General features: G+C 38.0%; 2 protein-coding genes across 2 annotated transcripts; both read right to left on the reverse strand.

Moving 5' to 3' along the window:
* Positions 1-2633: 2633 nt before the first annotated feature.
* Positions 2634-18466, reverse strand: LOC137049104 (uncharacterized). The gene is made up of 12 exons (XM_067427489.1): positions 18369-18466; positions 18085-18177; positions 10876-11103; positions 10568-10779; positions 10276-10403; positions 10048-10181; positions 9176-9260; positions 6566-6636; positions 6243-6470; positions 4927-5141; positions 4626-4753; positions 2634-4514 (listed from the first exon to the last, which is right to left on the reverse strand). The coding sequence occupies exons 2-12, from the start codon at positions 18140-18142 to the stop codon at positions 4373-4375; spliced, it is 1629 nt and encodes a 542-aa protein (XP_067283590.1). The 5' UTR covers positions 18143-18177; positions 18369-18466; the 3' UTR covers positions 2634-4372.
* A 4829-nt stretch (positions 18467-23295) lies between these two features.
* Positions 23296-36080, reverse strand: LOC137049105 (sialic acid-binding Ig-like lectin 13). The gene is made up of 7 exons (XM_067427490.1): positions 36020-36080; positions 31963-32322; positions 31534-31827; positions 31157-31444; positions 29035-29122; positions 24700-24766; positions 23296-24531 (listed from the first exon to the last, which is right to left on the reverse strand). The coding sequence occupies exons 1-7, from the start codon at positions 36078-36080 to the stop codon at positions 24166-24168; spliced, it is 1524 nt and encodes a 507-aa protein (XP_067283591.1). The 3' UTR covers positions 23296-24165.
* Positions 36081-58096: the final 22016 nt, after the last annotated feature.

Below are 58096 nucleotides of genomic sequence, written 5' to 3' on the forward strand. Positions count from 1 at the left end.
TCATGTTCATTTGTTCCAGTTTTCCCACCTCAGTTCAGTCCCCTCGTGTGTTAAGTATTGTCAGCTTTGTCTTGTCATCTGTGTCACCTGTTCCCCCTCGTTAATCTGTGATCAGTGTGTGTATTTAGTTCCCTCGTGTTTAGTCCTTCCTTGTCCAGTCTTAATTTTATCTATGTAATGTTAACTCGATGGTCACTACCGGTGTTAGCGATGTGTTAGATGTTCCTGAGAAATACAGTTTATTGTAAATAAAGGATCTTTTGTGTTTTGGAAGTCTTGAACTCTCCTCGTCTTCGTTAGCATCTACACACCCGTAACAGAAGACCGGAACAAACTGACAAGACTTCCCATACCAAGATGGGCATCTTCGTCCCCTTCTCGCCCAAGTCACCAGAAGCTTCCTCTTCAGCGGTGGATTGTTTGTGGGGCCTCCGACAGAACGGACAACCGCTGGAGAGGTACGTGGAGGAATTTACCGAGCTGGCTTATCTGTTTGAGCTGTTTTATTCCGCAGAAGCGATTTACTCTTAGCAGTGTGCAACAACAGGGCATTCTCACAAAAATGCGTATAAATAGTACGAGTGTGCAATGTCGTGGAATGTATACGCCAAAACTCATTTTGGCGTGTCTATGGCACGCTGTTTTTCGCGTGCATATTGAAGGGGGGAGTGGGCCGACACCCTTGCCTCTTCATCATATGCATCTTCATCATATGCATCTTATCCTTTTGAATGATTTTTAATAACCTCATGAATTTAATAATCAGTTATTATCCTTTCAAAATAATGAATTATTGACTATCAATTTTATTTGATCATTAATACATTATTTAATTATTATTTAATATGATTTTGACTCTACTGATGAAACTGCAAACTATTCTTCAGTAAAATTCTCTCCGATGATTGAACATCCTGACTCCTGGTCTTCATTTCGCATATCTGGTCTATGGGTCAAAACTGTAACCCCTAACAATATGATACGCATTTTATGGCGTATTATACATACGAACCCCCCACCCCACCACCCTAAACCTACCCAAGCGCGTGTCATACATACGGCCCACTAACCTAAACCTACCCAAGCGCGTGCCATATATACGCCCCACCACCCTAAACCTACCCAAGCGCGTGTCATATATACGCCCCACTAACCTAAACCTACCCAAGCGCGTGCCATATATACGCCCCACCACCCTAAACCTACCCAAGCGCGTGTCATATATACGCCCCACTAACCTAAACCTACCCAAGCGCATGTCATATATACGCCATAAAGTGCGTCTCATATGCACGCGAAAAACAGCGTATCATATGCACGCCAAAATGAGTTTTGGCGTACACATTCCACGACATTGCACACTCGTACTATTTATACGCATTTATGTGTGATCGGGTTGGGATGACATATTAGCTGAATCCGATCCAATGTTTGTTCTATGTATAACGTTACACTAGTCTGACGTGAAAAACCGTTTTGCTTGCTACTGCTAAGGTTTAGTCGCATACAATAGTCCATAAACCAAATCATGTCCTCATAAACTGCGAGTAAAGACAAACAAATGTTGACAGGTCACTAAATACAGTACATACCACAGAGACGGACATCCTACTGTTGCTGTTTCTCCTGTTCAATTTATTTCAGCCTGATTCTGGATCACGTATTAGCTGAATCCGATCGATAGCCATGGGTTTCTCCACGCTTGAGGACGTCAATGCTTTGGGTGTGCTCGTCATTTTTTAGCTCCGCCCACACGATACGTCTCCAGGGGCTCGGTTTTTTCCGGAAAGACTCGGTACAGCCTATATTTCTTTTATAAATATAATAAAACTAAAGACTTTTTGGAGATATGAAGGATGCAATACTACTCTATAGGTACTCAAGATTGACTGAAACTGAGTGTTTCACCCCCCCCCCCCCCCTTTAATGTTTTATTATCAAGGTAAACACATGAAATTCATCAGTATCTGTAAAATTCACCTATATAAACACGTAATAAACGGGGCGTTAATATAAGCCTACTTGCATTTTATGGTTGTCAGCTTTGTTGCATTACATTTACTTCACCAGGAGATGGTGCTGCAATTTCTATCTGAATGAAGCTTCGAGTAATGAACCATTTTCGACACAATTGTATCAGAAAGCAATAATGCTTCGAAACGCTTCATTTGGCCACCACTAGTGGTGTGTGAAAATCCCAGTAACTGAGCACATTGTGTAATACTTAGACCGGCCCCAACAACCATGCCACACTCAAAATTGCTGAAATCACCTTTCTTTCCCATTCTGACTTTCAGTTTGGAGTTCAGGAGATTGTCTTGACCAGGACCACACCCCTAAATGCATTAGGGGAGCAACTGCCATGTGATTGGTTGATTAGATAATTGCATTAATGAGAAATTGAACAGGTGTTCCTAATAATCCTTTAGGTGAGTAGGTGTGCATGTGTGTATATATATATATATATTTAATAGAGAGAGAGAGAGAGAGAGAGAGAGAGAGAGAGAGAGAGAAAGAGAGAGAAAGAGATCCAATTAATCCCTAAGATGTTGTATATTTTGTGACACCACAAGGCTGCGCTGTTCTCCTTTTTATATGTGATGCAAAAAAATGTTTAATTTAGTTTTCTTTATTGCATAGCAAGAACGAGAACAACAAAAACACACACACACACACACAGAGCATCACAGTGTATTACTATCTATTACACTATCTATACATTTGTATTGCTTATTTTAAGTTACATTTTAAATAATATGATGCCAATCAGTGATGTAAAGTAAAAAGGCAGATCCATAGGTTCCTGATGTCATCATACAATGATGTCACTATGCATTTCTTTTATGCTTTTTTATTTCTTAGTGTCATGTTATATGAAGGGAACAATCTGTGTAAATGTATATTGAAACGATCGAATAAAGAGTACATATGCTGATTACGGCCTTTCATTCACTCAAGTTAATGGTGTTTGTGTTCACAGTTAATTAATTTAACGGGGGAACAGTGGGGGAAAACACCTCCCTTAAGGACTGTGTCATTTTTATTTATTTTTTAACAAAAGTTAAATGTGTCTAGAATAGTTATCCTAGTTTTCAGTGGTAATAACATAAAGTATAAACCAGGTATGAAAAGTATGAGTTTTCCCTACATCTTAAAAGCCATAGCCCCGCTTTAATGTTTATTTAAACATTTCTTTTTAATTATTATTCTTTAATAATTATTATTTATTATTTACAGTTTAGGACCATTACTATGTTATGATTTTGTATTGGTATTATAACTTAGTTTATCAATATGTTAGGAATGTTACTGCATAGCAATCAATTACATATTTTAAATAAATGTTGTTTGTGTGTACTTATAGTATGACAATGAATTCATAGTTTATTTTTAAACAATTGCTTGTCCAGAACCATGTATAACAGCTACTGATCACGATAACAGCTTTTGATCATGGCTTTTGAACAGCTACTGTGTTGGGTCCTACGTGGACATTATTTCACAGGAGGACAGGATTTCTCTTGACACCGCTTCTAAAGAACATCACTACTGTTTAATTCAGTCAAACGGTGTCACAAGAATTGCAATTGTGATTTGGTTGCTGTCTGTTCTCTAATAATCTGAGAATGATTGATTGATTGATTAATTGATACAATTCCATCATTTACATGTGACTTGTGTAATATTTGTATGTGTGTAACCCCTACTGTTCAAACTGCCCCCTCCAATCGTACTCAAACCTGGGTCCACAGCCATGAGTCTGACGCTCTAACAAGGAGGCTAAAGGCTGCAACCTCTAGCGTCAGTCACTAGAGTGTCTCTTGAGGTCAGAGGAGCGAGGTTTACTCACACAGCAACTACAAGCTGACCTCGGTTACACTCACCCCCCTAAACCTCACTCCCACCCGGGTCACGGCACCAATGGAACCCCAACCTGATTGAACTGCCTGCTCCAAGCAGGACTCGAACCCGGGCCAAACTGACCAAGCTGTGATTAACGCATGGCTGTGATGTCTCCCATCCATGATGTCTTTGACCAAAGTAAACACGATGCAGCATCTTCGGACTTGTCCCATCCTAAGACATTCACTTGATTTCATTTGCGTCACAGAATCTCTGATTTGGTAATAATATAGCACAACAACGTTTATAAACAATTTAAAAGGCTGGTCATTTTTGACAAAGCAAATTAGGTAAAAGATTTAACACAACACAGTTTTTTTTTTAAATATACAGAAGTAAATAATGTAGCAGTTTGACACTTCAAAAGTCATGCAATCTTTAAATGTTATTGGTTTAACAGTAAAGAAATTAAACAGAAAGAAAAAATAGTTTATGTTTATAATGATAGCTGAGCTCCTCTATTGGACATTTAAATGCATCTCCTGATGGATCCATCACTACAGATGACATACAGCCTCCCCAGATCAGAGGTCACATGCTTGTGGCCATTGGGACAGATATTAATATTTGCCCAGCCTGTTCCATAGGGATTGGATGTCAAGACACCAACTCTAAAATATACAAGAACAATGTTTCCTGTCAATGAAAATAATGTATTTTTGTCCTATATTGTCAATTTCTTCAAACTACAGCTTTCAATGCAAGTAGTTTTTGCAGCTCACCTTTGCACTAAATTCCCCTGAGGGTCAACTCCATAGACGCTGCCATCAGTTGCTACTTCGACCATGGACAGAGTTCCAGTAATGGCCTCAAAAGCCCCCGACCCGCCACAGGAAGCACCACTTACAAACTGTGCAAGACAACAAGACACAGACAACTTACCAATTAGCTTGGTCATATCTGTTTACAATTCCTTTTCTGTAACGAGTAATGATTTGAAACGGCCTAGAACCAGAAGTGGCCTATTTCAGTGATTCAGGATTTAGAACTAACAAGATCCTGAATCCTTAGTAGTACTCTTACCCTTCTGATGACAATATTCCCTGCAGGATTCACTCCCCAACAGCTGTAAGGACCGCAGCTGTAGTACTTCAGCTTTCCTGCAAGCTGAAGCCAAGGAGCATCACCTAGTGGCCCGGCATTGTTAGCATCTTTATTTAAGCAGAAGACGTCGTCTACTGGAGAAACACCTACAATAATCTGGTCACCTCCGGCATCCACTTGTTTGAATTGAATCTCTGACAGTAAAATGACATTGAATTAACAAAAAAATCAGCATATAGACAGGCTGATCATCATATACGAAATGACAGAATACATAATGTGTTCTAAAATCGGTTCAGAATATGTTTGATACCCTGGATAAAACTAAAGTCTGAAGCTTCAAGAGTGTCATACACTATGTGATTTGCTGTCAACTCCAAACGCCTACAATCTGAAAACGATGGTTGTGTTCACACTTGTAGTTTGGTTTGTTTGGTCCAGACCAAAAAAACTAAAGCCAACCACTTAGTCCTGTAGTGTACTAGGTTGTTGTCCTGCATCATCAATTAACAAGCAATAGTTGGTTCAGAATACAGCTGCGGGAGTTATACAATGCTATCTCATGACCAATTCACTCAAATGAATTTGTACGATTTGCTTATACTGCAGTGACGGGTATATTTAGGGGGTGGGGTTTGTGATTAGGTCTTTCGTACGAAATCATACGAATTGACCAACTCGTCGAATATACTGTAAGCCTATATACTGAAGGCCACACCCCTTGTGGCGTGATTGGTTACAAGTTTGTGATGTAAGAAACACTGGGGATTTCAAATCATGTTTCTTTTTTTCACTTCCATTTTTCAGGAGAAAATACTTTGCCTTAAAGCTTAAAAACCACAGGGGGTTCATTTTCACCACAGGGGGTCTTTAAGAACTTCTTTTTGTTTTTGAATTATTCGGATCCTTCTTCCTCATTGGATCAGATAGTGGCAATCATATTACACTTAGTAGCCTAATCTCTGACATTATTTTGTTGCCAGAATCTTTGACATTATTTTGTTGCCAGAATTGGATTAATGGTTTCTCATATCACACCTGCTTCATTGCTGAGGTTTATTTATTTATTTATTTTTTATCAGAGATGCGTGTTAAACTTGTTCCTGCAGCCTTACTGGTAGAGAAGACTGATACAGTGCCAAGGTCATGGGTTTGATTTCCCAGGAAACACAAAAAAAACTGACTAAATCTGTACCTTGAATGCTCTGCAAGAACAAACACATCAGCCAAATGCATACATGTAAAGTAATGTACTTTGCACTCATGGCATGGAATCATACCACAACACTTTTTACCTGGAATCAGCTTGAAGCTTCCATCCTCAAACTTGAAGATATTGTTTGTTGAATTTGCCCCTAGTTCTCCAGCAGGTCCAACAGTAAAGTGCTTCATGGATAAACCTATCCTTTCAAAACTTGTCCCCAGGAACAAGACGACTTCATTGTTATTGTTCACCCCACCCACTACCCCTACCCCAGCATCAATCTGCTTCAAGGTACCAGGAATCACTTCACAATTCAAAGCTATGGGGAAAATAGAATAGAATAATCAGTAATGTGATTATTCTGTGAATGTTATTATCTTAATATGATCAATAGTCCCCCCAAACACAGTTTACCTAGAGTAGAACAGAAGAAGTGACTAAAGAGGAGAAGTATGCACTGACAAACTTTCATTGTGGTCCAGTTCCTAAATAGAAAATAAAAGGGTAACACTTTATTTAGATAGCACACTTTAGACATTCTACTAACTATAAGTAATGTTGCAATTACATGTCAACTACTAATTATAAGAATATTAGTAGACTGTCTACTTAATATCTGCTAAACTTTATTTTGATGGTCCTCCAACAGACATTCAACACTGTAAAAAATATTACACATTATCTACTTAAAAAATGATGGTAACAAAATGACACATACTATTTTAAAATGTCTATATATATATATATATATATATGTGTGTGTGTGTGTGTGTGTGTGTGTGTGTGTGTGTGTGTGTGTGTGTGTGTGTGTGTGTGTGTGTGTGTGTGTGTGTGTGTGTGTGTGTGTGTGTTTGCTGCTAGCTCAAGTAGAACCAAACTTGTTTCTGCACTAGCATTAGCAAAATGATTGCTCATTGAACACAGCAATATACTGTATTTTCAATATTAACTCTCCATTTCCCGCAATATGCAAAGTATGCTGGGAAATAACAATGGTGTCTAAATAAAACTGCATAATTGAGCTAAATCTCTTAAAATACATTTATTTTATGTATTTAAAATAAATTCTAAGCCTCAATTAGGGTTCTTCAATTAAGGGTTCTTCAATTCAAGCCTCAAAATTGCTTACATTCCCTTAAAAAATATTAGGAAAATGTATCTTTTGTTTTTATTAGTGAAATGTTTCTCAATATTTTCTATACTAATCTAATATTTCTATATCTTTTTTTTTTTGTGAAAATTACAAGACTGATTAATTTTTTACAGTGTATCTCCGAACCCTAAACAGTCTACCAGGCTACTAATGCTCTGATGAGAGTTAGCTGACATGTAATTGCAAATTAATTAGAGCAAGTGGACATGTAGTTTAAAAGTTACTTAGTAGAAGTATAAAGAGGTTCACTGAAATAAATATAACCAATAAACTCTATGAACTCCAGAGAAGACCAGCATCTGAACTTGAACTAAATTACATCTTTTTATAGACAAAACATGTTAAACTAAAACCTTAGTTCATCTGTCTTCTTAAGTTCCCTACAACATGAATAAACATGAAATTGTTTCGATTTTACACACAGAAGCTAAAATATGTAAACGCTAACACCAAAATTAAATGTATGTATTATTAAATTAAGCCAACCTTCTCTTGTGTCAGTGGATTCAAAGGGTAATGTGATTCTCCTGCTCTCACACTAAGTGCGGCCACAATGTTTTGAGATTGTGTTGCGTGACAGTTAACTTATATACTGGTAGCTAGACATTTTTCCATCTACCATTTACAGGAAGTATGCAGTGGTTTGAGGGGAATTTGTCTTTGATATTTTGATATCTTGGACTATCAGTTGTGCAAGAACCTGTTTAGCTCACATTCTTTGAATTCGTCTTTTCTTTGTCAACAGGACTGTTTTTTTCCACATAAGTGACAGAAATCTGCTTATAGCCGAAACTGATTTAAAGGGATAGTTTATCTAAAAACAGCATTATTTTAATATAACTTTGATTGCATTCATATGAAAGAAGAATGTCATTGACTTGTACACTGTAAAAAAATTTTTTTTAACAAGTAGTCTGGTTGCCTTAAAATTTTAAGTTGATTGAAATTAAAAAATGAGAGTTGATAAAATGAAGGAAATTGGTTTAATAAATAAAAAACTCAAAATATTATATCTGAACCACATAAAAAAAAATTGATAAATCATGAAAATAGCACAATTTGGCATGTTTCACTGCGTCACACAAATAAAACACACAATTACCCAATATGCTTACAATTTTTTTTTAATAATATTTGAAGAAAGGTTGAAGAAAGGTTAACATTCTCAAAAATGTTAATTGTATTAACTCATATTTTTCATTTCTGTGAACTCAAAATTAAGGCAATCAGGTAAATTATTTTTTTACAGTTTGAGTAAATCATAGGATAATTTTTGGGTTAATTTGCCCTTTAATAGTACATTTTATTTGTTTTAATGTTTTATTTGATCATTTCAGAATATACCTCATGTGTGGAACTGATAATCACTGTGTTAAATGTGTTAAACACAACCCACCTAACATCACACATATAAATAAAGAAAAAAAAAATCAGTACATAGAAAAATATGTAAATATACATTATGACAAAAAAACTAAAATAGTGTGTACAAAACAAAAAAATATAATATACAAGCAAAAGGTATTTCATTTGCATGTATTGTACCGTATAGGGCAACAATCCGACTCCATATAAATCATGGAAACTATTATATGCACAGTATATAGAAACCAGTTTTATTGCAAAATATGCATTAATATGCAAATACTTGAGTATTTTGAGAGCGTAGAGGGACTCTGATGGCCCTTTTTTCTTTGCAGTGTAAATTGTATCGCTAACCTTGGAGTTTCTTGTAAAAGGATCTCTGAATCAACTGGAATGCACTGCCTTTATGTTACAAGGGTTATTTTGACAAACGTCAGCACAACATCAGAGCCAGTCGAACCACATTCGGACACATTTCTAATCTGCATGCATCTTGTGGGGATTACCAGTGATCGATTCTGTGCAGATTCTTTTTTTTTATCTCCAACAAGCCTTCAAGTTCCTTGATGTGACCCTTGCAGATGCCATTCCCTAAAGGCCTTATGAAAGAGCACTTGAAGGCACAATATGTCAGATTTTTGTATTCAAATATCCAAAAACCAGTAGAAAAATGTTTAAATCGATCTTAACTAGGACACAGAACCTCAATGTAATTTTGAAACCATAAAAAAACACAAAACACTTTATATTATGTGTTTTATTAGACAGGTGAGCAACTAATAGGATACATTCATCAACATAAAACTCTTATAGCTCAAAACAGTAGTCTTATTGTTTTAATCTTGTTTTTATGATTCACTGTGAGTGTTTTACCATGCCTAACATTGAGTTTACTGCAGTGTGCAACAAGTGTCTCTAGCCACCGAGCAAGCGCATAGAGTAGCATTATAACATAACTTTCAACACACTCAAATGTATAAAACATGATAAAATTGGCGAGTAGCCCTCTAGGCCCACTCGATGGACTCTCCATGGTTTTTGACGCAGGAAAGTTAACCAATAGTCTTCCACATTTAAAAAAATGACTTGTATTACTGTAAATGGTTTATCATTCTTTCTGAAAAAAAAAAATGAAGAGGAAGTCTAATCCATTTTCCCCATGATACATGTAAATTCAATCATAAAAATATTATGTGAATCAATTCCAGTAATTCATTATTGATTGAAGTCGATTATGTAACAATTCTTTATTGACACTTTAAAAAATATAATGCATAAATCCAAAAACATTATTTGATTGACAACAAATGAATGTAACAAAGGAAAGAATTTTCTCTTTATAATGACAGCTGAGCTCCTCTATTGGATATTTAAATGCATCTCCTGATGGATCCATCACTACAGATGACATACAGCCTCCCCAGGTCAGAGGTCACATGCTTGTGGCCATTGGGACACACAAGAAAACCTAACCAACCTGTGCCAAGGGGATTTGATGAAGAGACACCAGTTCTAAAATAAACAAAAATAATGTTGTCTGCCGATGAAAATCATTCTCATATTTTACTTTTATTCAAATTTGACAGATAGAATTATTTTTCCTCACCTCTGCAATAAATTCCCATCTGTGTCAACAGCGAAGACACTGCCATCAGTTGCTACCTCAACCATGGACATACTTCCGGAAATGACATCGAAAACACCCGACCCTCCACATGAAGCACCACTTACAGCCTGTACAAAACAAGAAGACTCACAGATTTCATGTCACACCTGTTTTCAATTCCTCTACTGTGACAAGTAATGTTTTAAAGCGGCCTAGAACTACTAGAAGATAATTCTGTGCTGTACTGAACCTCTTTCTTCAGATCTCACTAAGCCCTTAGTAGTACCCTTACCCTTCTGATGACGATATTCCCTGCAGAATTCACTCCCCAACAGCTGTAAGGACCACAGCTGTAGTACTTCAGCTTTCCTGCAAGCTGAAGCCAAGGAAAATTGCTGGATGGCCCGACATTGTTAGCATCTTTATTCAAGCAGAAGACATCCTCAAGCGGAGTAACTCCAACGATAATCTGGTCACCTCCAGCATCCACCTGTTTAAAAGTGACTGACAGTAAAATATAGAGAATTAATGGATTTTTTATTTATTTTTATCTTTAAGAATAGTTTATGTATTTTATGTTTTATTATTCTTATAATTTACCTGGAATCGAGCTAAATTGGCCACTCTGAAACTTAAAGACGCTGTTTGATAAATTCACTGCTAGTTCTCCAGCAGGCCCAACCGTAAAGTGCTTCATGGTTGCATTTATCCTCCTAAAACCATTCCCCAGCAACAGGAAGACTTCATTGTCATTGTTCACCCCACCCACTACCCCTACCCCAGCATCAATCTGCTTCAGGTTGCCAGGAATCACGTCACACTCCAAAGCTATGGGGAAATCATAATCAGTTACAATTACAATTATTCTGCATGTTATGTGACCCTGGTGCACAAACCAAGTCATAAGTCACACGGGTATATTTGTGTCAATAGTCAACAATACATTGTATGGGTCAAAATTATACATTTTTCTTTGTGATGTATATTGTTACGAACCCCACTGAGAAGAATGCTCGTGAAAGGGGGTAAGCAACACAAAAGGACACGCGAAACAGAAAGTGCCATTGAAAATCATTTATTAATGACCATACGGCGCTCACGTGTCGAGTACTGAATGGTTTAGAAACAATATCCACTCAAACATAAACAAACAGACAAAACACTAACAAATATAATTAAAGGAAAACAAGACAAACGTCACAGCTGGTCAGCTACCACGATGTCAGAGTCTACACAAAGCCCATGGGAACACAGGCTGTCCCCAACGATGTTTCATCGGGTGACGGGGTTCGGTCAGGCAGCCAGAATCACACAACAGCACGCACTCAGGTCTTCTCCCATCTCCTCTTTTTCTCCCCTCATATATCCGACTCCAAACCTCGTTAACAAACGAGCGACAGGTGTACAGGGGCGGAGTTCACCCTCAGAAGAAAATCAAACCACAATCAATAAACATACTGATAATAATATATAAAATATATTATCTAATGATTATTCATAATATTACTAATAAAGAATAAATGATAATAGTAAATAATGATAAATAATGAAGAAGAATAAATGGGACCATAACACTTCCCCACCTAAAAACAGAACCAGGTCTCAATAAACTGGTTCTGACCAAAAGTTTAACCCCGTGACAAAGCATCGGCCACAATATTCTCAGATCCCTTCTTATGACGAATCTCTAGATTATACGGTTGTACCATTAACGCCCATCTCATCAAGCGTTGGTTGTGATTGTACATCTTACTCAAGAAAACCAACGGATTATGGTCCGTATAAACCATAACAGGAAATCTGCTGGCCCCCACGTAAACATCAAAATGTTGTAATGCCAGTAAAAGTGCTAAAGTTTCCTTCTCTATAGTTGAGTAATTTAGCTGATGACGATTGAATTTAACAGAAAAGTAGGATACTGGGTGAGCTATTCCATCAGCACCCTCTTGTAAGAGAACAGCTCCCGCTCCGACGGCGCTGGCGTCCACCTCCAGCTGGAACGTACCGGACACATCTGGAGCCGAAAGAACAGGGGCACTGCAAAGCAAAGACTTAGCAGACAAAAATGCCTGGTGACACTCATCAGTCCAGCTAAAAGCAACTTTAGGACTACACAATCTAGTCAATGGAGCCACAACACTCGAGAAATTTCTGCAAAAACACCGGTAGTATCCTACCATTCCAAGGAATCTGCGCAGCTCTCGCCTCGTAGTCGGAACCGGATACTCAAGAACCGCGACCACCTTACCATCCAGGGGTCGTACCTGCCCATTTCCGACCTGCTTCCCCAAATAGGTAACAGAAGCCTTAGCAAATTCACATTTTTTCAGGTTTAACGTGAGAGATGCAGCAGAAAGACGGCGAAACACATCATACAAACTCGATAGATGGTCAGCCCAGGTGGACGAATAGACGACTACGTCATCTAAATAGACATTACAATTAGGAACTTCGCCCAAAACCATGGACATCAAACGCTGAAACGTTGCAGGTGCGTTTCGCAGGCCAAAGGCCATACGCGTATATTGAAGAAAAGAATCAGGGGTGGCAAACGCAGAGATCTCGGAAGCACGCTTAGTTAAAGGCACCTGCCAATAGCCTTTGAGAAGGTCTAACTTTGTAATATATCTCGCCGTCCCAATGTTATCGATGCAATCATCGATACGCGGCAACGGAAAGGCATCAGGCATCGTGACCGCATTTACCTTCCTGAAATCAGTGCAGAAACGGAACGACCCGTCAGATTTTGGCACCAACACACAGGGTGAGCTCCAAGGGCTACTACTCGGTACCGCAAAACCATTCTGTAACAGATAAGTCACTTCACATTTCATTTCTTCTCTTTTACTTACTGGGCAACGATATGCATGTTGCTTAATGGGTAATGCGTTACCAACAATAATATCATGCGCAATAACAGAAGTACCCGGGGGGACATCATTGAACAACTCTACAAAACTATCCAACAATTCCGTTATGTCCTTCTGCTGTTCAACAGACAAGTACGATAATTGAGAAGGAAGGGTGGATAAAACTTCAGAGTTCTTCAAACAACCACCTCCTAAGACCTCCATGGATACCTCCAATCCATCATCCCCGTCATCCGTAGGCAAAGTACCAGTAAGCAACGACACGCTCTCCTTTGACTCGGTCGATAACTCCCCGGAGGAAACAATTCCCTCAGAAACATCACTGATTTCTTCCTGAACCTCAGCACGGGACAAATACGGCTTTAACATATTTACATGACATAGACGAGTTTTCCGCCTCCGTTCAGGAGTATGAATTACATAATTCGTCTCATTCACTTTGCTTTTAATCACGTAGGGACCTGAAACTCGCGCAGTGAACGTAGACCCCGGAATAGGAATTAATATCAAAACCTTCTCCCCGGGTAGAAACTCTCTCACCACTGCCTTCCGATCAAAACAGCGCTTCATTTTCGTCTGTGCATGAGCAAGAGCTCTTTTCGCCGCGGTACAAGCATTTCGTAAACGTTCCCGAGTACGAGAAACAAGATCAATCACACTCACCTTCTCAGAAGGACTCATGCAGAGAAGTTCCTCCTTCAACATTTTTAAAGGCCCACGAACTTCGTGTCCAAACACTAATTCTGAAGGGCTAAATCCCAACGAATCCTGTCGTGCCTCACGCACCGCAAATAAAACGAAAGGAACTCCCTCCTCCCACTCGCTCCCAGTCTCGATGCAGTATTTACGCAGACTCACTTTCAGCGTCTGATGCCAGCGTTCCAAAGCCCCTTGAGACTCAGGATGGTAGGCACTTGACACTACGTGAGACACTCCTAAAGCTTTTAACACATTACGAAAAATGCGAGATAAAAAATTTGACCCCTGGTCCGTTTGCACGACTCTTGGTAACCCAAAAGTCGTGAAAAACTTCGTAAGCACTTTTGTCACTGACTTAGCAGTGATACTCCTTAAAGGAATCGCTTCTGGAAATCGAGTAGCCACGCACATAATCGTCAATAAATATCTACAACCAGACTTAGCGCGGGGAAGAGGACCCACACAATCTACCAACACACGTTCAAACGGCTCTCCCACAGCGGGTATAGGGCAGAGAGGAGCAGGGGGCACCACCTGATTAGGCTTCCCCCCCACCTGACAAATATGGCACGTTTTACAATGTTTAGAGACATCACTCTTTAACCCCGGCCAAAAAAAATGACGAAGCACTCTGATATAGGTCTTGTTAATTCCAAGGTGTCCTGACCAAGGATGGTCGTGAGCTAAACTTAACACCGACTGTCGGAATTTCATGGGAACTACAACTTGATGCACCACACTCCAATTATCCCCGTGCTCATCACTCGGCACATTACGCCATTCCCGCATTAACACGGAGTCGTTCCAATAGAAATGTGAATTACGCAGCGGCAAGAACCCCTCCGCAGCACTAGCACGGCATTTCTGTAAGGTCGGATCCTTTCCCTGCTCCTCAATCAAGGCTTCGCGTGTAATAGCAGCATCAGCAACCACCTCCAAACCAACGGGTGAACTCGTCGCTTTAACCCCATCAAAAGACTCTGGAAACACATTGTTCCCAAAAATGTCTGAAAAAACAGAATCACTGAGGTTAGTATTCTCCAAAACGTCACGTTTAACTTGTGCTCGGGTCATAACCGCACTAACTGAAAATACATCTGGGAAAGTCTCAGCAAGTACATCAGACTGCATATCTCGACATGGAACCTCAGTTACTTTAGCGAACGGCATGACCTTACCACCGGCAATATCATTTCCCATTATAAAATCAATACCCTTCACAGGTAACGAGGGCCGAACTGCAACTTCAAAACATCCAGACGCTAATTCAGAAGTAACCCATATTCGATGAAGAGGAACGGTTACAAACCCCATTTCAATGCCCTGCACAATCGTGCCTGTTTCACATTTAGAAAACGCAGAAAAATCCAAAGTGTTTGATAGAATAAAGGACTGAGACCCCCCAGTGTCACGCAAAATTCGTACTGGTCTTCGGCTTTCGACCCCATCACTCAAAGACACACATCCCTCAAACACGAAAGGCTGAAAACAAGGATCAAGAATAGAATTAAGGGACGATACGGTTTTCACCAAAACAGAACCTCGAGGTTGAACTGGCAAAACATCTCGCCTCTCATCTCGTCTCTCTTGTTTCCGCTTTAAACTATGACAGTCAGCCATCACATGTCCCATTTTTCGACAATATCTGCACTCTATCCCAGACTTCGGACTAGTAGGAACCCATTTACTTCTCGCCTCAACAACAGTCTCGTTTAGGACTGCACCTACAGCGTCATTTGAACGTTTACAAAACAAAGGTTTATGCATCAAGGCATATTCATCTGCTAACACAGCAGCTTGCTGCACCGTACTAACTTTCTGTTCATTTAAATACAGAGCAGTGCGCTCTGGAATGCAGTTCTTGAATTCCTCAATCAACATAAGCTCCCGCAAAGAATTATAATCCGCCACCTTACATGCCTTAACCCAACGATCAAACAAAATTCCTTTTTCACGAGCAAACTCGACATAAGTTTGGGACACTAATTTCTTCGTAGTACGAAAACGCTGTCGATAATGCTCGGGAACCAGCTCATACGCCCTCAAAATCGCCGCTTTCACCGCCTCATACCGGACACCTTCCTCTAATGAAAGAGAAGCGCACACTTCTTGTGCCTTACCCATTAATTTACACTGTAACATTAAGGCCCAAACTTCAGTTGGCCACCTTAAAGCACTCGCAATTCGTTCAAATGCTTGAAAATAAGCTTCAACTTCTTTCTCACGGAAAGGTGGGACCAGGGCAATATGTTTAGCCACGTCAAAATGTACGGCCGGCAGTACTACAGACTCGGTTGCATTTCCTGCTGAAACAGGGCCACCAGAAACAGTACTCGAATCTGATGGACCTGCCCCAACTTCAGAGCTATCACCCAAATTTACAGGTGTTTTAGAAATCGTTGGATTAGGTAGTTCTTGAGCAGCCTGCAATTCTACCTGCCGCAGACGCACTCTTGTATCAGCATCAATTCGGTACATTTCAAGCTGACGTTTTAAATCATCCTGTCTCGCCTGGGCTCGATCTTGAGTCTCTAATTGTAGACGAGCTAAACGAACTTTCAAGCGCAAATCTGAACGAACGTCAGGTGATGCTTCAGGTGAAAGAGAAATGGGTTCAAATTTAGGCAGAGAAAAGGGTGGACCTACCTCACCGCCCACAGTCACTGGAGTTACCTGGACACCGACCGGCACTCGTACAGCCGGACTTCCCGCTACACTTATCACTGGACCAGCTGCTTCCCTAGGAACAGCCTCCATCGCAGAGAAAAAACCTCTATCAATCAAAGCAGAAACAATACAAGCCTTTATGTCCGCTTTACGCTGTGTTCTTGAAACAGAAACCTCATAGTGCTGAGCGATCAGAACCAAATCATTTTTTTGACATGTCTCTAACCCCTCAACACTAGGGTGATCTATAAATTTGTTTAAGTCAAAAGCTGCCATATGGAAGCAAAAAAAAACAACAGTGGAAACAAAGGAAAATCCACACACTCCGGACCTACCTACCTACCCAGAAATCTAACTCAGTCCTAACTAGTCTTCGGAGGGTACCGATTAAGAGATTACTCTCTCCCCCGGAATACCTCCAAACACAACAAACTAAAATAATAAAGAAAACAATAAACAGCAAGTCGTAGCCAGAACTGGCGCTAAGCACAGTCCTGTTGACTCACTCTAAATAACCGGAGTATGTGTAGGACAATCCTTCAATCCGGACCAAACAAATCAATTTAATTACCTACAACTAAACTCTCGAGACACAATTACTCATAATTGAACGATCCCGGACGAGCCCCCATTTATGTTACGAACCCCACTGAGAAGAATGCTCGTGAAAGGGGGTAAGCAACACAAAAGGACACGCGAAACAGAAAGTGCCATTGAAAATCATTTATTAATGACCATACGGCGCTCACGTGTCGAGTACTGAATGGTTTAGAAACAATATCCACTCAAACATAAACAAACAGACAAAACACTAACAAATATAATTAAAGGAAAACAAGACAAACGTCACAGCTGGTCAGCTACCACGATGTCAGAGTCTACACAAAGCCCATGGGAACACAGGCTGTCCCCAACGATGTTTCATCGGGTGACGGGGTTCGGTCAGGCAGCCAGAATCACACAACAGCACGCACTCAGGTCTTCTCCCATCTCCTCTTTTTCTCCCCTCATATATCCGACTCCAAACCTCGTTAACAAACGAGCGACAGGTGTACAGGGGCGGAGTTCACCCTCAGAAGAAAATCAAACCACAATCAATAAACATACTGATAATAATATATAAAATATATTATCTAATGATTATTCATAATATTACTAATAAAGAATAATGATAATAGTAAATAATGATAAATAATGAAGAAGAATAAATGGGACCATAACAATATAAATCCAAAAATCATTAGGATATTAGGTAAAGATCATGTTCCATGACAATATTTCAAATATATCAAACATATATTATTATTAGTAATATTGTATGTGTTTCTAAGGACTTCTTTTGGACTTCTTTTGGACACCTTTAGAGGCGATTTTCTCAATATTTAGATTTTTAAATAGTTGTATCTCAGACAAATATTGACCTATAACCCAAAAAAAACATACATCAATGAAAAGCTTAAAGCTTATTATGTATAAATCTTTATATATATATATATATATATATATATATATATATATATATATATATATATATATATATATATATATATATATATATATATATATAGTTTACCTAGAGTTTCGAGGAACAGACAGCTGAAGAGTAGCAGGATGCACTGAAAAGCTTTCATTGTTCCACAACACAGAATATTTGCTGGTCTCGTTTCTAAAAAGAAAAGAGATACGTGAACTCAGAAAAAGACCTGCGTCTGAACTTGCACTGACTGAGTCATTTTAGAGTCTCAATCTCTAGTCGACATGAATAAACAAAGTTGTTTTTTAGTTTATATTCAAACCTGAGATGGCAATTCTAACAGCAACATTACGGTTATTATTGTATTATTAAATGAAGCCAACCTTCTCTTGTGTCAGTGGATGCAGAAATCAATGGGATTCTCCTGTTATCACTCTACAGGTGCGGCCGCAATGTTTGGAGAATCTGTTTGCGACAGATAGCTTATATATCTGCTCTGTATTTCCTGATTCTGACAGAGCAACACTTGATAGGTGGAGGCAGAATTTGCGCAGATGATTAATGTAGAAGAATCTGTTCTTCACAAATACAAAGATCACCTTTTTTTTCTCTATGTGTGCACCCATGACCCTGTAAGTCCACATGCCATGGTTTTGATTTCACTGTTGTTTTTCCCATTGAGTGATAAGTTTAGACAATTTTCTGGAAATCACCTATTATTAATTAATATCTACATCATCATTATTGCAGCATTGCAAGATTTACAATGACTTATTGTCATGCTTTGTCTTTGTTTTGTCATGTTACGTCTTTGATTTTGTTTTCAAGACAAGACCGAGATCAGTCTATCTTTCCCCTTGCTTAGATTTTTACGCCAACACTGCACACATAATCATGAAAAATGCTCAATAATCATTGTCTGCCAGTGCATAGCAAATGGGGTCAAGTTGAAACTTTATTACATTTTAGTGTCACACCCTACAATACATAAGTAAATCTTCCCCAAAGTATGGATTCCTTATTTTATGGAATTTTATTTAATATTTGATCACTTGACCTGTGCATTACCTGTGCATCCTGTGCCAATGGAGAGACACCATAACTCTGCAGTAGACAAATGATTATGTTTTTTGTATAAAAAAATCCTAGGTTATTTGCAAATGTAGAAACAAAATACCTGATGACTGTAGAAAAAACAAAAGTGAAAGCAAGCAATCACAAGTTGTAAACAGATAAAATTTTGACATACCCATTCTTCCACAGATGTTTTGCATTAAATACAGATAAGTTTCCTTGTTTCCTTGACATCACTTCTGCTCAGGTCTGGCTTTTGCATTCCTTAGTCCAATCTGTTTCATTTGTAACAGGTGTGGTAGCCAACACACGTGAAGATAAAAATGAACACAGGAATTCCAAAAGACTTAGGGCTTTATCATACGCCCTGTGCGATTACTAGGCATCAGGCTTGGAAGTGAGGCGGTCCAACGATAAACATTTTGTCCCTCTAAAATTCCCATGAATTTTAATGATAGCCATTGCATTTAGTCAAACTTTTCACCAATTAGACTTTTGATTAATGAGCTTGCATAGTATATCCCATTTCTTTTCAAACTATAGCGCATTCCACTACTTTTCCTATGTTCCATGTGTTTGACTGTTACGCTGATGTCCTGTGTCTATAATTTTGCGCATGATGTCACCGTTTTCACAAATGCAATTTTTTTGTAGTTTACACAATTAAAACGGAAACTTTTTTTTTTTTGAAAACTTGCACTTTGAAACCTATTTTCAACTTTTGAAAAAATACAGAACACTGGTGTCATGTACATGAACATCTAAAACGTGTCATGTAAACAGCCCCTAAATGTGACAAATAAGAAAGGCATGAAAATGTGCAGAGTGGTGGGTCCCCAAGAAAATAAACCTAGCTTTTCTTGAGATAAAAGTGTTTTGTTTTAAGGAATTTGGGGAATTAAAGGTGTACAATTTAGGATTTTTTGCAGCAAAATATCCAAAAACCACTAGGCCAGTTTTTTGTTCAGTTGAGTTCTTACAATATCCCAAATGTTTCCAACTATTTGTAAAATCTGAGAAAATTGCTATTTTAACCAATGAACCGGGGCGTCTAAGGGAGTCTCCAGTCAATTGCGTCCTATTTGCGTTACCTCGGTTTCCATTTTTATTCTGCAGAAGCGATTTACTCTTAACAGTGTGAACAAGTGTCACAGCAGCCAAGCGAACGCACAGATTAACGTTATAACATTTTAAACACACTTAAATGTATCTAATATTATTAAAAAAAAGTTGTGTTACCTCATACTCATGACTGGAAAATGGGGAAATGGCGCCGGCAACTGTGTCCCGTCATAATAAAAGTCCCGCTGCTCGCGAGCCATGTGCTGTGTAACAATCGCTTCAGTGGCCTTGCTCAGCTCCTTCAACACTCGGTCCTGCTCTGCTTCATACTACAGTAACGTTAATAATCGCTTCCATGAGCTTGATTTCTACCCGAGTCCTATCCCGGTTCTTTTCCACCGGCTGTGAGGTGAAGACCACATGTCAAACTATGCCTTTGTTTTGAATGGGCACCCTCTAGCGGTCAGAAAAGTTACATAGTGCTTTAACTCTAAAACAAGAGAAAGTTCCTTGTCAAAGAATTCTTTGGTAGATTTGAGTTTCATGTTTATTGAATGGCATGTGAAACAAGGGACCAGTGCAACTAGAATTGTTATTTTAGTGAGATAATTGTGCCTTTATACTCATTATTCAAGTTAACTTATATAGCGGTTTATACAAATTCAATACAGATAAACAAAATGTTCATGTTTGGGTGAACAATCCCTTTAAAGTAAATACTGTGAAAGCACTACAAAGGGCACAACTAAAGCATCACAAAAGATAAATTTGTGTTGCATTGTGAATAAATTGTAATTGTTTGTGCTGTAACTCACTTCATTGTTCGAAATGCTCATTGTAGCGTACACGTCTACTTTTTTCAGAAGTCTCCTTTTTTTCTGAAAATAACACAGCCTTTAAAATAGCACGTTCTGAAAAGCATGTGTTTATGTTCAAGGACGGTATGGATCACAAATGTCACGTAATTTCAGCAGTTCGGCTCGCGTGTCAAACTGCCAAACTGCTAAAGTAACGTGACATTGGCGATCTGAATCATTGATCGATTCACTGATTCATAACCGTTAGATTTTTTATTTGAGGAACACGGAAGAGAAGACAATGCTGGATAAAGTCATAGTTTTTGTTATTTTTGGACCGAAATGTATTTCCGGTGATTCAAGAGATTCTAACTATAACTAACTGATGTCACTGGACTACTTTGATGATGTTTTTATTCCCTTTTTTGACATGGACAGTAAAGTGTCTCTGGGACTAAAATATAAAATATCTTAAACTGTGTTCCGAAGATGAAGGGAGGTCTTACGGGTGTGGAACGACATTAGGGTGTCATTAATAACATAAATTTCATTTTTGGGTGAACTAACTCTTTAAGCGAGGTACAAAGAACGGGCCACAGTTTTCTGTGTCCTCTCTGATATATATATATATATATATATATATATATATATATATATATATATATATATATATATATATATATATATATATATATATATATATATATATATATATATACACACACACAACAAATCATAGTTATTAGTTATTGTGTTCTCTCATTATTTCCCAGCTTTCATTTGATTAATTTTTCCACCTCAACTTGAAATGTAGGCCTAATATTTATGGACCAATTTCTTACTACTGCTAATTTGAGACTGAGTGGGTGTGTGTTGTGTGAACATCACAATATACTGACTGAACTTCCTGGAATGGCCATTTAGTGATAGAAAGAGAGAGTTAATGTTAGAGTTAAATGGTTCAGCAGTTTATCTGCTTGTTTTGGTAGCGTAAGTACTTTTAGGTTTTTGTGTTGCATTGTGAATAAATTGTAATTGTTTGTGCTGTAACTCACTTCATTGTGCAAAATGCTTATTGTAGCATGTCTACTTTTCAGAAAGTCTCCTTTTTCTGAAAATAACAGGAGGTTAAAGGTCTTTAAAATAGCACTTTCTGAAAAGCATGTGTTCATGTTCAAGTACAGTAATATATGGGCTTTAGAGATATCAATAGGTCAGAGAGGACTGGAATGTATCATTTATTTAAAAAATGTAACCGCAGCTCCTCAGTCACACTTGAAAATGTCTAATTGGCATTGCCTTAACCTGTTAACTGACCCTTTTTGAAAATAAACATAAATATTCACTATCAAAACTTAAATGGTTGCAATTCAAGAATGCTCATTTTAAAGATGCCAGTCAGCAGAGTATTGCCCAAGTGAAATATCTTCAATAAATTAAAGTATAAAAAAGTTTTAGAAGTTTAAATTTACTGTACATCAAATATACTATACTAAATATTTAACATTTAATATAAAATATATATGTTAATCATAATATAAAGTGACTATCAAATCAAAGCTAAATGTCTAATCAATTTGTGTTCCAAATTTGAAGTTGTTATCACAAAAATTGAAGTTCCCATGATATTTTGTTTAGGCGCTGTACCACAAATAGTCAAGTGTTTTGTCAAGATTAGAAAAGGTTTTTATTATAAAGTAGTTAAAGCTGCAGTCTGTAACGTTTTGCACTCTAGTGATTAATAAACAAAACTGCATGCATCTTGTGAAAGAACAGTGCAGCCGGAGCTACTTCTCTCTGTTTATGTCTATGGCGGATCACGCAGGGACTGTGCTCCTCCGCAGCGGTACTTACCAGTCTGGCCTGAAATAGTCCCAATATAAATGCTTATTATAAGTTTACCATAATGATTAAGACAAAAGCATCGGTTTGTAAAATGGATTCATGTTGTACATTCTCATTATAACATTTTTGTAAATCTTGAACACAAAAAAGTCATGGACAGCAGCTTTAAATAAGTATGAAACATGATGACGCCACTTAGGGAGGAGCCCACTAAAATAATTTAGACCACCATTTCCATGGTAACACAAGGTTCGATTTCAAAACGGTGAGTTTTGAAGAAAAAAACTTGAGTTCTTGAGCTTTTGAATGATATATAATTGGTCAACATTAGATTAGGATAAATATAGGATATAATTGTTTTAAACATGCAGTGGCAAACGGGCCCACCAGTGGGTCAGTGACAGTTAACAGAAATGACAAATCAAGTGGCATCTGAGAACCTTCTGGTTGAGAACCATTGTTTTATACTTCATTGACATGCAAATGAATGCCAGTCATAAACATTTGTAAAATTATGGTAATTGTTTAATTTGATGTGGGTTAAGCAGGGAACAACCTAGCACAGGGTTAGTTGTAACACACGTTTAAAACTTTCCACACATGCCAACATGATGAAACCATATCAACACTATATATACAGCAATTTATATACAACAATATATATACAACAATTTACGGCAAAATTAAAACATCTTTGGAAGATATCGCTAAACTTTTATTTTACCATGGCATCTTCTCATTATAAATTTGCAATACCAATAGGCTACACAGAGCTAATCACTCAAAAATATTACATTAAAATTGGTCTAGGAACCATTAGACCAACTGAGATGGATTATACTTTTCTTTTTTTACCCTTTTTATCCCACTTTTACAAGAGGTTTTTTGTTGTTGTTTTTGCAGTAACATGGAAAGTAATAATTTACATTGATTTTAAAGCGACTCATCTACTGGAAATGTTTTTATTAAAATGTTTTCATCAAACTTGTAGAAGTAGAAAGAGAAAACATAGCAATATGTCAAGGATCAAGGCAGCCACACTGGAAAATAATCAATCTCCAATTGAAAATTTTCCAGTGACTGATCACATCTACATTTTTCAGTTGGCCAAATGTGAATCAGCCACATAAACAATAAACACATGGACATGCAATACTAATTTAAGTTCAAATTCGGAATTATTAAAAGCTAAATCTTACATGCATTATCTTAACACTCCTGGCAGAAAAAAAAAGTTTTATGTATAAAACAATCAGTGAGACAAGAAAAAGAGTTTAGAGGCATTACCATTATAATGCCATTATTCTAATTGATTATTGTATTCCTAACACTAAAATGCTATTTCCAAAATTAAATGCAAATTTAAAATTAAAAAAAAAAAGCACACCCCTGCTGAAGATCTCTATGGCTTACGATGTTTAACAGTTGCATAAAGCGGAGAGGAGTCTGCAAACAGCTCTTTCTCAACATCCTTTGACTCTTTTGGTTTAGTAATCACATCTGCTTTTACAATCACCCGAGTGTCTGCTGTTCTTAAAGACTCGCCCACTGAGCTCTCTGCCTTTGCCACTCGTCCAGAACGTTTGACAACAGCGTAGTCAGCATCAAGTGAGGAAACACCTTTAAACTCTCGTGACTCTGGGGTAAATTTGTTGAAGTCAATGGAAGAATAAATGAGGGACTCTGAATTTTCTGTGGCAGTTCCAGCAGAAGACATCTCGACATCATTGGCATTAACGGACTCCTCTCCATTCTCGTGTGGAACGGCCTAAAAGATTGACGGTCACAGGGTTAGATCAGTGACTGAAAGCTCTAATGTGTTTAGCAGTTTGTTTACTTTATTTGGTTGGTAAAAAGGGTATTTACAATTGCTTACAACTTTAGATTCTTGTAGTAAATACATCGTTTGTGTGATTTTGTGTAATTTATAACTCACATCACTGGTCGAAATGCTTCTTGTAGCACCTTCTCTTGTAGTCTGCTGAAGCTTAATACTTTTTTTTCTGAAAAGCATGGGTTCATGTTTAATATCAGTTCTGTACTAGCGACCCCCAAAAAGTAGGCTATATACCAGTGACCCCAAAAGTATTATAACACATTCACACTTAAAAATGTCTGAATGTCCAATGCTATCTCACGACCATTTTGAACGTTTTTTTACGAGGTGGCTAATTCGTATGAATTTGTGATGGAGTATCTGTTCACACCAAGTGCAAAAAGTGCTATTTGCACTAGCTCCACCTAACAAATTAGGAGTTAGGGGTGGGTGTTACATGTATGCCCTGTCTGCTGTGTTCTTTGTGTTTTGAGTTCATTCCCCTGTGACCTAGTTTCTCCCTAGTCTGTCTAATGAGTTATGTCTATCACCTGTGTCCTTCACCTTGTTATCCCTGTGTGTTTAGTTCTCAGCTTCTCCTCAGTGTTTGTCTGTCAATGTACATGTTTAGTGGTGTGTTTGTATGTTCCTGAGTTGACTATCCATTAAAGATTCCTGTTCCGAGTTCTCCAGCGCCTCCGTGAGTTTGACATTTACACCACGTTTGTAACGGGCTTTTATTGTCCTTTTAAGGCGGCATTCATTTAATAACTCAGATAAAAATAATAATTTACACTCTGTTATTATTGCGTCCTGTTAATGTACAACAATACTAAGGTGCAAATAGTATTTATCTGTCAAAAAGTATAAATTATATGTAATTACTATGTCAAAATAATGTAAAAATGTCAAAAATAAGTTACCTGGTTGCCTTGAAATTCATTGAGTTCATTGAAATTAAAAATGAGTTAATACAATGAACATTTTTGAGAATCGACAAACTTGATTTAAATATTATTAAAAGATTGTGAAGCATATTGGGTAATTGTGTGTTTTATTTGTGATGATGAATTGAAACATGCCACATTGTGCGATTTTCATAATTTATCAAATTTTTTATGTGGTTCAGATTCAATAATATTTTTAGTTTCTATTAATTAAACTAACTTCCTTCATTATATCAACTCAAATTCATTTTTTTATTTCAATAAGTGTAAATAGTATCTATTGGTTTATGGGTGGGGTAAGAGGTAGGTACAAATGTAGTATACGAATTAGCCACCTCGTAAAATACATACAAATTTCTGTAAAATTGGGTTGGAATGTCCAATACATTACAAAATGACAAAGCAAGTGGCATCGGCAAACAAATGATGTAAGAGCTTTTCTTATTTCTCTATTCTCTGCTTTATTTTTGCCAAAGTGGTTTTAGTGGATGTGTGAAGTACTTGTGTAGTGTTGTTTATCATAATTAGTTAGCCTGGATGCCAGCCGAACTTAGCCCCGCCCACAAAATGTTTAGGTTGGGCAGTTAGGTCTGGCCTCCCTCCATAGAGGAGTGATTAGGCTTGTTTGAGATGCGCCTAATCTATAGGCGAGTATAAAGGCGAGACTAGGTGGCTGCAGTGAGGGGAGGAGTGAAAAAAGAGCAGGCAAGCCGGACAGTTCTCTCTTCTCATAGTGGATCAGACACCTGCGAGATCAGTTGCGGATATCGCGGGATTCACACTCGTGCGCTCTCTTGCTGGTAAACTGAATGTAATTTAAGTTCTGTTGCTTTTATATGAAAATAAATATTATGAACAAGACACCCAAAGTTTTTGATATTTATTTCCATTCGAAAGACCTGTTTATCAAGCATTTTTACTTTAATTACATACATGTTTTTAAATATTTTTATTAATATGACAACAATCACATAATCAACAGAGAGATCGCACTCTGCGAGAGTTTGGGAATATTCACACATAATTTATAGACATAAAAACATGATATCAGAGTTTTAAAATCAAATATTTAAAAAAAAAGGACCAGACATCACGGTTGTTTAAACCAATGAGCATTAATCTGTCGTCAGCAAGTCGTTTCCCATCATGCTTTTGCTTAGCGCAGTCGGAGAGCAGCTGCGCTCGACTGCAGAATCCGACACATCCGCCTCGCCATCGCGAGAGATTTTTGACATACGTCAGCATGACATCAGAGTGAGGCGGACCGCCCTCGGACACATTTCTAACCGGCATGCATCTCGCGCTGATCACCGGTGATCGGTTCTGCGCAGATTTTGCTCATGTAAAACAAGCCTATTATCGCTGAACAGAATCTGTTCGGACCAATGAAATCATCAGGGCGGGCTTTAGACGATGATGGACAGATGATAAACAGAAATGTAATCATGCACGTCATCAAAGGGGCTTGGATTATATTTGTTCAAATCCTAAACGGAGAGCTTGTTTGTATATGCATTCAACTTCACAAGTTCTCTCAAAAATGTTGATCATGTTGGGTAAGTACTCTGTGTATCATTAAATTATGTTATTGTTTTACAACACCGGCAAAGATCGTTTGTTCCAGTTATTTTTTACAACAAAACCTGCCAACTACTAGCCCTAAACAATAGCTTCTCAGGTGGGGTTCTTCGGGAAAAAAAAGTGTTTGAGGGCTAAAATGTGTGTTATTTTGGCAAGGTTGCCTGCTAAAATTTGCACTCATGGGTCTATCATAATAGTCGCTTCAACCCATGGACATAGAAAACAATCCGCAGGAAAAAACGCAGACTTGGCAACACAGTGCAGTTGAGCTCTGTTGTCGCTTCATTGCTCTGATTGGTTGTAGGTCTGTCCAATTGAGGTCTTTCCTGGTTCCGTTGACACGCCCCATAATCACAGCCCAATGGAGAAGTTTCAGACTCATATTCTGACTAGAATGTGTAAAGTACTCATGTAGTGTTGTTTATCATAATTAGTTAGCCTGGATGCCAGCCGAACTTAGCCCCGCCCACAAAATGTTTAGGTTGGGCAGTTAGGTCTGGCCTCGCTCCATAGATATTCTGACTAGAATTGATTATGACCACGTCAGGCTATATTAATACTTCACTTTCATCACTTTCATCCGCACAATATGCCCTAAAAGCATGTGAGCATATGACAAAAATCAGCTCATTATCATATGTTGTGTCTGTTCTGTGTTCTCTTTAAGTACACTGTAAAAAATTTTTAAAAAATTAAAATAATAATAATTCCGGCCCCAATTGAAAATTTTCTAGTAACTGATCACAGCTAAATTTTTGTGTTGGCCAAATTGAATTACTGTAAATTGAAGCAATTTAACTGAAAGATATTTAATTTGGCCAACTAAAAAATTTAGCTGTGATCAGTTACTAGAAAATGTTCAATTGGGGCCTATATTTATTTGTTTTTTTAAAGTGCAATTATAGATACAACTAATTTTAAGTCAGTTAAATATGAATTAAACTGGTAATTAAGGTTGAAATGACTTAAACGTCCAAGTTGATTGTACTTAATTTCATGCTGCAACTTTTTTTTTTTTTTTTTTTTACAGTGTTGTTCTGTGACCCCCAAATTGTTTTTGACAACTTAGTCAAACTTAAAAATGTCTGAATGTCAACTGCAAGGAAGATACAAAATGACAGCGAGTGGTATCTGCAAACGAATCATGTCAGAGCTTTTCTCAGAATAAACTTCTATTATTTGTTATTTTGGTATAACTGGTGTTGAGTGTGTGTGGGGTATTTTTGTGGATGCGTGAACCATAGTGCTGCTTTCTCAGTAACACTTAGTGTCCAAAGATGTTTCATGTTCATTTTAAATTCTATATCTATTTTTAATCATTTCAATGCTTTTTTGGTGAACTGTTTTGCTTGTCCTATTTTTTTTATTTTTTTATTTTTTTTTTTTTTTATAAATGCCTCTTGGTTTGAATTGTTTTACTAAAATCTGTTCTGATTGAATATACATTATGTAAAAATGAAACTCCTACATACTGTGATTTGAATAGATCACTTATATAATTAAACACGTTAGTAATTTCTAAATAAAAAAACTTTTAATTAAAAAAAGAGTAAAAGTAGTATATTAAAATGTACAATCTCACATCTATTCAAAATGTAAGAAAACATGTTATTACTTTATTATAGTCAAATAACATTTTTGGAATCATTATGTAAACCTTTAGAATATTTGTATTATTATTATTATTATGTTCAATAGTTGTTACTGTTCTTGGAATAAAGTTGTATTTATGTATTTTCCGCCACATAACTGAATAAATCACTTTCATCTGCACCATTTGTTAGTAAAGCATCTGAGTTTATATACAGCAAAACCCATCAGCTCATTATCATATGTTGAGTCTGTTCTGTGATCTTCTCTCTGAGTAATTTACTGTATTATTGTTGTTCTGTTATGGTTCTTAATACATTATGTGTCGTTCACCTACCGTACACAGATAAATGTAACGGCACAGAACATAATGACCAGCACAGCTCCAACAGCAACTCCAATCATCACAGAGGAAAGATTCACATCTAAAGAGGAATAAAAGGAATGATCACTGATTCAGTTAAACAAGGACTAGTGAGTCATATCGTAATCTTTAAACAACAAAATAATGAGGGCAGGAGCATGGGAACGATATGAAACGTAAGAGATAAGCATTAATGAATAGTGTTACAGCTTATTTTCATTCACTAATCATCAGCTGACAGATCCTCAATTTCCCACAACCCTGTAGAGCAGTGGTTCTCAAACCGGTCCTGGAGGACCACCAGCCCTGCACATTTTGTATGTCTCCCTTTTCTAACACACCTGATTCAACTCATGAGCTCATTAGAGACTGCAAGACCTGAAATGTGTGTGTCAGATATAGGGAGACATACAAAATGTGTAGGGCTGGTGGTCCTCCAGGACAAGTTTGAGAACCACTGCTGTAGAGGATAAGCAGTAAGGAGAATGAGTAGGATGTAGGGCTGGGACAACGCGTCGACGTAGTAGCAACCATAGATGTACATAATAAAGTATATTATGTAATTAAATATATTATTTATTATGTATATCTATGGTAGCAACACGAGTGGCTCCTCAGACTTTCAGAAGTGCAAGGCTTGCGGGTTGGCCACAGTCTATGGGGTTGGCGCGCGGTGCGCACGGAGCATCACAGGCATGCGCGCACGCGTTTTTTTGTCACGGCTACATAAACAAATTTCTGCACACAGGAAGACAGATGTTTTGGTAATATTTGATGTATTTTAATCACAAAAACAAACGTTTGCATCAAGTGAAAGCATCAGACACATTGGCTACGTTACCTACATAATAAGCTGTTTTAAATTTAAAATGTTCAATGTCTAATCGCGCTGATGTGACCGAGGGTATCCATCCTCTAAGTGAGAAGTTTCATCCCAGGACTATTCCGGTTTTAAACGGAATATTGGCGCCCATAATGCACTCTACATGTAACTTTTTTCACTGTCATGCCGCGGATGCGCGTGGCGTTTCTGTTGCGGATCAGCCACGGGGCTGCGTGGCGTTTTCTCTGCCTTTGCACACTAGAAGCGTGTCTGACGCGGCGCTGCTGCTGCTATTGATGCGGAGGGAAGCCCTATTCCTAATGTTAAACATAAATAGCCTACTGATACAGCAAAGAAAACGTCGGGAGTAGCCACATATCTATGGTATTGACGGCAAAATAGGCTACATAATATTTCGTTCTGTATTGACAGTTGCAATATTTCAAAATCGATAATTGACGTTTTTTATTATTACAATTAGGCCTATATCTGCATTTATGTAAACCTATAGACTTTCAAACATGAAAATGTAATTTAATAATATGTATTCGTGTCAAAATGATATATAAACATCTTTTCCTATTCTATTTTGCCCGGAGACGCTCCCAACACAAGTGAAAAATAGGCGCTCTTCTATTTCCAGCATGCACGCGTTTTCCGCGCGTCACAGGCAGTGTGCAAACTCCAACCTGTTAACATGTGAGCCGAAACAAAAACGGACACGCCACGCAGCCGAGACGCTCACGCTTGCAGTGTGTCCCCGGATTTGATTAACCAACTTGTTGATATTTAATCGATGGGCATAGCCTGTAGGCTGAGTTGCATACATAGAAAAATCGTATAATATGTTTCTTTGTTGTAGGTTAATACTTATTTATTTGTGTGTGTGTGTGTGTGTGTGTGTGTGTGTGTGTGTGTGTGTGTGTGTGTGTGTGTGTGTGTGTGTGTGTGTGTGTGTGTGTGTGTGTGTGTGTGTAGCCTACTTTATGTTTTCAGGGTTTTATTGAATGCATTGCTCTTGTATAGTCTTACTTTGGAATTTTAAGAGCAATTAAATCAACATGTATAAATTGCTATTAGGCAATTAATGGGGAGATAATCGGTAATCAAATCGAATCGTAACCGAATCGGACAGGAAAAATTAATCGTTAGATTAATCGATGCATCGAAAAAATAATCGCTAGATTAATCGTTTAAAAAATAATCGTTTATCCCAGCCCTAGAAGGATGAAATTTGTTTTCAATGGGATAGATCACAGAACTGAAACTCACGGTTTACAGAGAGAGGCAGTTGGAGCAGTTTTCTTGCAGTGCCATGAGTGTTGTTGCCGACACACTCCAGAGTGGATGTGTGTGTGAGTGACTGATGTAGAGTGATGGAGCTCCTCAAGCCTGTGCTGTTCAATCGCTCTTCACTGATGAACGTGTTTGAAGAGTTAGTGACAGGACGTCCAGACAGACGCCACTCCAGTTCAGGAGAGGGATTCCCATCAACCTCACAGAAACACACAGTTACATTAGATCCGTTACAGCTGGAGGACGGAGAGATTTTAGAGGCATCTGAACAAGAGAAAGAGAGAATGATGTGATACATATACAAGTATAGTGTCTAATGGAAGGGAACAGAACTGATGCCAGAAAATCCCTACACTGAACATGTAATGTGATGTTGTCCAGTGCTGTTTTGTTCTTGTCCCGTAGCTGGTAGGTTATAGTGCAGGTGAAAGTGACTCTGGGTTGACGGTGAGTCGCAGTGAAGTTCAGATCAGAGATGAGCTCCTGTTGTCTGATCTCACTGAGGGGGATTCTGGGAGTGGAGCTCCATGTGAGAGTTGGTGGAGGAGAGGAGCAGAGAGACTCAGCAGAGCAGCGCAGACTCACAGAGCTCTCCTCCAACACCTCCTGTTCCTCAATCAGCTTCACTGTGGGTTCGGGCGGAGACTCTGAAAGACACATAAATACAACAGCTAGTAAAGGACAAATGTATTTAAAATATACATTTGTACATTTAAATGTATTTGGCATGACAAATGTATTTAAAATATTAATTAAAAAAATAAAAGGCTCAAATCACTCACCAATGACATTTATAGTGGAGGGGCTAGATTCATAGTTGTATTTCAGACCATCACTCTCAATCCTGAAGTAATATTTACCATTGTGACCTGAACTAACATCATAAAATATAGTGGTGCAGTTCTTCTCATGTAGTGTTCCCGTTATTTCCCCTTTAAAGCGACTGTTGGGATCTCTAGAGTTAAACACTTGGTTGTTTGTATTGATTCCATCTTTGCGCCAAATTCCTGTAGCTGCACTCTCAGTGAGGTATGTGTCATATTTTTCCTCAATCTCAAATGTGCACTTTATGATCACACAGGATCCACTGAGAGCTTTAATCTTCTCTGGCAGACTGATGTTGAAATTTCTACAGCAAACACCTACAACACATACATGATGAAAACATTCAGACACAAGCAGAAACAAACACTGCAGCATTCAGACAGACAATTTCTGTTGTTACACAAAAATGTTCCATTATAAAACATTCATTTGCATCACGACCATTGTTTAAAAAGTAAGCATTAGCAGAACAGCAGCGACAGTGAAATAAAATATTTTTAACTGCAATAAAATGTAAATAGTAATAATATTCTTAAGTAGTTTTTCTTGAGAAAATAACTGATTTCAACATCAGAACGATATAGTTAAACACTTGAATTCACGGTCTCATTTACGTCACACTTTTGTTGTTTAAAAACTAAATGTAAAGAAAAGAAGGTAAACCACACCTTGTAGCAGAAAAGAGAAAAGAATGATTTCCTCTGCCTTATTCATCTCTTCATTAACAGACACTCAGTCCTGTGAGGAAACACACACAACAAAAACAAACTAATAGAAATCATAAAGTTAGCCTGATCATAAACTGATAATTTTCGTAATTACTGAACAAACAGATATTTATGAACTCACTGTAAGAGTCCACAAGATCAGTAAACTGAAAAACACTTCTGGAGAAACATCTAAAGAGGAATTATAAGAGTTGCTAGAGATGATAAAAATTGTAATTTCTTTTCTAAATGCAGAAGTTACGTACTGTGACATCTGCCGATGATTTGAGACTGTGAGAAACTGCGCTGTGTGAATTAATAAACTGACTGACAGCTAGTGAACAACTTCCTGTGTCGGCATCAACATACATTCTGTTCACAGAGCAACATAACATAGTAAATAGGAACCATCCTTGTGCATAGTGGAGGATCATATCAATAATTTATTAAAATGATTATACAGGTTTTTAACTTTTTCCTGTATTAAAAAAATAATTATTTGACCTTGCATCAGTTTCCTGCTCAGTATTCATTTACTACTACTAATATATATTATTATATATAGAGTATAATTCTTTATTTAAACCAAAAGCATCTGATAAAGTGCAATCACAGCTTTGTTCAGAAAAGGGAAATAATATTTCAAGAATCTGTATTGTTGTATGAACTCATCAGCAGCAGCCTTTTAAAATAACAGACTTACTTAATAAAAACATAGGTAACACTTTACAGTATGTTTCAGTTATTAACATAAGTTATTAGTGAACATTAACTAACAAACAACACTACTTCTTCAACACTTTGTTTTACTTCAACTTTGTATTTGTCCACATTTGTTAAAGCATTGTTAACATGAACAAACAATAATCCATTATTTATTTATTTTTTTGTTTACTAATAGTAACAAAGATTAATAAAGGTTCTAAACACATATTGCTCATTGTTAGTGTGTGTTAATGCATAAACTACACAAAATATGCATCTAAAATCCTAAATGTACAGCTTTTTTTTGTCAGAGTCAATATAATAGTTCACAGACACAAATGAGATATATTAAATACAAATTAGAATACATGTACATACAGTATACATTTTTTTGATATCTCCTTTTCTTAAATAGTGTGAGAGAATATAATAAATTTGTCTGAAATCATTGTAAGCCAAATGGATAGTCTACTATTCCAGGTAAATATCCGTGCACAGTCTAATGACTAATATAACACACAAACTATTGCACTTTAGGCCAGGATGGGGTTCAGAAGTACAAATATGAATAAAAAGATATTTAAGTATGGTAGATATGAGACAGATGGTGAGATGCCCTGAAAGGGGCCCATGTATAACATGCAGAACAATGTGACACCTGTTTTCTCTCCAATATGAAGAATTGTTTGAGTTGTGTAAATTTAATTCAATTAAATGTGGAATGTGTGTATGAAGATGTTAACTGTTACAGGATTATTGACAGGCCAGTTTGCAATGACAAAATGCACGTAACTATGCAACATAACACAGTTATGATGTGGTAGTGCTTATATTTCTCAAAGCTTGCCTGCTTTTTCTGAGACACTTTATATTAGGTTTCCCTAACTCAGGGATGGGCAACTTCGGTCCTGGAGGGCCACTGTCCTGAGCTCCGACCCTAATCAAAAAACTCATCACCTGTAGATTTCTAGAAATCCTAAAGCATTGATTAGCTGGATCAGGTGTGTTTGATTAGATTTGGAGCTAAACTCTGCAGGTCAGTGACCGAAGTTGCCCATCCCTGTCCTAACTACTTACATCAAAAAAATAAGTACAATTTCATTATTGTGTTAATATTGTAATAAAAAACACTTGTTCCTCTGAGGTGAGATACGGGTCAGGTTAGGGATAGGTTTGGTGGTATGGGTTGGTTTTAAGGGCTACGGTGTAAGAGAAGGTTCAACTGTGTAGCTGTAATTACATAATTTAATAATTACAGCTGTATTTGATATGTATATGTATTTTTTTATAAACACAGTGCATTGTATCAAGTGATTAGTAAATAGTAGTTAAAGACTTCTAATATAAAGTGGGATCACTTTTTCTGTACAAAAAGAGTACATATTTTACAGCACAGTAAATCAAATCAAGCCATCTAAAAAAAAATCCTGACAAGCAAAAAAAAATTAGGCTTGGTCTCTGTCCATGTGTTTTTATATGAGTCTTTCATGTGGAAATACATGCATTGTATAAATCCTGAAAGAAAACTGACTGAAAAAAACACAGAAGGGGGTGAAATGTGTGTTTGTTGTTTATTGTGTGTCACCTCTCTTAATATTCAAAGTCTCATATCAGAGCAACACAAACTCATGGTCATGCGTATAAATAGTACGAGTGTGAAATCTCGTGGAATGGATATGCCAAAATGAGTTTTGGCGTGCATATGATACACTTTATGGCGTGCATATGACACGCTCTTGGGTAGGTTTAGGGTGGTGGGGTGGGGGGTTCGTATGTATAATACGCCATAAAGTGCGTATCATATACACTACATTCCACGAGATTGCAAACTCATACTATTTATACGCATGCTGAAGAGAAGCATATGTGTCTGTGGCCTCATTCTGAACCTGAAAACAAAAACACTCTCAGACACCATCATCATCATCATCATCATTGTCGTCCTATATCATGACATACTTTAGAATACTCACCTTCTGCAATATGGAAAACCTGGAAGAAATGATATTAGGTTTCTAAAGCATGTTTTCTTTTTCTTTGAGTGGGAACCAGTGACAGTTCTGACTCTCTTCCTGTGAGCCCTGATGGTTTAGTGGTTTAATTCTATAGTTTGCATGGGGGGCTGGTTTCAAATTGTAAATGCAATATAATTTTTTATAACAAACTAAGCAAAACTGGAACTGACCTCAACTGCCAAAACAAGTATTCATGTTTAATAGCTACATGCTAGCTTTACAGGGAGCAAAATCAAAAGTCAGATGTGACTGGCAAGTGACTGTGCAATGCTTGACAGTAAAAATTATATTATCAATACATTATGACAAAATATGTTTTTTTTTATTGCTTTAACTCATCAAAATAAGTTTAGCAATTTATTTTTTATAATAATTTAAACTAGATACTACTAATTTTCTTGAGTGTTTTTTTAGTGGATGTGTGAATCTTAGTGTTGCTTTCACATTTTCTCTCTCTCTCTCTCTCTCTCTCTCTCTCTCTCTCTCTCTCTCTCTCTCTCTCTCTCTCTCTCTCTCTCTCTCTCTCTCTCTCTCTCTCTCTCTCTCTCTCTCTCACTCCATTTCCCATGATCCTCCCTGTCTCACACCTGAACTCACTTCCTCATCATCTCTCCCACTCTCCCCGTATTCCCTGCACCTGGTCTTCATCGTTAGCGCACCTTTATGTTTGGACTCACTCCCTTCACTCATTGTCGGTTCTTAAGTTAAGTTATGTAGTCTATATTGTTGGTTGATGGTCTGTCTGAGGTCTTTGTAAATAAATAGGCCTACCCGTTTCGCTTGGATGTCTTGGATCTCTCTTTGTCTGCATCATCAGCAACTGTAACTAGTGATGGCCAAATGAAGTGTTTCAAAGCATTATTGCTTTCTGATACAATTGTGTCGAAAATGGTTCATTACTCGAAGCTTCATTCAGATAGAAATTGCAGCACCATCTCCTGGTGAAGTAAATGTAATGCAACAAAGCTGACAACCATAAAATGCAAGTAGGCTTATGTTAACGCCCCGTTTATTACGTGTTTATGTTGGTGAATTTTACAGATACTGATGAATTTCATGTGTTTACATTGAAAATAAAACATTAAGCATGATTTCTTTAGACAAGGACAGAAGATCAGACCAGCTTTAAAAAGTTGGAAACCATCACAGAAATTCTAATGGTTTCTATTAAATACCAATGGAACTTTTACCATTTAAACCACTGCAGAATTTTTTTTTTTTTTTTTTTCGTGTGTGGGACATATTCCATTAGGATGTGATGCCCCACCAATAGAACCATGAAAACCATCAAATGCAATAGAATTTCAGTAATGTCTTCTATAGTGTTTATTTATTTATTTATTTATTGTTTTGATTTATTTATTTATTTTTTAGCATGGCCGTATCATGTGTGAAAGCATATAAGAAATACAACCGGCAGGTTTCAAACCTGTCAACACTGATTGGGCTGTCAAAGCAGTCAGGTGGTTCACTACAGGAGTGAAGCAGTGTGTTTGCTTTAGAAGGCATTTTCACGTGACTAGTGACGTAATGATAAAAGCTCCGAAGCAGTAGTTCATTGCAAGGACCGTTCGAGTTTGAAGCAAGCTTCGGAGCATCGGTGTCAGACGTAACATCACTAACTTTAACAAAAGTACCGACCTAAACCGACAAGACTTCCATTACGATGGGTATTCTCCTGGTTCCCGTATCTCCCACGTCCCCAGCCACATACTGTGCAGCGGAAGACCGCCTGTGGAGCCTCAGGCAGGGCGGACGGCCGCTGGAGAGGTATGTGGAGGAATTCACAGAGCTAGCCTATCTGGTGAACTGGCTAGATGCCCCGCTTAACGCAGTGTTTTTGACGGGTGTGGATAAGGACACAATTCGATTTCAAGAAGCTCCCTGGTCGAAACAATCAATTTGATCCTGTCCTTGAATTGTTCTGGATTCGAAATCGAGGAGAGTGTGTGTCTTCCTCATCCAAACCCCTCAACAACACCCGCAGCCTGGCCAGTTCGCCACCCACCAGGGTTCCTCCACCTGCCCCTCCAGTGGACCGTCCGATGAGGTCCTGCCAGCCAAGAGGTCAAGGAGGCAAAGGAGGGCCCCGCAGAAAGGCCGTGCCTCCAATCCTGATGGCTGCCACCACACCTGAGCCAGAGGAGGGCTGGCTTACTGATTTCTGGGCTGAACTGCTCACAGCCCTTCAAGAGCCCGCTCCAGGCACTCGCGAGCCCGCTCCCGGCTTCCAAGAGCCGCCCTCAGGCACCCACGAGGCTGCTCTTGCCCACAAGCCCACCCCAGCCAACCATCTCTGCAACCCCCTAAATTCACAAAACATTTTTTTGGGGGGGGCTATAGGGCTGTGGGTAGGGCCCCAGCTCCGCCCAAGGCACCAGCTCCACCCAAGGCTCCTGCTCAACCCAGGACTCCAGATCTGCACCAAGGGTTACCCATGGCTGCCCTTAGCTACCGACCCGCCATGGCCGCCCCAGGCACCTGATCCGCCAGGACAGCCGGAAGTCCTAGTCCCGCCCTGAAGACCTCCATACCCGTCTGCACCTCCCCCGCTTTGTCTGCATCATCAGCAACTGTAACATACATAGGCTGACAAGCCAGTTTGGTCTGGAAACTCAACATTGACAGGGCTCAATCCAAGGGGCGGGATAAATGGTTGTCTTTCAAACTCCCTCTGCACGCAGTTGGATAGAGCTATATTCGATTTTATTGGATTTTATAAAAGCTGCTGACCCAAAAAATGAACATTTAAAGACATAAAAGTGCATACATGCAATAGAGACAGAGCGGGACATGCTATAGCCTATTACACTGAGAACTAACCCCACTGGAGGGGAAAGTAATCAGCGTCAGGAAAAATAATATATAAAACTGACATTTGTATATTTGATAACATGTTTAGTGCACACGTAGGCATACTGAGTGTCAGGATCCCAAAATGTATCCATTCTTCCTGCTGAAGCTTCACATCTTATTGCCTGTATCCACTTTTGTCTCCTTGGCTTAAACGCTCGTTTTTTGGTGTCGACAGCACATAAAAACTTAGTTATGTGTTTTCACATCAGCTTTTAGATATTGTAAAAAAAATTAAGATTTAAAAAAAAAAAAAAAATAAAATAAAAAATTGTTGTGTATTGTGCTAATTAATTGAGATTTCTTACAGCTCTTACAGGTTTTTGGCCTTGTCTGTTCCGTTGCTTCTATTACTCTCCCCTTTTTTGTAAGTCGCTTTGGATAAAAGCGTCTGCTAAATGATTAAATGTAAATGTAAATGTTGTTCTGTTTTTTGTTATAAATCCGAAATGACAAGGAGGCAGCCTCACGCAATACAAAGTCAACGGACAGCGTTGGATTGTCTCTTCCTCTTTTTTATTTTAATTTAGATGTAGAAAGGCACTGTTTACCAACAAATGTCTTGCACAGATCCACTGAGTGACTAAAGGATGAAAAAGAAAATCCTTTATGAAGCATAAGAACTCCTTGTGGCACTGCATCAGCCACAATTGCAAACTTTTTTGGAGTAACAGGAATTCCATGCTTTACCAAGAACTCAGAATAATTACAGATTGAACCATTTTGATTAAAATAATAAAACATTTAAACCAGCTATCTGTTTATACAGGTCCTTATTATTCCAAATGATATATGAGTGAGGTGTAAAATTGTGTTTAAAAATGAGGGACCATGCTACTAATATTTCCCTATAGAAAAGAGATCATTTGATAGGGATTTTCATTATGTTATAATTACAGGTTAAAAGAATTTTAAACCACCTAGTTTGGAGAAAATAACATTAGGGATCAGATTCCAGATAGAGGAGGGCTTATTAATAAAATTCTTTTTCCAATTTATTTTAAAGGTGTTGTTTAAAGTGGTAAAATCAAGAAAGTTTAAACCCCCCTTCTTAATGTTGTTCATAAGTACTGATTTACGGACTAAATTTAGTTTTATTCTTCCAAACAAAGTTGAGGAGCATTGTATTATTTTTTTAGAATGGCAGTGTCAACACTCAAAGAAAGAGCAGCGTGTGTCAACCTGGACAAGCCCTCAGCTTTGGCTAGTAAAATGATGCCCTTTAAGGCATATCTCATCGAAGCCACATAAAGTTTCTTCTGTGTACTTTCAATTACTGGATTAAAATTTAATTCTAATTCTTTTTAATTCATTATTTGTTATAATAACACCTAAATATGAAACCTGATCTTTAATTTGAATATTACAAATTTCGGACAAATTGCACTCTTTGATGGACATCAATTCACATTTGGAAAGGTTCAAAAATAAACCTGATGCTCTGGAGAATTGCTGAATATACTCTAGTGCTAACTGAATTTGGTTTGCATCATGCAAAAAAAGAGTGTCTGTATGTCAGCAATAGTGATGCCACGAAGACCACTATTGGAAGAAGAAAATATCTGGGACTAGTAAACTATAAACTGGTAAACACAAATAAGGGTTGGACATCCCTTTCTGATACCACGTGACAAGTTAAACCTCTGAGAATATTTAATTTGATTGTACTATTACCATTGTAATAGAGAGTATGGCCTTACAAAAATATTCACCATGACCAAATTTTTGCACTGTTTGCATGTTCCACTGAATCAAAAGCCTTATAAAAATCCAGGAAAAGAATATAATTATTATGTTCCACAAAATCGGCATAATCAAAACAAAACAACTTTTGATTTCTCAAGATCACGAGAAAATGGTGTTGTTATCACGAGAAAACAACTTTTGTTATCTTTAGATCACAAGAAAATTAACTTGTGAACACAAAATAACAAGACAAAAAAATATATATTTATATTATCAATGGCCGTTCAGGGCGTAGGAAGGAGTATTTTTGACACAGAAGTACTCTATCAAGTGAGGAGTATCATACTTTCACCTTCACCATCCCCCAACCCCCCACCCCCCTTTAACACTTGAATTCATGTTTTCTTTCACATCACACTTTTGTTGTAAACCACACCTTGTAGCAGAAAAGAGAAAAAAATGATTTCCTCTGCCTAATTCATCTCTTCATTAACTGACACTCAATCCTGTGAAGAAACACACACAACAAAAACAAACTAGAAATCTTAAAGTTAGCCTAATCATAAACTGAAAATTTTTGTAATTACTGTACAAACAGATATCCAGAAGAGTCCAGACCCAGATAGCAAGCGGATGTGGGCCACTTCAGGCAATGATGCGGCACTGCAGGCCTTCTTATGGCCCGGATAAAATGTATGTGAGCCTCATGTGGCCCACAAGTAAAATGGCAAATATGGCCCAAATATTTTAAATCACATGTGGGCCTTTTTAGGCAAAGATGCGGCACTCATGGCAATGTGTAATCTGAATATGAGCCTAAAGTGGCCCATATGATAATTAATGAATATGGCCCAAATATCACAAACCAAATGTGGGCCACCTATGGGAAAAATCTGGCAAAACCGACAATGACTAATCTGGGTGTAAACCAAATATGGCCCGCATATGTTGCAGCAAATGTGGCCCAGTTATGTTATAACATATCTGGGCCAGTTTTGGCACATATGAGGGACAGTAATCACTGGCAAATCTGAATGTGAACCTAAAGTGGCCCACACTTGGCAAAGAAAATAAGGCCCGGATACTTTACATCAAATTTGGGCCACATTTGGCAAATATATGGCAAAGTCAGCACTCGCTAACCAGGGTGTGAGCCTAAACTGGCCCACACATAGTGCAGCAAATAAGGCCCAATTATGTTAAAACATATCTGGGCCATTTTTGGCAAAGGTGAGGGACAGTAATCACTAGCGAATCTGAATATGAACCTAAAGTGGGCCACACATGGAATTTGCAAATATGGCCTGGATACATTATACAAAATTTGGGCCACATTTGGCAAATGTATGGCAAAGTCAGCACTGGCTAACCAGGGTGTAAACCTAAACTGGCCCACATATAATGCAGCAAATGCGGCCCAATTAAGTAAAAAACACCTGGCCCAGTTTTGGCAAAGATGAGGGACATTGATCACTGACGAATCTGAATGTGAACCTACTGTGGCCCACACATGGCAGAGCAAATATGGGCCGAATACATCACAGCAAATTTGGGCCACATTTGGAAAATGTATGGCAAAGTCAGCACTGGCTAACCAGGGAGTGAACCTAAACTGGCCCACATTAAGTGCAGCAAATGAGGCCCAATTATGTTAAAACATATCTGGGCCAGTTTTGGCAAAGGTGAGGGACAGTAATCACGAACAAATCTGAATGTGAACCTAAGGTGGCCCACACATGGTATAGCAAATATGGCCCGAATACATTACATCAAATTTGGGCCACATTTGGCAAATATATGGCAAAGCCAGCACTGGCTAACCAGGGTGTACACCTAAACTGGCCCACATTGAGTGCAGCAGATGAGGCCCGATTATGGTAAAACCTATCTGGGCCAGTTTTGGCAAAGGTGAGGGATAGTAATCACTTTCAAATCTGAATGTGAACCTAAAGTGGGCCACATATGGCATAGCAAATATGGCTCGAACACATTACACCAAATTTGAGCCACATTTGGCAAATTTATGGCAAAGTCAGCACTGGCTAACCAGGGTGTGAACCTAAACTGGCCCACATATAATGCAACAAATGTGGACCAGTTTTCTTAAAAAATATCTGGGCCAGTTTTGGCAAAGATTAGGGACAGTAATCACTAACCAATCTGAATGTGAACCTAAATTGGGCCACACATGGCATAGCAAATATGGCCTGAATACATTACATCAAATTTGGGCCACATTTGGCAAATATATGGCAAAGTCAATACTGGCTAACCAGAATGTGAGCCTAAACTGGCCCACATATAATGCAGCAAATGTGGCCCAGTTTTCTTAAAAACATATCTAGGCCAGTTTTGGCAAAGGTGAGGGATAGAAATCACTCGCAAATCTGAATATGAACCTAAAGTAGGCTACACATGGCATAGCAAATATGGGCCGAATACATTACACCAAATTTGGGCCACATTTGGCAAAAGTACAGCAAAGTCAGCACTGGCTAACCAGGATGTGAGCCTAAACTGGCCCACATATAATGCAGCAAATGTGGCCCAGTTTTCTTAAAAACATATCTGGGCCAGTTTTGGAGAAGGTGAGGGACAGTAATCACTAACAAATCTGAATGTGAACCTATGGTGGCCCAGACATGGCATAGCAAATATGGGCCGAATATATTACACCAAATTTGGGCCACATTTGGAAAATATATGGCAAAGTCAACACTGGCTAACCAGGGTGTAAACTTAAACTGGCCCACATTAAGTGCTGCAAATGTGGCCCAATTATGTTAAAACATATCTGGGCCAATTTTGGCAAAGGTGAGGGACAGTAATTACTGGTGAATCTGAATTTGAACCTAAAGTGGCCCAGACATGGCATAGCAAATATGGCCCAAATACATTACACCAAATTTGGGCCACATTTGGAAAATATATGGCAAAGTCAACACTGGCCAACCAGGGCTTGAACCTAAACTGGCCCACATTAAGTGCTGCAAATGTGGCCCAATTATGTTAAAACATATCTGGGCCAGTTTTGGCAAAGGTGAGGGATAGAAATCACTCGCAAATCTGAATTTGAACCTAAAGTGGCCCAGACATGGCATAGCAAATATGGCCCGAATACATTACACCCAATTTGGGCCACATTTGGAAAATATATGGCAAAGTCAACACTGGCCAACCAGGGCTTGAACCTAAACTGGCCCACATTAAGTGCTGCAAATGTGGCCCAATTATGTTAAAACATATCTGGGCCAGTTTTGGCAAAGGTGAGGGATAGCAATCACTCGCAAATCTGAATATGAACCTAAAGTGGGCCACACATGGCATAGCAAATATGGCCCGAATACATTACATCAAATTTGGGCCACATTTGGCAAAAGTACAGCAAAGTCAGCACTGGCTAACCAGGATGTGAGCCTAAACTGGCCCACATTAAGTGCTGCAAATGTGGCCCAATTATGTTAAAACATATCTGGGCCAGTTTTGGTAAAGGTGAGGGATAGAAATCCCTCGCAAATCTGAATATGAACCTAAAGTGGGCCACACATGGCATAGCAAATATGGCCCGAATACATTACACCAAATTTGGGCCACATTTGGCAAAAGCACAGCAAAGTCAGCACTGGCTAACCAGGATGTGAGCCTAAACTGGCCCACATATAATGCAGCAAATGTGGCCCAGTTTTCTTAAAACAATATCTGGGCCAGTTTTGGCAAAGGTGAGGGATAGAAATCACTCGCAAATCTGAATATGAACCTAAAGTGGGCCACACATGGCATAGCAAATATGGCCCGAATACATTACACCAAATTTGGGCCACATTTGGCAAAAGCACAGCAAAGTCAGCACTGGCTAACCAGGATGTGAGCCTAAACTGGCCCACATATAATGCAGCAAATGTGGCCCAGTTTTCTTAAAACAATATCTGGGCCAGTTTTGGCAAAGGTGAGGGATAGAAATCACTCGCAAATCTGAATATGAACCTAAAGTGGGCCACACATGGCATAGCAAATATGGCCCGAATACATTACATCAAATTTGGGCCACATTTGGCAAAAGTACAGCAAAGTCAGCACTGGCTAACCAGGATGTGAGCCTAAACTGGCCCACATTAAGTGCTGCAAATGTGGCCCAATTATGTTAAAACATATCTGGGCCAGTTTTGGTAAAGGTGAGGGATAGAAATCCCTCGCAAATCTGAATATGAACCTAAAGTGGGCCACACATGGCATAGCAAATATGGCCCGAATACATTACACCAAATTTGGGCCACATTTGGCAAAAGCACAGCAAAGTCAGCACTGGCTAACCAGGATGTGAGCCTAAACTGGCCCACATTAAGTGCTGCAAATGTGGCCCAATTATGTTAAAACATAACTGGGCCAGTTTTGGCAAAGGTGAGGGACAGTAATTAATGGTGAATCTGAATTTGAACCTATGGTGGCCCAGACATGGCATAGCAAATATGGCCCGAATACATAACACCAAATTTGGGCCACATTTGGAAAATATATGGCAAAGTCAACACTGGCCAACCAGGGCTTGAACCTAAACTGGCCCACATTAAGTGCTGCAAATGTGGCCCAATTATGTTAAAACATATCTGGGCCAGTTTTGGCAAAGGTGAGGGATAGAAATCACTCGCAAATCTAAATATGAACCTAAAGCGGGCCACACATGGCATAGCAAATATGGCCCGAATACATTACACCAAATTTGGGCCACATTTGGCAAAAGTACAGCAAAGTCAGCACTGGCTAACCAGAATGTGAGCCTAAACTGGCCCACATTAAGTGCTGCAAATGTGGCCCAATTATGTTAAAACATAACTGGGCCAGTTTTGGCAACGGTGAGGGACAGTAATTAATGGTGAATCTGAATTTGAACCTATGGTGGCCCAGACATGGCATAGCAAATATGGCCCGAATACATAACACCAAATTTGGGCCACATTTGGAAAATATATGGCAAAGTCAACACTGGCCAACCAGGGCTTGAACCTAAACTGGCCCACATTAAGTGCTGCAAATGTGGCCCAATTATGTTAAAACATATCTGGGCCAGTTTTGGCAAAGGTGAGGGATAGAAATCACTAGCAAATCTGAATATGAACCTAAAGCGGGCCACACATGGCATAGCAAATATGGCCCGAATACATTACACCAAATTTGGGCCACATTTGGCAAAAGTACAGCAAAGTCAGCACTGGCTAACCAGAGCGTGAGCCTAAACTGGCCCACATATTATGCAGCAAATGTGGCCCAGTTTTATTAAAAAAATATCTGGGCCAGTTTTGGCCAATAGGGACAGTAAATCTGATTGTGACCCTAAAGTGGCCCAGACATGGCATAGCCAATATGGCCAGAATACATTACACCAAATGTAGGCCACATTTGGCAAATATATGGCAAAGTCAGCACTGGCTAACCAGGCTGTAAACCTAAACTGGCCCATAAATAGTACAGCAAATGAGGCCCAATTATGTTAAAACATATCTGGGGCAGTTTTGGCAAAGGTGAGGGACAGTAATCACTGGCAAATCTGAATGTGAACCTAAAGTGGCCCAGACATGGCATAGCAAATATGGCCCGAATACATTACACCAAATTTGGGCCACATTTGGTAAATGTACAGCAAAGTCAGCACTGGCTAACCAGGGTGTAAGCCTGTTAATAGTTAATAACATTTACAGCCATGTTTGCCAAATATACAGTACAGTTGACATGTAGCCTGACAAGCCAGACCCACATCAAGATGTTTGGTCTGGAAACTCATCATTGACGGCTCAATCTGAGGGCCGGATAACTGGCTGTCTGTCAAACTCCCTCTGCACGCAATAGGATAGCGCTACACCAACCAGAGCAACGAAGGTGAAGCAGAGCTCGTTGATAGATTAAACATTCGCCGTATCCGATCGGCTAAACTCCGAACACATCATCCCTTCTTCAGAATGACTTCAGTGCTGTTCTTTGTTCTTTTCTCAGAGAAAAGCTTAACTCCAAGTCTTCCAGAGTCGCGGTCAAAGCTGATCCGAAAGACCGCCGCCGTTCGCCAGTTTCTGTGTTTACTAGAAGCACGCAAGCGCAACTCTGGCGGCATTATTTTAAGCCCCGCACACCAACTCTATACACGATGTGATTGGCCTGACCAGAGTTTGGCGTTTACAGCTCAGAAGGGTATTGAGAGTTGCTAGACGACACTCGCGGCAGATTAGATTTGCTGCCGCTAGGGTGTGTCTAGATTTCTAGGCTAGTTGACATGGAAAATATGCCATAAATATAATTACAGTTAATTTAGATGTATAGCTAAAAATGCCCACATTTGAAAATATGGCATAATACTTAGTAACGAAATTGGGCTATGTTTGATAGGATGCAACTCTTAATTGTACAGTTTAATCTGGACAAAAAGACTATATCAGTTGTGGATTGGCCTGCCTTGTGATAAAAAAAGTACATAACTTTAATTGTGTGTGTGTGTGTGTGTGTGTGTGTGTGTGTGTGTGTGTGTGTGTGTGTGTGTGAGGTGTGTGTGTGTGGGCATGTTTTTGTTAAATATCAGGACACTGATTAAATGTGTATTATGACATGGGTATGACACATGTGGGAGAGGGTGAAATATGAGGACATTACCCATGACCCTATTTTTCAAAATGCTTATAAATCATACAGGATGAGTTTTTTTTTTGTTGAGAAAATAAAAATGCAGAATGTTTCCTGTGATGGGTAGGTTTAGGGGCAATATGTGTGTACTTGTCTACCTATCTAACAGGGGACCTTGGCGTCGTTACACACTCACCAACAGGGGACCTCTGAGCCAAGAGGGGACATTTTTCAAGTCCCCTGTTGGTCATGCATTAAATCATGTGAAAATGAAGTAAAAAACTAAAGAAATGCTCTGGTGATTTTTTAAATGTTTGACCAATTAAGGACCTACAGGTGTGTGTGTTTCAATCATGTTAAAATCAAGAAACAACACTCTGGTGAATTTTTAAAAATTTTGACCAAGAGGGGACCTAAGAGTGTGTGAGTGTTTAAGGCCATGCTCAGCAGCTCCCCTGTAGGCTGGAGCAGGAACTGTAATAGCCCTTAAACACACGTCGTTCACACACACACACTCCTCTATTGTTTGAATGGCCTGCTGTCCTCTGACTCTAGAGCTGCTGTTTAAAAGGCTGCTTACTAAAGGAACAAACATCATATAGATTATATCTCTTTACTAAATACCCTGACTAGTTTCAAACTTTGCATTACTTTAAAATTAAATACTACAGGATCCAAGAAAAAACGATTAAAAAATCTAAACAACCAGGATGTAATTAGAAATACATCTGCCATCAAAATGTGTGTGTCCTCAGTTTCTACAAATAAATATAGTAAATACCATCCATCATGGCCGTGGAGAGACCGTAAAACTTTATTAAATTATTAAGGGATCTCATTCAATGCTTTTGTAAACATTTTTTGTTTCTGTGTATATATATATATAACATTTTAATGACAGTGGCCTATAATTATTGAAAAATAATGCATTATTTTATTTATATTAAAAAAAAGGTACGGTAAATGGGACAAACTTTGCATCTAAAGTTCTTTTAAACAAGTGTTAACATAGACATTATTAAAAACATTTTATTTTAGCCAAGTATTTGTAAAAATAATGTGTGACTTTTGGCCCATATAAAAGGCCCATCTTACCACCTTATACATTTATGAGCTTTTTAAACTAACCACTTTTGATTTATTTATGTTTAACAAAATGATGCAGGTCCCCTGTTAGATAGTAAATCACGACGCCTGTGTGTTTGCTGTGACATTTCTTATCATCACAAACACACTGCAAAGATTTAGAGTTTTTACAGCAATACCTGAGTTTAAAGGGTTAAATCAAGCAGAAATAGCTCTCTAATGTATTAATTGCAGGTCATTATTGAATAGTGATTACGTTACACACACACACTGACTCAGGTCCCCTGTTAGATAGTAAATCACGACGCCTGTGTGTTTGCTGTGACATTTCTTATCATCACAAACACACTGCAAAGATTTAGAGTTTTTACAGCAATAAATGAGTTTAAAGGGTTAAATCAAGCAGAAATAGCTCTCTAATGTATTAATTGCAGGTCATTATTGAATAGTGATTACATTACACACACACTGACTCAGGTCCCCTGTTAGATAGTAAATCACGACGCCTGTGTGTTTGCTGTGACATTTCTTATCGTCACAAACACACTGCAAAGATTTAGAGTTTTTACAGCAATACCTGAGTTTAAAGGGTTCAATCAAGCAGAAATAGCTCTCTAATGTATTAATTGCAGGTCATTATTGAATAATGAATATGTTACACACACACACTTAGTCGAGTCCCGTTAGATAGTAAATCACGACGCCTGTGTGTTTGCTGTGACATTTCTTATCATCACAAACACACTGCAAAGATTTAGAGTTTTTACAGCAATACCTGAGTTTAAAGGGTTAAATCAAGCAGAAATAGCTCTCTAATGTATTAATTGCAGGTCATTATTGAATAGTGATTACGTTACACACACACTCACTCAGGTCCCCTGTTAGATAGTAAATCACGACGCCTGTGTGTTTGCTGTGACATTTCTTATCATCACAAACACACTGTAAAGATTTAGAGTTTTTACAGCAATAACTGAGTTTAAAGGGTTAAATCAAGCAGAAATAGCTCTCTAATGTATTAATTGCAGGTCATTATTGAATAGTGATTACGTTACACACACACTGACTCAGGTCCCCTGTTAGATAGTAAATCACGACGCCTGTGTGTTTGCTGTGACATTTCTTGTTGTCATAAACACACTGCAAAGATTTAGAGTTTTTACAGCAATACCTGAGTTTAAAGGGTTAAATCAAGCAGAAATAGCTCTCTAATGTATTAATTGCAGGTCATTATTGAATAGTGATTACGTTACACACACACTGACTCAGGTCCCCTGTTAGATAGTAAATCACGACGCCTGTGTGTTTGCTGTGACATTTCTTATCATCACAAACACACTGTAAAGATTTAGAGTTTTTACAGCAATACCTGAGCTTAAAGGGTTAAATCAAGCAGAAATAGCTCTCTAATGCATTAATTGCAGGTCATTATTGAATAGTGATTACGTTACACACACACACTGACTCAGGTCCCCTGTTAGATAGTAAATCACGACGCCTGTGTGTTTGCTGTGACATTTCTTATCATCATAAACACACTACAAAGATTTAGAGTTTTTACAGCAATACCTGAGCTTAAAGGGTTAAATCAAGCAGAAATAGCTCTCTAATGTATTAATTGCCGGTCATTATTGAATAGTGATTACGTTACACACACACTGACTCAGGTCCCCTGTTAGATAGTAAATAACGACGCCTGTGTGTTTGCTGTGACATTTCTTATCATCACAAACACACTGCAAAGATTTAGAGTTTTTACAGCAATACCTGAGCTTAAAGGGTTAAATCATGCAGAAATAGCTCTCTAATGTATTAATTGCCGGTCATTATTGAATAGTGATTACGTTACACACACACTGACTCAGGTCCCCTGTTAGATAGTAAATCACGACGCCTGTGTGTTTGCTGTGACATTTCTTATCATCATAAACACACTGTAAAGATTTAGAGTTTTTACAGCAATACCTGAGTTTAAAGGGTTAAATCAAGCAGAAATAGCTCTCTAATGTATTAATTGCCGGTCATTATTGAATAGTGATTACGTTACACACACACTGACTCAGGTCCCCTGTTAGATAGTAAATCACGACGCCTGTGTGTTTGCTGTGACATTTCTTATCATCATAAACACACTGTAAAGATTTAGAGTTTTTACAGCAATACCTGAGTTTAAAGGGTTAAATCAAGCAGAAATAGCTCTCTAATGTATTAAATGCAGGTCATTATTGAATAGTGATTACGTTACACACACACTGACTCAGGTCCCCTGTTAGATAGTAAATCACGACGCCTGTGTGTTTGCTGTGACATTTCTTATCATCATAAACACACTGTAAAGATTTAGAGTTTTTACAGCAATACCTGAGTTTAAAGGGTTAAATCAAGCAGAAATAGCTCTCTAATGTATTAATTGCAGGTCATTATTGAATAGTGAATATGTTACAAACACACTGACTCAGGTCCCCTGTTAGATAGTAAATCACGACGCCTGTGTGTTTGCTGTGACATTTCTTATCATCATAAACACACTGTAAAGATTTAGAGTTTTTACAGCAATACCTGAGTTTAAAGGGTTAAATCAAGCAGAAATAGCTCTCTAATGTATTAATTGCCGGTCATTATTGAATAGTGATTACGTTACACACACACTGACTCAGGTCCCCTGTTAGATAGTAAATCACGACGCCTGTGTGTTTCTCTCCTCAACCCCCACAACCCCCCACTCACAATTTACATTTCAATAAGGGAAGACTTGAAAAACCAGTTTGTGAACCACAGGCCAATAGAGCTCAAACTACCAATGTGGCAGAACCCTTCTCAAATAAACTAAAGAAGATGCTGGGATTTGCCCTGCCAAATTAAACTAAATTACAGTTTTTACAATCGCTAGGCCACATTTCTCAATACTTTGGTCATTTTCAAAACTTGTTCTCCAAACCAACTTTCTGCTTCACATCAGTTATTTCACATTCAAAATCCACAAAAACTAACAAAACACTTAATTCATGTCTCAAATCAAGTGCCAATGATCCACAGTTTAGCTTGCACAGACTGAAGTTGTGATCATTCTGTGAAGAGTTTTGAAAAAGTGACCAACATTTGTTTGACAAAATTGAGAGTGCCAGAGACTTTAACTAAGGAGAATATTCTGAGTACAGTGTGTGATGTTATTGAGATCTTTTATGAAACTTTTTAGAGGTGACAAAAGTGAGAGTTCCAGAGTATCTAGCTGAAGAAAAAAGTCTGAGCACAGCGTGCGATACTGTTGAGATCCCTTCTGAAACTTTAGAGGAGACACATATGAGCAATCCAGTCTCTCTAGCCAAGGAGACAAATCAGAGCATAGTATGTGATGTTGTTGAGATCTCTTATGAAACTTTAGTGGAGATAAACATGAGAGAATGTCATTTTTTGTCTCAGGATAAACATGTGAGAAGCAGGAGACTTAGACTTATGTCTCAATTTGATTCACTTGATCTCATTTCTGTCTAGGAGAAAGATGTGAGTTGAGAAGGAGATCTCAGGTTTGATTTTCCTTTCCTCTAGGTTGGCCTTTGGTTCACAAACTGGGTTTTTAGGGCCCTATAAAATCCGTTTTATTTTTTCCCAAATTCCGTTTTTTCCGTTTTAATTTTTGCAGATTCCTTTTTTTCCGTTAAAATGTTTGGTAATTCAGTTTTTTTACCCTTTACTGTAATTTTGGTGAAAAAAGAGTTTGCTTTTAATGTTAATATAATACAACATAAAACAAAAAATAGGAATGACCTTAAATTTATCGAGGTAACAAACATCACATTTACTTTTCAGGACAAATATGATATTTGACATAACACTGCACTTCAAATACTTCAAATATTAATGGTTATTAGCTTTAAACTTTCCGGTAAAATAAATTATAATAGTTTATATAAGTTAAAATGAAAGTGCTCCATTAGCTTTTTCTTTCAAGTAATTTTTTTTTTAAAAATAACTAAAAAAAAAAAATCATAAGAATCATATTTTACAGTACTCATAAGTACTATTAAGTAAAACATTTAAATTTGAAAATTAACATAAAAAAAAATCATTGCACCATGAAATCATGTAGTGAATTGTTCTGTGTGTTTAACAATCACCATAATGATATCCAGAGCTGTGAAAAATAAAAATACACGAAAACACAACACTGCCAGAAGTTTTTTTCCCCAACTTCAACGGCCCCTTTAAATGATTAAAACTAGATGCTTAATTTTAACTTTAAGGTTACTTATCATGTAAACTACCCATATACAGCATGTTAAATGCATGTTTGGAACAGACTAACAGAGGGGAAAACGGTCGCATTTGCAGCAGATATGCATTGCTGCCTAATGTGCACATTATAAATCAAAGCACGAGATGACAGGGGTCGAGCAGAACACCGGAAAATCTGACAGAATGGACAATATTTGTCTGTCTGTGCAATACATGAGCGCGGCTCCCGCTCTCCATACGGAAAGCTTCTGCGCCGCCTGCGCGTGCAGTGTGAAACCGCCGTTAGCGTCGAGTTTCTTAACTTTTTCGCTGCCGAAAGCAGAGCCGTGGAGACCAACTTCGCCATACTTTCATTGTTTTGAAGGGCGAGCTGAAATGACGGGAGGGGTTGTGTCGCGAAGATTTGCTTCCCCCGGTCTGCACTTTCCTCAGACATACGTTCTCCACCCACACGACACAGAATTTCATTACAAATATGTAAAATTCCGGGGAAATCTGCGTTAACACCAGATTCCGCGTTTATATGCAGATTCCGCGTTAATATGCCAATTCCGCGATTCCGTGATCGCGGAAATTATAGGGCCCTAGGTTTTCAAGTCTTCCCTTATTTATTATTATTAAAATGTAAATTGTGTGGGGGGTTGTGTGGATCTACTGTGTTTGTGGGCCCAGTTTACAGCAGTTAGTTCACCTACAAATGAAAATTAGCCCATGATTTACTCACCCTCAAGTCATCCCAAGTGTATATGACATTCTTTTTTCAAATGAATAAAATCTGAGTTATTTAAATTTATATTAAAAAAGTCCTGGCTCTTCCCAGCTTTAAAATGCCAGCCTTGTCGGTCCATAAAAGTGCATCTAACCATCATATAACTTATCCACACAGTAACTGATCCATAGACTAAAATACTAGCTTTCGGTTTTCAGTGCCACACGAATCACATTGCGCTTAAAGGACAACTCCGGTGAGAAATGACCCTAGGGGTAATTAACAGATGGTTATCGAGTAGATCGTTCTCTGGGATGCGGTTTCATGAAAATCGAATTTAAAGAGTTTTATCTCTAAACACAGATTAGCTTATAATGTTTGTCTATGGGACATGGAATAAGTGAAATTAAATCGCTAGTTAATACCACTAACAGCTCAAAATAACCTCACACTAACACAGCAGCATAATGAGGATCCCTACATGCAAACCGCAGCATTGAGAACTTGTTAGAGTACAAACGGTTTAATAAGAAGATACTTTCTAAAGACAGTACATTACACGTTTACAGACTGCAGCCATCTTGGAAAACAGTCTCGACTAGTCGAGCCACGAACGTTGTGCTAAGTGAGCTGATCGATAGGAATTAAGTTTGTGAAATCTAATTACATGGACTTTTTTTTCTTTTTTTTTCTCTACTGCGTTCAGTGCTTTCTTCCGGAAACAATGGCCCATATGAGATTCCAAGTCACAGTTCATCACTTAGCACAGCGTTCGTCACTCAAATCTGTTTTTAGAGATCAAACTCTTTACACTTGATTTCCATGAAAACGCATCCCAGAGAAAGATCTACTCTGTAACCATCTGTTAATTACCCCAAGGGTCATTTCTCACCGGAGTTGTCCTTTAAAGAGTAACCCTTCTTCACCCATGAATCCTTGACGTATGTGCACTGACAAACGCAGAAGAGAGAAGATAGAGCTAAACAAAACTTAGCGTCAGGGGTTACTCTTTTCATAATAACACTTAAACACAATTTCTTTCAATAAAAATAGTTTGTTTAGTCTATAAAGTTTAAAATATGGACATTGTTCTTACACAAACGTGCCACTTTGCTTCAGAAGGCTCTTCATTACTCACGTGCTATATGGGTGAACACCTGAAGCACACGCCCCAAAAGCTGTATCTATGACAGTCCACGAATGCTAAACTAAAATGCTAAAATTAATACAAAATTATTTTTAAAAAAATAGGAAGTATCCCAGTAAACATAGTTGCTTATGTCATAGTAGGTTCAGTTAAGTGAACATACACTTTGAGAAAAAGTAACTTTAAAATTATTAACTTATAAAAAAAAAAAAAATTATATAATATATATATATATATATATATATATATATATATAGATATATATATATTTTTTTTTTTTACAGTGAGGACAATACAGTGTTATATTACAACTACTGACAGACCGTCCTGAAAAGCACTGTTTATTTCATGTGTATCATATCTTTTGTATTTATTTGTGCTTTCACTTGTAATGTGTTTGGGCTAGTGGTTTAGATGTGTTCTTGAAATTGGAATAGAGAATAGTGTGTGTTGAGTTTGCTGCTCAACCCCCCACCAGTAATTTACATTTCAATGCATGAAGACTCTCACAGGTGAGACAAAGAAGCTCACTACTGTTACCTGTGTCCTAGACCAAATACACTGCCAAAAATAAATTGAAATTACATGATGAAATGAAATTACAATCGCTAGGACACATTTCCCAATCTTTAGGAGAACTGAGTGAGGAGTTTATAAATTTGCTAACCAACTTTCAGCTTCACAGCAGTTAATTTTACTTTTACAAATCAACTCATTCTTCCAGAGCACTAGCAGCGCAGGTTTACATCAACACTAACATCAGGAACATTATACAATTAAAATGTCTTTACAAAACTAGAATGACACTCTCTGCTGCTTATAATTCACTGCATGCTTACATTACAGTACAACATTATTCCTAAGTTTCCTCTTTTGAATAGATGGTAATGGCCTAACACTTGTGTTGGTGTTCAGTTTCATCAAAGTTGCTTTGATAGTGTTTGATTTTTTTAGCAGTATAAATTGCATTACAGTATTACTGTATACATGTTGTAAATTGCTGTCTCATTCAGTTTTGTATTTTGTTATTGTTTTGTCCATAAGTTTAACACTTTTGAAAACAGCATGTCAGGATGTGCGAATTGGCCTGTAGAACAAAGATTTGATTGTGTTTGTGTCAAAGTGAGAAAAGATTTCAGGTAAATTGAAAGATGTTGCCATTGAATGCATTTTTTGCTAAAGCAATGTTGATCCACAGTTAAGCTGTGATATAAAATGTTCTTTTACAAAACATTTCTCAATAATAAACACACTTTTTCAACTTTTTCAACTCTTCACACAGTGATCACAACTTCAGTCTGTGCAAGCTAAACTGTGGATCATTGGCACTTGATTTGAGACATGAATTAAGTGTTTTGTTGGTTTTTGTGGATTTTGAATGTGAAATAACTGATGTGAAGCAGAAAGTTGGTTTGGAGAACAAGTTTTGAAAATGACCAAAGTATTGAGAAATGTGGCCTAGCGATTGTAAAAACTGTAATTTAGTTTAATTTGGCAGGGCAAATCCCAGCATCTTCTCTAGTTTATTTGAGAAGGGTTCTGCCACATTGGTATATTGAGCTCTATTGGCCTGTGGTTCACAAACTGGTTTTTCAAGTCTCCCTTATTGAAATGTAAATTGTGAGTGGGGGGTTGTGGGGGTTGAGGAGAGAAACACACAGGCGTCGTGATTTACTATCTAACAGGGGACCTGAGTCAGTGTGTGTGTAACGTAATCACTATTCAATAATGACCTGCATTTAATACATTAGAGAGCTATTTCTGCTTGATTTAACCCTTTAAACTCAGTTATTGCTGTAAAAACTCTAAATCTTTGCAGTGTGTTTGTGATGATAAGAAATGTCACAGCAAACACACAGGCGTCGTGATTTACTATCTAACAGGGGACCTGAGTCAGTGTGTGTGTGTAACGTAAATCACTATTCAATAATGACCTGCAATTAATACATTAGAGAGCTATTTCTGCTTGATTTAACCCTTTAAACTCAGGTATTGCTGTAAAAACTCTAAATCTTTACAGTGTGTTTGTGATTATAAGAAATGACACAGCAAACACACAGGCGTCGTGATTTACTATCTAACAGGGGACCTGAGTCAGTGTGTGTGTAACGTAATCACTATTCAATAATGACCTGCAATTAATACATTAGAGAGCTATTTCTGCTTGATTTAACCCTTTAAACTCAGTTATTGCTGTAAAAACTCTAAATCTTTGTAGTGTGTTCATGATGATAAGAAATGTCACAGCAAACACACAGGCGTCGTGATTTACTATCTAACAGGGGACCTGAGTCAGTGTGTGTGTGTAACGTAAATCACTATTCAATAATGACCTGCAATTAATACATTAGAGAGCTATTTCTGCTTGATTTAACCCTTTAAACTCAGGTATTGCTGTAAAAACTCTAAATCTTTGCAGAGTGTTTGTGATGATAAGAAATGTCACAGCAAACACACAGGTGTCGTGATTTACTATCTAACAGGGGACCTGAGTCAGTGTGTGTGTAACGTAATCACTATTCAATAATGACCTGCAATTAATACATTAGAGAGCTATTTCTGCTTGATTTAACCCTTTAAACTCAGGTATTGCTGTAAAAACTCTAAATCTTTACAGTGTGTTTGTGATGATAAGAAATGTCACAGCAAACACACAGGCGTCGTGATTTACTATCTAACAGGGGACCTGAGTCAGTGTGTGTGTGTAACATAATCACTATTCAATAATGACCTGCAATTAATACATTAGAGAGCTATTTCTGCTTGATTTAACCCTTTAAACTCAGGTATTGCTGTAAAACCTCTAAATCTTTGCAGTGTGTTTATGATGATAAGAAATGTCACAGCAAACACACAGGCGTCGTGATTTACTATCTAACAGGGGACCTGAGTCAGTGTGTGTGTAACGTAATCACTATTCAATAATGACCTGCATTTAATACATTACAGAGCTATTTCTGCTTGATTTAACCCTTTAAACTCAGTTATTGCTGTAAAAACTCTAAATCTTTACAGTGTGTTTGTGATTATAAGAAATGTCACAGCAAACACACAGGCGTCGTGATTTACTATCTAACAGGGGACCTGAGTCAGTGTGTGTGTAACGTAATCACTATTCAATAATGACCGGCAATTAATACATTAGAGAGCTATTTCTGCTTGATTTAACCCTTTAAACTGAGGTATTGCTGTAAAAACTCTAAATCTTTACAGTGTGTTTGTGATGATAAGAAATGTCACAGCAAACACACAGGCGTCGTGATTTACTATCTAACAGGGGACCTGAGTCAGTGTGTGTGTAACGTAATCACTATTCAATAATGACCTGCAATTAATACATTAGAGAGCTATTTCTGCTTGATTTAACCCTTTAAACTCAGGTTTTGCTGTAAAAACTCTAAATCTTTGCAGTGTGTTTATGATGATAAGAAATGTCACAGCAAACACACAGGCGTCGTGATTTACTATCTAACAGGGGACCTGAGTCAGTGTGTGTGTAACGTAATCACTATTCAATAATGACCTGCAATTAATACATTAGAGAGCTATTTCTGCTTGATTTAACCCTTTAAACTCAGGTATTGCTGTAAAAACTCTAAATCTTTACAGTGTGTTTGTGATGATAAGAAATGTCACAGCAAACACACAGGCGTCGTGATTTACTATCTAACAGGGGACCTGAGTCAGTGTGTGTGTAACGTAGTCACTATTCAATAATGACCTGCAATTAATACATTAGAGAGCTATTTCTGCTTGATTTAACCCTTTAAACTCAGGTATTGCTGTAAAAACTCTAAATCTTTACAGAGTGTTTGTGATGATAAGAAATGTCACAGCAAACACAGAGGCGTCGTGATTTACTATCTAACAGGGGACCTGAGTCAGTGTGTGTGTAACGTAATCACTATTCAATAATGACCTGCAATTAATACATTAGAGAGCTATTTCTGCTTGATTTAACCCTTTAAACTCAGGTATTGCTGTAAAAACTCTAAATCTTTACAGTGTGTTTGTGATGATAAGAAATGTCACAGCAAACACACAGGCGTCGTGATTTACTATCTAACAGGGGACCTGAGTCAGTGTGTGTGTAACGTAATCACTATTCAATAATGACCTGCAATTAATACATTAGAGAGCTATTTCTGCTTGATTTAACCCTTTAAACTCAGTTATTGCTGTAAAAACTCTAAATCTTAGCAGAGTGTTTGTGATGATAAGAAATGTCACAGCAAACACACAGGCGTCGTGATTTACTATCTAACAGGGGACCTGAGTCAGTGTGTGTGTAACGTAATCACTATTCAATAATGACCTGCAATTAATACATTAGAGAGCTATTTCTGC

This window comes from Pseudorasbora parva, chromosome 20 (genome assembly GCF_024679245.1).
Source record: "Pseudorasbora parva isolate DD20220531a chromosome 20, ASM2467924v1, whole genome shotgun sequence".
NCBI lineage: Eukaryota > Metazoa > Chordata > Actinopteri > Cypriniformes > Gobionidae > Pseudorasbora > Pseudorasbora parva.

Excerpts from the sequence above, each read along its gene's own strand:
- LOC137049104 (XM_067427489.1), bottom strand. The coding sequence starts at position 18,142 with ATGAAAGCTTTTCAGTGCATCCTGCTACTCTTCAGCTGTCTGTTCCTC. Across the intron at positions 11,104-18,084 it reads TCTGTTCCTCGAAACTCTAG|CTTTGGAGTGTGACGTGATT; the intron begins GTAAACTATATA and ends ATTTCCCCATAG. Across the intron at positions 4,515-4,625 it reads CAGGGGAATTTAGTGCAAAG|AGTTGGTGTCTTGACATCCA; the intron begins GTGAGCTGCAAA and ends TGTATATTTTAG.
- LOC137049105 (XM_067427490.1), bottom strand. The coding sequence starts at position 36,080 with ATGAAGACCAGGTGCAGGGAATACGGGGAGAGTGGGAGAGATGATGAG. Across the intron at positions 32,323-36,019 it reads TGATGAGGAAGTGAGTTCAG|GTGTTTGCTGTAGAAATTTC; the intron begins GTGTGAGACAGG and ends TATGTGTTGTAG. Across the intron at positions 24,532-24,699 it reads GAAGCATTTCGACCAGTGAT|GCCGTTCCACACGAGAATGG; the intron begins GTGAGTTATAAA and ends TCAATCTTTTAG.